The following is a 71,357-nucleotide window of genomic DNA, read 5'->3' on the forward strand; positions in this document are numbered from 1 at the left end:
TATATGAAATAGTGCTAACTGCAAATTATTAGGCTCTATCAGGATAGTTAACTTCTAGAAATGATACTGATGCTAGTACATGAGCACTAATTTATCACATTACCCTATGATTAAGAGGTCTGAGAGAAGAGCAGGGAAGCAGTAAGCTGAAGCTCAATAGGCAAAGGAAATAAAACAGAGAATCAGCTTGTTATGCTGATATGGCTGAGTGCATGTGCCTTTCCACATATAACATGCTCTGCTCTTTTGTTATCTGTCCATAGCTTTCAGAGAAAAACAGTGCTCTTCTGCTCGCTGTGCCAAGTGTGGAAGGAAATGAAATTCCTTCTTCTAAAAAATGGTTCAATTACTCAAGATACAAATCTGAGTCACAAAAAGAGAAAAAGAAATCGAAAAAACGCATATAGCATATGGGCTAAACTATGCAACTAATTTCCAGAAAGAAAAGGACGCAGAACAGTAGGCTTAGGGCTTAGGTTTAACAGTGGTGGGAGGGGGGGGTTGGTTATAAACACAGTGTCGGGATTTGCTAGAAAGCAGGTAAGAGTAAACTATCAGTCGTGGTACCTGCAAAACAGTGTTGCTACATAGATTAATTGTCAACCAGCCAGTTGCAAGCCAGTGATTTTGCTTCAGCTTTCTGGCTTAGGAAACATGCATGCTATGTAATACAAAATGGAGATGTCATAAACTGGAAAAGCAATTCCCCACAGGCAAGTTGCAAGAAGCATCAGACACTGCGGAATCCAGGACAAGCTGTGGCTGTGGGAACAGAGGAAAGACTAGCTGGAAACAATCAACCACACACAACAAATAATTAAATATTCTTTTGCTTTCCTCACCACAGTAGTAGCAGAGCAACTAGGCCATTACTCACTTTCTTGAGGGTCCAGCTTTGGGCTGGGCCTGGTCACGCTGGAATTGCTGCTGGCGAGAAACTTTGACGCCCTCAAACACTGCATCCCGCAGCTCTACGTCAGCATGGCCCTGCTGACCCAACGGGCACAGACCCACCAGAGACCCATCCCCTCGCACGTCATCATCAGTCTGCTCGGCTGCCTCACCAGAGGACCTGGCACTTGCTGGGCATCCAGGGAAGAAACCACGCATGGGAGCATTCGAGCTACACCACCACCCACAAACACACTTACTCCACAGCAGAGAAGTCCACTGTGAGTTAAGGTCACTTCAGCGAGCATAGTGAGCCAAACCAAGACCTCCCTGGACGAGGATTCAGGAGGGGAAAGCCTTCCCTCCTGCTCCTTTGAGCTGGGATGAGCTGGGCTCAAGTGGGCTCTAGAGAGGCAGATGGGAAGGTAACAGGAGGCTCTCCTGCAGGGCGAAAAACCTAGAGAGAAAACACCTGAAATGCAAACCAGCCTGCACGGAGCTGAGTAGGAGCGGAAAAGGGACAGAGGCAAGAGCTTGCCTTCTCAGACGTTTTCCAGGACAGGGTGTGAGGGATAAGCCTCTGTTTGCAGAAGGACACGTGCACGCAATGTATTAGGGGTTCTCAACTGATGCAGGCACAAGGGAGTGATCATCTGAGTGCCTAAGTGAAAAGACACTGCAAGCCTGGCAAAGCAGCTGGCAGTACTCAGACAGTTTTCTTAAGGCAGGAGGGGAGGATGTCAGCAGCTGCTCAAGGGAAGTATTTTGGGGTTACCAGGAAAACAGAATACCAGTGGAGACGATGGCCAGGATGACAAAAGAGGGAAGGCAGTCGGTAGGCATTTGCCCTTTCTGGAAGCTCAGCTGACTAGGCCACCTCTGAGCCCGCAGGTTTTGTAAGCTGCAAGCATCGGAGGAGCATGCTCACACAGTATTAAATCATTCCACCCTTAGCACCCATGTATTTCCCATGTTAATTTTTCTGGATAGCTTGACAAATTCCATTGTGTCAGCTATTTAGACTAGCTCTGGAAGTTTTGTAAATAAATCACTTAAAGGGGCTTTGTAATTACCCAAGCCTGTTGTTTCTTAGGGGTGTAATCTTCCACAGCTTCTGTGAAGGTGTGAAGAGGTGTGTGAACAGCCTTACGTCAATACAATTTCCAGTAGTGCTTTTTCATATCCTTTTGATAAAGGGGGTACATCTTGCTCACCTTAAAAACCACTTTTCTGTAGCTCATCCTAGACTTGGGACTACTTAATCCCCTGAATTGTTTGCTGCTTAGTTCTGAGGACAAATAAAAGTACCTGGCATCTAAACTCTCCCTGGAAGTATAGGTAACACATTCTTCCACATCCCTCCAAATCACATATCTGTAGTATTGAAGTTTCTCTCAATAGACTGAAACCAAAGTAGTCATGTTTCTGCCTGCCTGGCCTACTAACCATCCAGCTTGGTTTGTTAGCTTTTTGGTTTCCCACATGTAAAACCTATTATCTCAAAATTGAGCATGGAAGAGGCGCTCCAGTCCATGTGCCTGTAGATTTTTTTTAACTTAATCTTATACCTGATGACACAAAAGTATGTTTGCATTTATGCTGACCAAAGATGGAGTTCCCTCTTGCAGGTCGCTGTGTTTTGCTGCTGTGGGAATTTCCAGAAAGAGCTAGCTAACAGAAAGGAAAAGCTGTGTGTGGATGCGGAGTCTGTACCACTCCAGCGGTAAGAACCTGAGGGCTGAAAGCGTCTGTGCCGTGGTGGGGAGGGTATGTCAGAGCAGCACGCCATGCGTACCGGCCGGGTACAGTGCGCTGCACCGAGGGACAGTGATGGAAGTGCCTGCAGACACATCGGTTTCCTTTCCCTTTCTCTCCTCCCCCTGTCCACACCTACAGCCTTGAGCATGGCAATCATTGCAGTTTGGGGGACAAGGTGGTTAGTAAGCTCTTCAAATCTTCTTTTTTAAAAAAAAGGAAGTCTGAAAAGAAGGATGAAAAAACTCAGCGTCGTTTTCCACAGCTAAAGCCCCTCTGCATTAGTTCTGTTCCCTTTGAAGCCTGGAATGCTTGTGTTGGTTGGGTTGGGGGGGGTGGGGTTTTTTTTCCTGTGACCTAAGCAACTTCAAATTTCCATAAATTACAAACACATTTAGGTTTTGGAAAACAATTTTTGGCAGTTGTTTTTATGAGAAAAACATACTGCAAACACAACGCCAGACTGTGCTACAAAGACCTTTCAGGCTGGATTGTACTGAGCCATGCAGGACCAGCCTAAATATTTGAGCAAACTGGCACATCAGCCAAGCCCAGCACACAAAGCCAGGGTCTTAGATGCAGTTCACATGTAAACGTGATAGTAGGCTTGCACTGATTAGTCTCTCAACCAAGGTAATCTGGGAATAAATCCACGAGGGTTTTGTAGTTTGAGAGAGCCCAAGATGACTAATTTTTTTCAGATACAGAACTGTAACTGGTTCAAAAAGGGTTGCATGGATGTAGGCAGGTAATAGTGGAAGCTTAATACTTGTGCATGAAAGCAAGAATAAGTAAAACTGCTGAAGTGACTGCTGAGTCCACTAAGATAAAGCCACATCAAGCAGTTATTCACTCATTCCAATAACACTGAGGGGCAACGGATGACAATTAAGTGTTCTGTCAGTACAAATTGCTTCAAAACTAATTTAGAGATAGCATAGTCTGATAGCCCAAAGAGATACTAGGTTTTCATTTAATCCAGATAACACACTAGATTAACCGAATCACTAAATCCATTAATGACATAGATTATTTTTCAAATCATAAAAAATCATAGCTGTAGACTGTGGACTGTGTTGTTTTTCCTCTGTAAAGTTTGATCTTGGATTTGATCTACATTAATAAGGACAAAGCCTTTTCCAGAAGTGGATATCGACTCAGAGTGGCTCCAAACTTCATACACTCTCTCCGAAGCACCTGAGGAGCACACTTCCCAGCAGCGCTGAGAATGCACCCACTAAGCAAAAACCTGTCCCTTTGCAGTGTTGTATACTGTTACCTCAAAATTGCCAAACTGGGTGTCATTTGACAGACTCAGCCTAAATTTCAAGAGAAGTAGAGTGCTAAATTGCCAGTGAGAATTTGGGAACTCCTGCAATTTGTAAGATCAGACAAAGAGTTCAATATTTAACCATGTGCCTAAGAACTAAGATACAGTTACAAAGACAAATGCATAAAATCTTACTTCTCTGACCTTTATTAAATTAGGATTTTTAAAGATATAAAGTGGACAATAGCAGCATTAAAAATCTCATTTTAAAGCTTCAAGGGTCAGTGCAAACATCGTCTATTTATTCACAAATGACAACAGATTAGCCTTCAGCAGATTAGATAGGAAGTCCATGTGGCACATCATGTCACATTATAATGAGGAAGGAAGCTAGGAGAATTTTGGAACAGAAGAGAGAAAGTTGGTTTTGGTTTTCTGACATAAATACGTACAATAGAGTGTCATGCCATTCCATTTGTCTGGTAAAGACTTGCGGTAAAGACCATGGGGAAATGCAAAAATAGGAAGTAACATCTGTAAAATCCTGTTTTAAAATCTCAGCACCACCAATACACAGAACTCGCTGTGCTCTCACACTCAGTGGTACAGTATATGCTGAACTTTCAATGAAAACAGGAAAAAAAACAACTTTTATTTGCTTTATCTTCAGTATATTTTTTTGTCTATATTTTGCTTTTCATTGAATTGCAAAGGCCTGAAGTTACATGTTTGTCTGGGTCTTCTGCTCATGAGTTTTTCTCATACATACCCCTGAAGTTATATTATAGTAGACTGTTACAGAAAGTGCTTCAAAGTACACACAATACGCAAATGGTTTCAATCCCTCGCGATCTAGAGCCTAAGTCACCTACAAAGCTTTGGAGAAATAGGGACAAGGTATGCTAGGATTGTCATCATGATGAAGTACAGATATTTCTAGCATGGAATTCAAATAAGCCATTCCAGACATGTAGAGTCAATTTTTCATTTGACAACTTTTTTTGTTGTTGTTTCTTCTTTTTTTTTTTTCGTATTCCAAGTTCATGCAATAATGAGCCTTTAAACCGAGATCACAGGTCTGATTGGCAAGAGGTTCACTACAGATATAACCTGGGGGAAATTCTGTATTTGAGGAAATGCTTTCTTGGTGTGTGTCTGAAGTCATGCAAACGCTGAGGATGTGAGGGAGAGAGGAGTAGGCAGGATCATCATGGAGTGTGTTGCCTCCTTCTGTTGTTGCTTTGATCATCCTCACCGCTGTTACGTTACGCTGTCAATGCCAAATGAGACTATCTCACTTGACAAGAGCAAGCATAGTTTTGCCTGCAGCTGACTAGGAGTCTTTCTCCAGTAGCAAAGTATTTATTATATCAATTCTTAAGCTTCACACAAAAAAGCAAAAAATCCCTGTGGGTTCAGCTACAACCTTTCTCGTGGGATTTGTTCATAGGCTTCCTATAGCAACATATCCAAGTACCAGTTAGCCTTAACCTTGCTTACTTAGAGAGCCAATAGTACATGAAACAGACTGTTGTAGTGTATAGTTACAATATATAGTTATAGTATAAGGTATAACTCATTGAAACCACAGAGCACACCCATCAGATGCTCAGTATTTGCCAAGCTGAATTAAGTGGGATTTCTAGAACTGAGAGGGTAACTTTGGGATACCTCAAAATGGCTAAATAGCTCAAAGAAATCAGAGACTGTATTTTGCCTCCTGCATTTGGCAGAAAAAAAGAATACTTCCTTCTCTTTGCAGCACACCCCAAAATGCTTAAGATTATAATAATCAGAAAGATTGGGAATTCTTTCTTTCAGCTGAATAAATGCGTGGCAGAAATTCCAGTTTTGTATTCTTTTAAACCTCAGTTTTTGCTCTCGGGATGTGTCATGTTCTTACCACTGAAAGGAAGGGTTGCTTTTCTGTGATATCCAGAAAGCAGAGGAAGTAGTTAAGTATTAAGATTGCAGCATTTCGTACTTTTTACGAAGATGTTTACGAAAATTATTTCCTATTATCAAAAAGATGCAGTGTCCAAAAGTGCTGTTCTCTTTATAAGTTCACATTGTTGGAAATACTAAGGGTTCTCTCTTCTCCTGGACAACCAGCCTCTGTAAGGTCACACAGCCCTCTAGACAGAGACATTTTTGGATGATGATGCGTAAGTGTTCGTTACACACTCTCTACATTATTTGCTTTCTCTGTTCCCATCACTATCCTGAGAAGTTTATCAGTAATACAGGATAGAAGATTATAAGCATTAAAATGTTATGTAGTGGACATAAGAAGTCCATCTGGATCTCTGCTGAATAAGACACGGAAGACCTGCTTATCTCTTCATGCTTATTTTTTTCAGCATGACTTCTGTGAGACTACATGGCAATGTTTTATATATAACTGTTCTTCCAGCAACATGTAGCTGTTCTGTTCTATGGTTTAGGATCCTGAAAGGTTTGATTCCATTCCTCTGAAATCTGCTTGAAAGAATCATCTATTTTGTAGAAACCCTGTTTATATTCCTTGCCAGGTTTTTGCATGCAAGTAACAATTAATTGAAATGGTTGTGAAGGACCAATGCTCCCTTTTATTAAGGGGCTGCTCAATGTTCTGCTCTCCCAACATAAATTTAGTGAAAATTATTCAAGCTTCTCACAAATGTAATAATAAAATTTCACCATGGCTTTTTAAACTGCATTCTTCTATATTCTGTTTCTACAAAACTGAAAACTATTTAAAACAACATGTGATTCTGGAGAAAAAGTAAATGGTTCACTTTTGAAATAACTTGACAATATTTTAATAAGAAAAGTCTGAAACTCTGAAACTCAAATAAACAACGCTTATGCAAAAGGAAACATACCTATTCCTAATATGAACAGAGGAATGAATAAAATGAAACAGAATATAATTTTAAAAGAATGACCATATTTATTTTCTATTAAAAACAGACAGTACATCAAGGTTTAAAATATAAATATCAAAATTACTGCACAGTTAGCCAACTAGCTTTGTTTGGCAGCAATATTTTACAACATCATTGTGCAATAACATGCTCTGGCAGATTAAACTCCACAAAATCCATGATGTGTACATTTTCTGTTTACATCATAAATCATCCTACAACAGTAAGATAATTGTTCTGGCGTATGTATAAAACATCATACAATAATACAATATATGCTTTATGAAAGCTGGAAAGAAGGAAAGAAGAGAAAATGTCTCTTAATGCTTCCCTTACACCTTTGACTCAAACAAATTTAAGCAACAGATATTTACCCTCCCATTTGCAGTCATTTAACATAGTTCCAAGTATACATACAAATACACATATATTAAGAGGATTTGTTATAAATAGCTATTGCTTTTATAGGCAGCTTCAAATATACAATCTTTTGTATGTCTTTGAAAAATTAATGTCCCAGTTTAGTCTATAAAAAGAGTTCATCCACAGGTAAATATCCTTAATTAGAATGCGACTCTGTGAATGTCCCAAAGAATTTGTCCCAGTGGGTGAAGTAAGGAGCATAGTTTGATTTGAATTTCAGATGATGGAGATCATGATGTGGTGCTCCTCCGTACAAACCAAAAGGCACAAGTCGGTGAGTTGACCACGGAAGGTCGTATCCTGAATGGTCCTCCACTGACAACCAAATGTTTACAAGGAAGAAAATCATTTCTGTCAAAGGATGGCATCCGAGGAGCACTGGGTTGATAGCAGCAAAAAATCCCAGTGAGAGCAATTCCCATACACTGGAATACTGTGTAGTAAGAGCAAACGTTGACACATGCTTGTGATGCACCTTGTGGAAGGTCTTGTAGAGCCAAGGCACCTTGTGATGAAGCAAATGCCAGAGGAAGTACTCAAAATCAAACAGAAGCAGGCAAACTCCTACTTCCAGCAGGACCTCAGGCAGCTCTGGAGCTATCACTGGTAGATTCATTGGTCTCCAGTACCAGTGGAGAAACGTCACCGGAAAGATCAAAACAACGTGGTGATACGCACTTTGAATAATGCAAGGCACCATCATCCCAAGAGTTGGATAGTTCTGCGGCTGGATTTTGTATTTTCTCAAGTTTGGTAGTCTAGTGCTTAAAAAGTCCAGTGCAATATATGGAAGACAGAAAGTCATGTATGCTGTAAAAGAAAACAGCACTGGAAAAAACGGTGACTGGATCAATGGCTCCTTTGCTGTGACAAAGTCCCAAAGAGACTGAAGGTACAACCTGTCCTGCTGTCCATCCATCGCATAGCTGAGCAGCACTCTGTCTGGCAGGCTGCAGTTCATGCTGATCGCAGTCTGAGAGGTCTGTAAATCCTGCAAGCCTTTATCTAGCCTGCTCAAGGGAAAACTCCGCCCATCAGAAATCCTCCTTACTTAGAAATACATAGCTTTAAAGAGGAAGTTCGCTTTCCTGTTATACAGAAGTGGTATAATGCATTACAATCTCAGAACAGAATTAGCTGGCCAGAGTAATCACTGGAGCTCTCCAAGAGACTTGCACGATAGGAAAAATAAGCAGAAACACAGAACTCTAACACTGGAATTCAGAGAAAGGGTAGGGACATTTCCCACTCCACTTAGTGCACACACTTGAAAAACTGCTGTCTCTTACTAATTTTAAATTGTGTCATCCTTTGTTCTTCTTTTGCCTTTATAGGTAAGGAAATACAACCTACCACTTTTTTTTTATGTGACTGCTACCGAAGATGTACATGTACCTAAACCCCCAGACTGACCTGTGGATGTTTGGTGCGTAATGGATGTGTGCAAACACACATTCTTCTTAATGATCCCTTGGGTATACAACAGGCTAAATCAAAACCTTAAGGAGACCTACACTATGCTTCCAGTCTGAATGTGATGGCTGTGACTTATCTCCATCTACTTTTGAGGTCATGTTCTCCTTTTTGCTCCTCTATCTACTTGACTTGGCAAAATCCACCTGACTTGACTAGATGCAAAATTGAGCCAAGAACTTTTGAAGAACAAAATATCCCCCAGTTGCTGGGAAGAATACAAGGTAAAATCTCATTATGCTTCCAAAAAAACTCTTAGTGACAAGTAGTATTGCATTATTACAATATTCACTCCACATCTCAACAGCTCTTTGAGCAATATGATATGGAAATCATCCTTTACCCAAGTATCAAACTAACTTATGCAATTAAAAGATCCACTGGTTAGAGCTATGTCCTTTAAAGGATCTTTGACCACAGGCAAGGACACAGCAGACAGAAATGTTGGGAGGCTTGACTCCCAACATTTCTAATTTGCTAAAAGTATTTTAGGGGTAAATGATGGAGGTTTTGATTTAACCACTAAGACATCACTTCTTTTGTGCTTTTAGAAGAAGACAAACAAAGCTTTGAACATTTAGGGAAACAGAGCTTGTCATCAGCTTCCTATGAACTCACCTCTTTTGTAGGTATAGCATTTATTCTAATATTAGAAATGAGCTCAACTTCCTGGATGACTTTATTAGCTTGTTCAGAGAATTTTAGTTCTTTGCTATTCAGAAAAGAAATCTGATGGGGGGAAATGGGAGACAGAATTTCCTTGCTTCTCAATAATTAAGAATGCTTAATTAGCAGTGACCTTTTCTGAACTATGCATGGACTTCTCCTAATACTTGTTTTCTTTCAGTCTCAACTGTTTTCTCTTCAAGAGATTCTGCTCTTAAGGAAGTGCAGATTTTGCTCTCTCCTTAGAGTTCAAGGAGTTTCTGAAACAGTAACATTATCTGTGCTATTATTCAGGCAATCAGAAGTTCTTTGTTGGAGACAGGTATGGTAGGGCCTTCGAAGACTTTACCTGTTGCATATACATTTCAGAAATAGATTCAGATTCTCTGCTGTTGTGAGACTGTTCTGTTGAACTCAATTAATTCAGACTGTTGAATGTAGTGAAACGAAAACCCAGTGAGAGACACTAATTTAATGGATGAGGATCTGTATCCAAGAGCTTAATTTCAATCTTCTGATTGTATTTTATCCTGGCCTCCATTTCACAATAAGGACATGAAAAATGCATTTGTAACTCAATCACCGTCCAGGTCTGAAAATATTCTTGCGAGAGATGCTTTCCGTTGATTTATGTAGTTACAATCAGAAATTAAGCCTCCCGGATGGGATATGCGATTCTCTGTTTCATTAGAATTATGCAGGGACTAAATGTATTCTATAATGTATTCCAAATCTGCCTAAAGGGAGATTGACAGAAATTGCTCAGCTGCCTAAAGACACTCCTCCGACTAATCCCTAACAGCCACGCGAAGTCTCACGAAGTTTTAGAACCACTGCTGCCCATAAGCTAAAATTTAAAGAACAGGCATTTTGCCTGCAGATTAGGTCACCGAAAAATACTCTTAAGCCCCTTAAGGAAAAACAGCGGAATCCTGCAGCCTTACTACTAGCATAGCCTGCACCACGAAGCCCAAGCACGGCGCAAGGCCAGCAGCGCCCACCTCGGAGCCGGCGCACCCCGCGCCGGCCGGGCAGGAGCCGGGCCGGCAGCGCCGCCCGCCGCGCTCCGCGCCCCCTCTGCCGGCGCCCCGCGGCACGGGCCGGGCTCCGCTGGCGAGGCTCGCCCCGGCTGGGCAGCGGGTCGGGCTCAGCAAGCGGGTATGCTCAGAGGAAGGAATCCTCGTGCTTCAGAGAGGCCAAACCCTTATCCTCCAGAAACTGAGCTCAAGCGGTTTGGCTGAGACACCAACAAGCACTTAGCACGTATTTCCGCTCTGCTAACTTGGGTTTCTTTGTCAGCGCCAGGTACGACGTGAAGAAAAGACAAAGTACACACAAATCCTTTCTGTACTTACTTCAGCAATCAACCCCAGCTTTTTTCGCTCAACTTACGATGCTGCCAAGCTTTCCCATGCGTTACAAGACTCTAAACGGGTCTCTCAAAAAATCGATACTCCTGCTACAGAGTTTAGGTTGAAGGGCACATAGTTTGGAATGAGGCCCCGCAAAGGGTCTTAAATAGATTCCACATGAGCACAAGATGCAAGCACCTACCCCAGGCTGCACTGTTGGGTACAAGCTGTAAGGCAAACAGCAAAACACTAAGTGGGTAGGAAAACGAGGAGAAGTTAGCAGGAGGGAAAACCAGGATCACCACACTGAAACCAGGATCACAGCAGCAGAGGCAAAATTTCTTTTTCCCTCCTCCTCTTCTCCCCCTCTCTATGGTAGGATTATTGTTGTACCAGAGATAAGGCAACATCCCAGTGCATGCTGAGCCTTCTACCAGAAAAAGGGTGCTGGGGAAGAGGGTCGATAACTTGCTCAGGACAGTAGCAGGGAAGCAGGATAGTAACCAGAGCAAAGGAAGGCAGAGGCAGTCCCTTCTCTCATTTTAAAAGAAATCGTTACCATGCGGGAAAAACACAATAAACCTGATGTCCTCACATCCTAACTCACCTTACTCCAAGAGCCTGAGTGCAAGGAGACACACTGTTCAGCAGCGATCGTGGCAGCTCTGCGAGGGTGCGGGTCTCAGCGAGCTCTTCGTGCCCCCCCGTGCTGCGCTGCAGCGGCCTCTCCGCATGCAACAGCACCCCCCAGTGCAGAAACCCGCTGCCAACAGCTCTGCTCCCCACAGCCCGGCCTCAGGCCTCCCCGCGAGAACTGCTTTCAGAGTACATGTTTGCTTTCTGTTGCGTTACAGTTACCAGCAAATAGTTCCTAGACTTTGCTGAAATGTTCAGGGATAACAAAACAGACGCTGTTTTGCAGCAGGACAAAAAGTTGGTAGGCATAGATCTCTCACAGGCCTTACAGGTCTAACAGCTTGGGAGGGAAGAGAGGGAGCTTTGCAGTTCCATCTTTTCAACCTATGTTTAGGTATACCGAGATTCAAGTCCAGGATCTGAATGGAAAGAAGGGACATGAGCCTCTACTCCTCACGTCCCAGGTAAGCAGCTTGAACCCTGAGCCCGTGGGTATGCTGAGTACTTGAGGATGAAGAACACACATTCCTCTTCAGTTTTGATGAAAAACTTTAGCCTAAACACAAAATACTTTTCTTAACACAACTAAAACATTTTCTTAATCAAAATATTTTCATACCAACACTCCACCTCCCCAACCAAGCTTCACTGAAAACCTCTCCAGCCAGCATGGAAAGAAAGCTTAATCAAAGGCCTTTTTAATGAATTTCTAACAATGGCTGGGGAGAGAAAGCTGCCAGCAAAGTAAATTGTTAATTCTCAAGCTTTACCTTATCAGGATCAGTTTTCAAAATAATAACCATCAGGAAAGGATCCTAAAATTCTTTCATTCAGAATTCATAATTCAGTAGCGAGAAATTGATTCGCATCCTCCACAACTACACACATTCATCATTTCTGGAGGAGTCAGAATGCAATACAGAGACTTGTCAGCTCAGTATCCTCAGAAAATAAGACTTAGGCAATCCTGTTACAGGTGTGGCTACTGTCCATCCAACCTTCAAAAATTTTTATTTCATCGATGATTTCAATTATTTTGTTCATATGAAGTTATTTGAAAATAGGCTACTGGAGAAGAGAGGCCATTATTAGCAAGCTCATGATGGGCCATGCTGCAGCATGAGTTTGCATTTTATAAGACATGAAAGAAAGGGAGAAGACATTATAAATACTTTAATTATAGGAAAATCTTCCACCAAGAGCCACGTTTTATTATATATTAGAAAACCTATTCAGCCATCAAGGTTTCTCTCTCATATCTTACAGATTAAAGCCATTTGTAACTTTTCATGACATTAACGTATTCACATTTCCTTTTTTTTTTGTATGGCACATTCACCATAGAGAGTAATTTATAGAAAACTAGTTTATTTTGTTCCCAAGCTGACAAAACTGCTTCTCTTACAGGGCCCAAGGGAGTAGGAGCTCTGTTTTAGCACAACTTCCGATGCTGAGGCACTTGTATGTTGTTTGAGTTGATGTGTAAACTTTTGTCAGTGTTATCACTAGCTACAGAATCACTAAATAGTGTAAAAATGCTCTGCATTGAGCTAGTACATCATTCAGTACGCACCACTAACTTACACGCACTCTACCGTCCTTAGGCCTTCTGCATGAAATGAAAAGTGTGAATATACTTGCAGATGACTATAAAAAAATCTTTTTCAAGTTCAAAGCACAACATGTGAACAAAAACACGTGCCTTTATGTCTGCGTAAGCCCTCATATGCCCAATTGTGTCGTACATCTCTAAGTCAAAGCCCTGGATCATGTCTGATGCCCTCTGTTATGCTAGTACACTTTTATATTATCAAAAGCTGACATTCAGCTTCATATATATATGTACATCCTTCAACACCATACATATATACACCTATAACACAAAGATGTCTATAGGACAGGCACTAAGTATGTAAGTCTGCTTTGAAAAATGTACCATTCATCATTGCTCATTCTTATTAGACCAAGCTTCTCGCTCTTCTCCTCTATGTTCAGGGTGTCTTATTTTGCACATTTCTTTCCACTGACACCTCTCCAAGTTTGTGTCACACAGTGCTTGTAACTTTAGCAAGCCAGGGAGAGCACAGCAGCTCACAATTCCCACAGCCACCCCTGCTCCAGCGAAGCAGAGAAGCTCCATAATGGCTTTTGTGTAAAGCATCCACTATTCTGGCTTTTTTTCCAGGCACAAAGGGTTCATCAGCTGACAAAGCTGGCAACACATAGGATTTAATACATCCTGCTATCTTGACTGCACATCTACTGTATTCAGAATGTACAGAAAGGTACAGCCTGAGTATATTTATTATTGAAGATGGCAAAGGTCAAAAGCTGGGTCAAACATACCACAGCAAAGATTAGTTCCCTGCCTTACTATGTGGTTAAATGCTATTTATGAGATTACCAGACAGTCCGTTAAGCAATCCAATTACCCAAGCTTTAAGAATGTGATACAAGAAGCTTTCCACCATGTCAGTGGTTTGAAAAGAGCCTCACTGGAGGCGTGGAAAATGACTCCGTCTTGTGAGCAGTTATTTACAATTGGTACCTTACTTAAAAGTCTCAGAGAAGTCCCCCAAAACAACATGAATGGTCTTTTAGACTTAGGAAAAGCCTCTTTCAGGACAAAAGTAAAATGGAAGCTTACTTGGCTATTTTACTTTTTTATTGTACTTGTTCTACGGGTGAATAGTTTTGAAAAACAGACTCAGCTTTCTGGATTCTGTCCCAAAGATTCACATGCATTCATGAAACAACAAGAAGTGAAACACAACACATCGCTCCGAACTCCAAGCAGGTCTCATGTTTATTGAAATATCTCAAGCTTAATAAACATGATGCACATGGCTCTTGCTGTATCACATACCCTCACAACTGCTAAGTTAGCCACTTTGGATTCCCACAGAAACTTCCTTTCAGCACAGCAAGGTGAAGCAAATATGGCTGCCACAAATATAAAGCAGACTTAGAGATCCTGCTAGGAATCGCAACTGAAATATCATGAACCACTTTTTCCTTAAACAAAGCCTGAGGATTCCCTGAGTCTGAATTAGGAATAATAATAAAAAAAAATCAAACAAACAAACCCTAATTTATGGCTTATGCAACATTTTGCAATTTTATTTTTTTTTTTTTACAAAAAAAGTTTGCCTCAATTTAAAATGCACTATTTTCTATGCCATGTAGAAAAGGCTTTTTATCCTGTTGGGATTACTGACAGAAATTTGGGTTGAATCCAACCACGGCACAGAAATTATCATCTGGACTGAGACAACTGACTCTGGAGATTGTTCATACATCTACATTTGGCACGGAACTTTTGTGCAATTCAGAGGAGCCAAAATCCTCCGCATAGTCAATGGAAAGAGCAAGGCACCTAGACCACAGACAATTACAGCTCCAAAGTCAGACCCCTGAAGCAGATGTGAATCCTCTCCCCCCATTAAATCAGGGCTTAGCCCCATTTTGAAGTGGAAACCAAGACAAATGGAAACTGCTGTTAATACTGCCAGGCTTCACCAGAGTGTTGTACGGTTGCTGAACACAATGATGGCAAGCACCACATAAGCAGCTAAGAAGTAAACAGATCTTCAAAGCAGCAGATGATTAGGTGGAAAAGTCCATGCAAATTAAGTCACTCAAGCTATAGAATTAATGCTTTGGCTCTTCCCTTGCCAGTAGTATACTGGGGGACCTTGTTTTCTAGTGGTCAGTGCAAAGAAAACAAAACACAAATATGTTACATCATTCTCCTTGAAAGCCATAACCTATTGACAAAGCTAACTGAAAGTGGTATTTCTTTTAACTGCTTCTCTTGTTCCAGGAATCTGCAAGGGCAAATAATGATCCTTATCCATAGCTGGTACGTGAAATATGAAAGGCTTCAGGGACACCATTAAATCAAGAAAAATGCAGCAATGAATCAGTCCCAAAATAGGAGATTTCAACTGACAGTGGTGATCTTCTCTGGCTTCATGACAGTTCTTCTGGGCAATATTGAAAAAGAAAGTCATCTGATGTAGCCAGCTTGTATGTGATGGCTAAAATAATCAAAAAGCAAAAAGTCACTAAGTGCTTTTTAAAGTACCGGCACCAAATGGGTCACTGCAGTACAAAGAGTACTTCTGAAAGGTACTCAGAAGTGGCAACGTACTGAGAAATGGCAGTATTTTACGCACAGTGAAATACTTATTGTTTTAATTGTCAAGCACCTGAGGTGCTGAATGGACTAACTTGTCTTCAGGCATGTCACTGAATTTATATGCACATGACATAGTCCTTTTGTGCAGAGTCACACTGCTGTTTTTTGAATACCATGCCACCATGTGCAAAATCAGCAGGATACAATGACGATTTCTGCAGGAGAGAGAAATAATACTGAGAAAAACAAACCAAATATGAATACAATTCAGTAGTCATTGCTGGCATTTTAAAAATGCATCATAAATAAACAATGTAGCATTATTGCCAGAAAAGCATATGTTCCAAAAAGATGCATTCCTGGTGAACTAATACTCTGAGATACCATGCTGGTTTAGAGATACTTCCTAATCATGTTAATTATTTCATTATACATGCGGTAAGGTGCATCAAGGCCCCAGATGAAATCCAAATGTTCCCATTCTGGAATGTTTTTGTGGTAAACCAAGTTTGTGATCTGAGTGAGCAGCATAGCAACATCCTTTGGGTCTGCCAGCCAGTCCTGTCCACCAGTCCACACCGCGGTTGGTACAGTCATCTCTTTTATTTTGTAGAAAGGGGGAGCAGACTGCAGAGGGGGAAAGTGAAAACATAAGCATTAGAAAGAACAAGTCTTCAGTGTGATACTACACGGCAGTGTAACATACTAGCAAATGCAAGAATCTATCAGATTCTCATTTTCTCTTCCTCTCTTGGGCAGCTAGAGATGGAGATGGAGTCCTGACTCAACCAAAAATGTAACTCCAGGAGTCCTGCAATATGATAGCACTTATAGCAGTAAAGATCTGGTATGAGGAGTTTACAAGACAGTAGGACAAGACAGCAGAGTAGCAGAAGTCTCAGAGTATGCATTCCATTCAAATTATTTCTAAACCTTAATCAAATCCTAAAAATGATTGCTACTCTGAAAGTATGATACTGCCAACTTTCCTAGTCACTAAAGTGGCAAGGGGCAAAATATTTTTAGTATTGCACACAGCAATTTAGAAACAAACACGCGTGGAGATTAAACAGGCTGAAGATAAGCAATACACATGAATTGACAGTCTATGCCTTATTGTGAGAAGTGCAGTGGGATCTCATGATCTAGGCAGGCAGGATGACCCTCAAGAAACAGTGTGCCATCAGAGCTTTGTATCCAAGCGTGGGCTCCATATTGACTTAGGACTACCTCAGAGCTCTATAGTCCTGTCTTTCTTTTTTTTGGAAAAGGCAGATCTCCAGTTGGTTACTGGGCAACACTAGTGGCTCTTTAGCATGCAGCATAAACACAGCACCCAGAGAAGTGCCCAAGGACTTTTTTTGTGACACTCAAGAATTATAACATATCCATAAAAGATGTCTACCTGATTGTAGTGAGCCATATTTGCAGCCTTGCTTCCCCAGTCATAAGCTTTGAGTTCCCCAGTCTTCACAGCCTAGAAATAAATATTCACACATATAAAGAAGAACTGCAACACTTCTATTGCAGGAATAAAAAAGTATAGGTCATATAGAGAACTGGCAAAGGCAACTGACACAAGAGACAGTGAAATGCCAAGTATTAACAAAGACAAGTGTCACTGCTTTGCCCAGTGTCACAGGAGTGGGAAACATTAACATTCAATACCATTAGACTTTGTCCCTTAAGATTCCACACTCTTTCACAGCAGTGGTAGGAAAGATTAAGGAAAACAGCTTAGTGTATCCAAAGCCAGGATGTGGCAGCTCCATGCTTGTTTCAGAAATATTTACCTTGCTGTCTAAATGTATACGAACACAGCTTGGAACTTTCTTAGAAAGTCTACTCTGTATGATTTACGACCTATTATTTTTCAGAAACAGAAGTCTATATAACAGGGATCTGGAAAAAAAAAAAGTCTTCACAAATTTCTTTCCAAGCCAACACTTGAACAGCTATGTACAGCAGAACACATTGCTTCTGAATTGATGACCAAGTCCAGTTACAAGATCACAAGTAGCACTGACCACTGCTTCCATGGCAAATGTCTTCTCGTATTTGCCAGCCTGCTGAGCAAGCTTCAGGCACAATAGCATCAGAGGCATGAAATTGTGCACTTAAGTGAAATTCAAAATACACTAATAAAATAGAAAATGAACCCAAAGAGAATAGAACAGAACAGAACAGAAAGCCTGCTGCTTTTCACTGGCTAAAAATATAACTTGTAATCAAAACAGGGTTTGCTGAAAGAGGAGCAAATGCTTGTTACAGCATCTCTGAGTTAAGTTATTCCGTTGTATTGTTTGTTGGTCTGAAGTACTTACTGTTAGCCTTTCTCCAAAGAAATAGAGGAGAGGGGTGAGCCACCATAAGTCAGTATCATCAAAGCAGCTGCAGTGAACAGTTGTCATTCTGACAACTGGCAGTTCCAGAATTTCACTTGGACTATGCTACGTATATATTTTGGCATTTTATTCCATTTAAATATCAGAGACATCAATATTCTACGAACAAGCTAGTGTCACGGACGTTTTAGATTCTGGAAACTCTACCTGGCTCCAGTGGATCATGTTTTGTACAGATGTCCCCGCAGGGCAGTGTGTTGAATACACATCCACTCGGCTCTGCAACAAGATAATTAATATGGTTTACTCCTCACAATGCAACACTGCAACCATTATTGCTTCTTGAACAACTAACAGAAAACTTTCCATTCCTCCTAAAACTGTTATAAACAAAAGTTAACTAGAGCCATATATACAGATGAGGTAAAAGGTTCAAACGTTTTGGGGATTACTTACAATTAACTGCAGAACTTTAAAGCTGAACTCTAAACCTGATAATGATATCCCTTAAGCATTTTTTATATGTTCAGAATCTCTTTTAAAAAGTGCTAGTATTGTAAGAATTGGGAGCACATTAACTAATATTTAGATAGATTAATACTAAACTAGTAGCTGTCAGTCCAAAGTGATTCAGAACTTCATACACTTTGAGTTTGGAAGTACAAAATACCCAGAAGAAACTTAAATCCTGGCAGAAAAAAAAATATTATCCACCATTAAAACCATGAAAACTGTATGTGCTGAGCAAGAAAACATCAAAAAAAATGCACTTTCACCTTGATAGAAAAATACAAAAAATGTACATTTTTGCACACAGAATGGTGAAAAAAATAATGCTAATTCTATCTCAATCCAATAAAAAAAATCCTCAGCCTTCATCCACCTGTGGGTAAACTGATACCAGGTTCTACTGATTTCAGGGAGTTAGAAACACTTTAAGAAGCATTACGAAAAAAGGCAGTCTCACACCAGTTGCTGTTAACTAGCTTTCACAGTTAACAAAACAAGTCCTGTGAACAAGTCCCTTGGAACTAGAACCACAGATGAAGCCATCAGCAGGGCCAGAAATTGGTCCCAGAGAAAATAATTGCACACGTCCACCAAGAGACCAGAAAACTTCAACAGTTCTCTTGAAAATGGTTGAAAACTGTTATCTTTATTCCTCACTTCCTTGAAAAAGGAATTAAATATTTGCACCATCATATTAATTCATTCTCTTACCCACTTCCCCAACAGATCTAAAATAATGTATTTTAGCTTTCCAGTAATGTTTTAAAAGGTTAATTCTACCCATGCAAGCTGGGCAACTACCTCTATACCACGGAAAGATATTCATCCAAACTCAGCATGATGAAGAAGGCATTAGTTTTTTTCTAATTACCTGTAAAGGACAATCAGTACAGTGATACACAGTCAATACTGTGTTAGAGTTCACAATAACCCAGCTATTAAAAGTCACCAAAACATACCATATTCAAGTTTCTCTCATTAAAACCACACAGAAGAAAGAATATGTTGCCGCAAAGGTCATCAAGTATTCTGTGGGTGCAAACATGGGTAGCAAGCCACTTCAGCAAAGAATTCTGAGGGAGGAATTGTTTCTTTCCAAACATGTCCTACAAAATAACAAACACATAGGACAAACATGTAATTGCATAGAATGACCTGGGTTTAGTTTTATACTATAACATTCTGGAGGTAATTATTTCCATTTGCACTGGTGACAGGTGTGTCATATGAAAATGATTTATCTCCTTATCAATCTTGTTTGCAGTCCAATGGGAAGGTCACAGTTAGTGCTTCTGCTACAAATGATGCTGTCCATTACCCCCACAAAAAGTACGTGGGAACTAGGACCATCATTAAAGAATTCCAAACCTAACCTCAAATTCTAATCAGTTTTAAATTCTGTATTTACAGGAGTACTACGCAGCTTCTTGTCCTCAGAACTGTTTAAGGCTAAAATATTTTAAGCTGTATCTGCTAATGTTAAGTGGCTTTGTGCTTGCAACTTCCTCTTTTCAAACCATGTAAGACAAACAAGTTGCATAAGCTGTGGTGGCCACTTCCTCTTGATGAGTATTTTTGATACATCCAAGGATTTGAAAATGACCCACTGAGCACTTCCTTAAAATGTGACACAGCTTTTTAAAGATACTCCTGACCCATGGGTTTGTGGCTGTCATGTACTTCTGCACTCCAGTTTTTTTGCAAGTCACCATGAGAATCAAGTTCCTCAGCACAACAGGAACATGTGCACAGGGCACTGATCAGCTGCTATCCTCATTAGACAAAGTTCATTACACGAGGAACAGGAGACCACAATTGTTAGTATCACTTTTTTGTATCTGCCTTTGGAGCAGGGAACTAATAATGCAAACAGACACGCATTAAATGTGTACAAGGTACGTTAGAGAAGGGTTTACCTCACAGAACAAACAGCTCCGTGTGGGAATCTCCATGGGTGGTGGAAAGAAAAGTGATGGTTAAAAATGACGCATCGCAGGGTGTTCACAATGTCTGACTTCAGGCACTTACTGCAGCCTGCCAGTCTGCCTATATTCCCTTTGATGTTAATGGGGAAAGGTAAACTCCTCCAGAGGATGATTCACAGCATCTAAATAAAGATCCTGCTCTTAATCACCCTCTGAAGGATCCTCTTCTGATACTTAATGGTTAATTGTGAAACAAATCTGTTAAAGTTAATGAAAAAGTATTCTGTATAAAGCTATCATATGACTCTTCTAAAACAGACCAACTATTTAATGAATCATGTGATCTCTGTAGAGTAAATTCTAGAAAGATGTAAATGGAAAAACATAATTTTATTCAATCTTTTAAGTTGTAATTGTAAAATACTACTTTAAACTGATGCAAATTGTCTCATTAGACAGCAGTAAAGCCAGAGAAGCCACCGCTTACTTCCATAGCATTATTATGGAGAAGTGGCCCAGTATTCTTGTCAAACATGTTAATCTAATCACAGCTATTAACATTCTTTGCTATGCTGTTTTCAAATAGAGAGAGGGACACCTCATTTGGCTTAAAACTTTTACACTCAAATACAAACCTTGAGTAGCAGGTCAGGAAACACTCCCAATTTTGCCAGAGGGCTAGTGGCAAACTTGACTGTAGCTACTGGTGCCAAGGCAAAGAACATTTTGATCTTCTTAGCCAGCTGTGGCAAAGTTGAAAAAGCAATGAAAGCTGTAAATAATATGAGAATAATTAACAAACCTCACTGACACAAGTTAGATGAGAATTTTACCTGGCAGTGATTCTATAAAATCTAAGATATGTTGAGTGTGCACAAGTATTTTTAGATTAATAGTTTAACTGTTGTCTCTAGGATCAGTTTAGATATTTTAAATTAATCTAGTTACTATGGAACACAAATTAAATGAAGCAAATCAGAAGGATTTGTTTTCTTCTGAAAACAAGTTCAGCTAACAAACCCAACACTCTTCCAGCTCTTTCTATCTGCAGATCTAAAAGCACCTGAGCCAGGCTTTACATACAGCAAAATATTCTGGAAATGGGAATCTTTATTCTACGTGCCTGATGATTCTAATTTTATTATGCACAGTTGATCAATTTATTTTAATAGAAACTGTACTGGTGGCTACCTGTGACTTCAATTTATCATTTCAGTAGCTTCCCACTTCAAGTAAACACAGAAAGGTTAAGTCTTTTCTTTTTAATGTTGATGAATATTCCAGGAAGCAGCTAAGAACCAGAAGCAGATTTCAAAATCCCTATTTTTTCAACATTAAACCACATATGTGGAACTTGGTATAATTTCAAACCCAATATATTCTAACGAATGCATCTCTTCACATACCCATTGTGGTGCCCTGTGAATGGCCAATGTAAAATACTTGTTCCTGGCCAGTCTTCTTCAAAATAAAGTCCACTGAGGCTGGAATGTCATACTTAGCCATTTCATCAAAGCTACAAAGCAAAGAGAAAAAGTCAGTTGTGTAAGTAAAGTTATCAGTGTGGAACAGCTGCACAGAGCTTTTCTGCACTGCAGATCAGTTGTCTGGACATAAAGAAAAGCTTCCTTTGGATGAAGCAGAACACTCTGGTGATTGAGTCTTCACACCAAGCTCCGGTGAAAGCAATTAACGTTCTACTGACCAACGTATGAAGGCTGTCTCAGGACACTATACTGATGATAAAACTTCCCTTTATTGCCCCCACATATGTGACAGCACAAGTAACCAGAAAAAAATACCTTGTACATTCACAATGTGACCGAACTGAGATGATGGGCAAAGAGAGGAAGAAGCCTGCTCGCAAACAGCGTGTGTAGTTTCTCTAGCGAGGATACCTGAAAACCCAGAATTCTTCTTGCTTCACTGTGAAGTGTATATGTTTCCTGGACCAGGTGTTCCCTCTGCTGTTTCCCAGCCATACATCATAGCCAGCATCTGCCAGCATAAAGCCGAGGCTGTTGTAATCTAAGTTCGTGATCCAATTGCTGGCATCTGCAAGCAAACCATGCTGCAGAAACACAGCAGGCCTTGGACCTGAAAAATAAAGCATTTATCATAGCTTCCTGTTCATCTGGAATTGAATGCCTAAGAATAATTCAAGTGAGTTATTGAAAATCTGCTTTAGATTTGCACTTTGAATATTTAATCCACTTGATTAATCTACTAAGATTAGCAATTTGTATAATATTCATAGTGCCATGAAATCACGTGTTTTCCCGAAAAGCTACTTTTTATCATTAAGAATTTTAAACTAGAAACTTGTTAGTTTCCTAACTAGAGCAAAAGACTCCTTGAAGTTCAAAACAGACAGCAAATGTGCAATAAGCAAACATGAGAAAAGCAGGAGCTACAAGAAAAATACAGGTAGTCCTTACAACTGTTTCAAGCTCACAAATTCTCAGCAAAGTGGCCCAAACACAAAGACAGCAAAAATACTTATGACCCTTGCCCTGCCCTTAAACCTGGGGAAGGCATTCCCATGTATGTGCTACAGAGATCTTTGTTTTCCAGTTAAAACAATGCCAAACTAGGGTGCTGAGCTGTGGAAATCTCTGCAACTGGTACTGGTATTATCTCTATGCAACTCCCTTCCATTAACAAAGCTGTGGCAGAACCTGAAGAGCAGTACGAGTAGCCAACAAGGAAATCTATGTTTCAAAGGACTTTCTCCCCTTAACTTAAGCAGTTAAAAGAACCACAGTCAAGACCCAGGTGGAATTTAGGAAGCGTCTCTCCTGACTTTCCCATCCTTAAAAGGGAAATGACACCTTTATGTGGAATACAGATTAAAAAAATTGAAGGTTCCTGCTTCTACACAAAGAAAATAAATTAACATATAATCATTTAGGAGGAACATGACCTTCAGAAAATCCAAAGACCTATCTCTGGATCTCGCAGTAGCACAGGTGTTTTGGGGCTTTTTTCTGCTTTAATAACTGAAATCTGATAACATGGTAACTTTAGCTCAATGCCCGAGATTACTCAGGAATTTACCTCCTCCAATGACACATCATTCTACTACAATACTAACTCACGCAATACTTCCTCCATTGATAGTTTAGACTTGGATCTTTCAGCAGAAACAGCCAAATCACCACTGTTTCAGTCACCTACACCCTCCATTCCAGGTCATGTCCATAAATGTTCACTGTGAGTTCCAAAATCCAAATTAGCAATATTCCTGCCTCCTGGCAAGCTTTATACCTGTGACAAGGAACCTTTTCAGTACCTCAGTACCTGCTTTTCCCATGTGGCACACTGTCCCTGCAACCAGAGCAAATCTCCAGCAGTGCCAAACTGGCACTGGAGACAGTACAACACAACTGTTTACTCCACGGCAGTAATACTTCATTGCCTTATGAACAGTGTGCAGGATTTTCAAGCCCAACATTAAAATTGTTTTTAGTAATGTTCACTTTTAGCTTTGATACCTTCTTCCCTTTTACCAAACTCAGATCAACCAACTTCTGATTTTTTGAAGAATAGGCTCTCCTCAAGCTGCTACTTGCATGTTTCATAACATAGGAAGGGGAAAACTGTTCAACTGCTTTAATGCTTTAATTCTGTTCTCCTATTAGCCTCCAATTTCTGCCAGTTCCTTTTTCACTTTACCAAGCAGTCACCAGATCTGCACATGAATTGCACAATCATATGACAAACTGACTTGGACAATAATAATTTTGTATCACCTCGTATCCTAAAAACACCAGAGGGGGAATAAGAAAAGTAGGTCCTTAAACTACCCTTTCAGCTATAGAACATTTTGTTCTCTTCACTGCACCCCCAAGAAGCTGAAGACAGACTTATTTCCATGCCCTTCTTACCCATGCTATGCAGTTGTTTTAGATTTTTAGTTAATACTAAAACCAAAAATCATTGATGTTTTGCTTTTAGGTTGTCTGAACATTTTCCCTTTTTTTTTTTTTTTTTGCTGAAGAACTGTAGGTTTTGTTCCAAAACATCATGTGATACATAATTCCAAGGGATCCAATTCACATTATGCAGGTATTGCAAAAGAAGAATTATGGCATATATATGCTAAGTCAGCAGTAACACATCATTGGTATCTTTCTGAGAAAAGATACCAAGTCTATAAAAACTTAAGATCAACATGAACTTTGAAATCTTCATTCTTCTAGGAGATCGTACTTCCCCAAATGTGCTCAGTAATCCTTGTTTTTAAAATTAAAGCACTTTGCAAAACATGAACTTGGGGTCGAGGGTGTGGCAAGAGGAATGTGGAGAATTCCCACAGGTCAGGAAACTTCTGTTTGCTTCTGTCATCAATGAAGGATTCGACAAAATCAACAGGTACAAAGGCAGCCTGTCTTCTTCCTGTGAGCTTCTCTGAAATGCTTAAGTACAAAGACACCTGCCAGGTTTGACTGGCCTCGTCCATGCACTGATCTTTACACACCCACCTTGTGAGAGTCAGCGGACAGCGCAAACATCCTAACTCATACAAAACCAACAGATAAGGGCAGGAAGACTGTTGCTTGGCCTTTGGCAAAGGAGGGTTTTTCCACAGGTCTTGTTCACACCCAAGGCTATAGGACAATTCCTGATTTTTTTTGCTCCATGTTTTTACCTCTCATCCTAGTTTTTTTCAGTCCAAAGGGTTCTGAGGCAGTCCTTAGAATGTGTACAGTTTCTATGCAAACAGGCTGCTGTTGTATGCATGCGATTGTCTGTAGGATCTTTTATAAGGGGTGGTGACAAGACTGATACCAAATTCAGCCATTGCTGTTCAAATACACTGTTAATTCCATATGCAGTGTATGAGGATAGCAAGTCAAAGGCTACGTGTGACTCTCCTCTTCCACATATATTCCTCCCATTTTTAAAGCATTCCATCACTCAGTCCTTGCAAAAACCTTTGCCCATATCGGTCCCTTAAGTTTCAGCTTACATTCCCCCTCTACTGCCTCTCCCCCACCTCCTCACCTGTACACCCCCTGCATCTCTTCCATGATTTTATACCACCTTTCCCAGTAATTCTTACAGCTTGTAACAGTGCTCTGGTGGCACATGCCAATGCTCCTGCCAGTCCCCCATCAAATCACATCCATAAAACAACCTGGTCTGGGCTGACTGTTACACTGTCAACTACCTGTTACATATCCTAATTTGCAATATATTTTAAAATGCATTTTACTCAAGATGTTCTGAAGTGATTTTATCTCTTCAGATATTATATTGTTTTACCTATTTAAGCAGCTGTGTAAAATATGACACCCAGGTAGTATGAAGGTACCATTGGTCTGGCTTGTACCTTACTGCAACGGGAGCTTCAGAGAGGTTAAAATTGACAAACGAACTCTTATTTTATGCAGAAATCAGGAAGTAATTATTTTGTGAACATTCTGGTGGGAACTCTTGTAGTTTAGTTATATTTCACCAAAGAGGCATGTGAACTGCCCCTACTTCTGAAAATGGTCAGGCATTTTTAACAAACTTATTTGTTACAAAGAAACATTTTTAAAAATGGGGTTTGAAATAACCCAATAATGTTGCCATCAATCTCTTTTCAAGACACTTTATTACTTTAAAAAAACCAACAAATCTCAACCCCTCAAAAAATCAAACAACAATGAAGGACTTGTATTAATGTCACAAAAAGGCAATGCCAGGAAAATATAGCTTTCTAACTGCTTCTCCCTCCTTTACTCAAGTCACTCTACATGTGCCTAATCTATTTGGGCCATAACATTCACCAATAAAACATTCTAACTGCATAGGTCATATAGTCTTTAATCTTTTTCTGGATTATTACAGGAATTTTATAAATCAGAGGCCTTCTTCATGACTTCCCATTTTTCCAAGCAGACATAAATCTTACCTTTGCTACTCCCACGGCCTTTTCTTCCATAAGGAATTCTGTTAACAGAAAGGATATACCCATCTTCTGTTGTCACTTCATACTCCTCACTAGGGTATCCCCTGAAGGTAATAATCTGACTCTGAAGAAAGAAAAGAAACCACCTTGGAGTCAGACTGCCAGGCTCCTCAGTTTATTAACATGTGCAAAGTACTCTGGGTTCCTTCCAAAGGCGGGATGTGAAATTAAAGGAATGTGCCATACCACCCGCCTATTTGATGCAGACAGGTTTTCTTATGAGACTTATCTCAGTATAGAGTCAGGAATTAGCCAGAGCACAAACCTCATCCTAGGAATTTGGGAGGACTTCCTAGCCTGTCCCCATCCACTGTCACATTAGTTACTCACACGCTGCTTACAGTGAGAAAGGAGACTGAAGTGTTGAAAAGGAGATTATGATAACAGGGCAAAACACCGAGACACGGATTTGGCAGACAAAAATTGAAACTGTCTGCTCTCAAGGAAAGCGGTATCTTCCAGTAACAAACAAGCGAGGACAGCAAAAAGCCACTGGCATCACAGGGGCATATGGAAGAAGAGAAGGAGGGAAGAGTTCATCCCTCCTGAAGAGAAAGGCTTCTTTAAAAACACTGCAGACTTACTGAATTCTCTGTTATACAGAAGACACAATCATATTTAGGCAATGTGCTGAAATGAACCACAAATACAGCAGCTTTAAAACACTAAGGTGACACTCTTCACATGTGTGAGCTGCTGATATTGCCACCTCAGCTCGTAGTTACTCGCCTTTCTCCTCAAACCTTATGTCTGTTGCAGGGCTTTTAAGTGACTTTGCTGACAAACCAAACAAGAAAATAATAATAAAAAACCCCACACTTGTTCAACACTATTATTTCATTAATAGGTTTATCTCCCATCTCTTAAGTCTCGGGCTTTATGTTATTTTCATTTGGTGCAACTCCAGGATGACAGAGAACTTGCTATTTAATTGGTTTTATGACACCAACCATGCCTTGAAAAAATGTAAGAAATGCAAGACATGATCGGAGTTCTACTGTTAGGCTGCTGGGCAAGGAAGAGAAGGAGCATTTAATTAAACATGCTATTTCTTTTAAATATATCTTTAATCATCCACAGTGACGTTAACATTCCAAAATGATTTTAAGGCTAAATTCCATTCAAATGCTATTAGGCTTACACTAAATTACTATTTTCAGTCCTCGAAATGATATTTAGATGATACTAATGACTCAAGCACTTCTTTTCTTATAGCATTTCTAGCTTGAAGTATCTTCTCGCACATATGAGAAAATAGCACGGTTTAGATGGGGCAGAGGAAAGAGCAACTTACACCAGTTTCTAAGAGCAAATATTTCCTGGAGTTGGCTATTGCGGCAGAAGGAGAATAAAGTTAAGAGAGTAAATGGCAAACGGGAAGAAAAGCAGCTGTGGGCAAGAACACGGGAGCATCGTGCTAGCAGCACGAGTATGCTTCATAAACATGCGCTTTTCTAGCGGTTAAGAAAGAGAGTGTCCTGACTCTACCAAAACGCACAGGTCTGGATCAGAAAATATGTGAGAGGAAGATTAGACACAGGCAACAGGGGACCAAGAAGGACCTGGAAGGAGGAGAAGAGAAAGACGACGTGTAAGCAGAGGGTGTCAGCAGCGGCAGGCTGACCGCTGACCAGTGCCTGAAGTCTCCCGGGGCTTTCGCCGCGGCTGCTGAGGGCGGGAGGCACCGGCCTTGCGCCGTGGAGCCGTGAAGGGGCCGCACGCCGCCCACAGCCCCCTCTGCTCCTCTCCTCGCCCCGTTACAACCCGCGGCCACACCCGCTGACAGTTTCGGGCACTTTTCCCTCAACGCCGCGCCACTCACGATGTTCATGTTCGTTTCGGGGTCCACATTTCTCCTCCGCCTGGCGAACGCGCCCGAACCGGCGATGCTCTGCAGCAGGAAAGCGGCGACCACCAGGCCCCGCATCCTGGCCCTGCGGGAAGAAGGCGGGAGGCCCCGGCTCGCCGCGGGGAGAAGCCGAACCCGGCGCTGGGGCGGCTGCGAGCGGGCCCCGCCGAGGCTTCTGTGCCGCCTCCACCGAGCGCGGCGAGCGGCAGGGGACCGCGTGACAGGGGCGGCCGCCCGGCTGACAGGGCGAGGACGGGGGCGGCCGCGGTCCTGTCAGCGGCGGGGAGGCAGCCGCGGGCCGGAGGCGTTGTCCAGCCCCGAGCGGCTGAACGAGCGCGGCCGGCCCCGCCGCACAGCGCTGCCGGGCTGGGCGCCCGGGTGTGTCCCGCACCCCTTCGCGCCTCCCCCTTGGGGTGACCGCGGCCCGGCGGAGCCACCCGGCGGCGGGACGGCCCGCCCTCCGCGGAGAGCTCCCGCCGCGCCGGGACCGACCTCCGGCTCCGCCCGCCCGCCGCTCCCAGCGCGGATGAGCGCGGCGCGGCGCGGCGGGAGGAGGGCGCTAGGCCGGCGGCGCCGCTCAGGCCATGCGGCGCGGCCTATCGGCGGCGGCAGGGGCCGCCCGGCCCACCGCGCCCGGCCCACGCCGCCAGGCTCCGCGGGGCGGGAGCCCGCCCAGGGGCGGTGACCGCCGAGCCCCGCGCAGCCCCCGGCGCCGGCCGCTGTGGCCTCTGCCGGCCCCCCTCGCCCGGCGGCGGGCCTCGGGCTGCCTGAGCCGGCGTGATTCGGCGTTTCTCAAGTAATGTTGTGTAGGTCCCCCCCGCCCCCCCCGACTCCATTTTCGGAAATCGTGCAGCCCCGAGAACGGCGCCCGTGATTTTTGCTTCCCAGCCCTCCTGGTCTTCTGCATCTGCTCTCCTCTGAAGTCTCCAGAATCCTCATAGGGCCGCCCCGCGAGGGTGCATTCGATATCTGCCCCGGTCCCGCCGCAGAGCCCGCAGCAGGCTCCAGGGAGAAGGCAGCAGCAAGGAGAGGGTGAAGCCTCGCCCACCACGGCCTCTCCCCGACGCGTGCTGAACACCTGCACTTGGGAGAGCCGGTCCTTTGTAAGAACTACACAGCGTTGTCAGCAATCACTGTTACTCTTACACAAACAGATCATCTAGCCATCGTTTTTTAGCATAGTCTAAATATATAAAATCTAACACAAGTGGGCTTAAGTTACATGCAGGCACACAGTTCCATCAGGGTTATCATCAGCTTCCTGCAAACCTGTTTTATCTTTATGTCTGAGACAACTAATTGGCACGGTATTGCGTACCTATAATTTCCCAGAGAAGCGTGTCTGGGGTCAGGGGATGTGTGACCAGGCTTGCAAAAACTTGGACCAAATTCAATCCCATAGTATAAATGTTTGTGTTACTACAACTGTAGTAATATCTTCAGAGTCATACAGAAACCTGACATAAAATACACAGTGGTAGAGCAGGAATGTGTCAAGAACGGTAATGTTTCTGTTTATTTAGAAAGCATTAAGATTTTAATTGAAAAATCATTGAAGTTTTCATAGCATCCCCTTGTTTTGATACATGGATACATCACTCGATACAAGTGATACTAGGCAACCCTTTGCATTCCTTTTCTTAGGGTCATTTGGTTTTAAAGAACTCAGGTAGCAAAAATATTGCTCAGTGATTCACTTGGGTTTTCTGTCAAATAAATTACAGGGTACTCTTCCCCATAGGGGAAAACCCAAGTTATAAAATGCCACAACTGCTGCTGTCAGACATGGTTATTATTTATATGCTAAACTAGGCTAAATTGAAAACAGCATAGAATAAGATATTTAAAGTGATCCTGTCATTTACTATGGTAGAGTTCATTTACAATATTTTAATAATAAAAACTGCATTTCAGGCAATTGTTTGGCTGGGCTAATGCTACCAGGGGAGAATTCTTTGTCGGCAGGTATCCATTTCAGCTCCAAGGAAATGTACAGATAAGAGTTTTCTCCCTAAAATGTATAGATATTTTTGAAGCCTTTCCCGATTCTTGTATCTGTACGGAACACTCAAGTAAACAAAGCCTTTGTATTAAATATGAATGCAGTTGTTGTTTCCAGCCCGTTTCTGCACAAGTGTTTTCCAAGAAGCTCTGGCATTTGCTGCTATGCAATGCAGCTCTCCCTGATTCCAGTCAGCCCCAAAGTGAAAGCAGCAGGGCTGTACAAGTATTTCTGAAGTTTCCTGTGCTGTGCCGAGTTACAAAGATGGCTGCAGAAAGGCATTGCATAACTACTCTCTTACTTTCGTTTACTCTATTTTAAGCGCTTTCCTGCACTTATTTTATTCAATAGGCATTTGGGTCAAACCAAAGCATACAGATGCAACTAAATTTCTAAAAATATGGATACTAGGACAAATCTTTGCATTCCAGAAGGAAAATTCCTGCATTTTCCCATATGTACCAAGCTAGGTACCAAGCAAAGTACCAAGGAAAACAAACACCTGGGACAGATGCAGAGACAAGAAACCCATGTATACTTAGTAGCATAGTGAATCATTAGTGTCCATATTTGATTTTGGCCTTACAGAAACCTTTTAAATACATTTTTCTACAACTACTTGCAACCTTTATTTTCCATAAAATACATGAATCTGTGTAGATACCCTAATCCTTTTTCCTTCCCAATTCACTGCCTCTTTTCACTACTTGTCAAATACCTGATTGCTAGAAGGTTGCATGCTACTCAGAGTAGTAGCTGTACTAACCTTTATCTTGAGCTGTGAAACATCAGCTCCAACAAAAAACCCACCCACACACAAACAATCACTTAAATGAGACACAAGAGGTGTGTGTGTTACTAAGGCTCTCCAACTTCTTGTAGAAACCAGAAGTTCTCTTATGTAAGACCGTTTGTTTTGGTTTGTTTTGTTTTTAAAAGAGGGGGGAAAGGGAAAGAAAGGAATGGGAAAGGGAAAGAAGGGAAAAGGAAAGGAAAAGAAGGGAAAGGCAAAGGGCGGCCTTGTCCTGAAGAGTTACTGCCTACCGGGAGTTCACTCCATGCGGGCTGAAACTCCCCACACCACCAGGAGCCTTCCCTGAGACAGCACTTCCCCAGCGGCTTGTGGGCTGCCTCGGCTTCCCCCCCAGGCAGACCGAGGGTCGCTGGAGCTGGCCAGACAGAGTCACGACCTGGCCAAACCCAGAGGATGAGTGCAGCCAGATCCAGAGGTTCGCTGCGCCCTACGTAGATGCTTCCTACACACTTGTGAGGGTAGGGATACGGACTGTTCATACTGCAGAAGATAAACTTTTATAAGCCAGAATCTAAAATTCATACAAATTGGCATTCGGAGATTATATAAATTTATAAATAAAAGCTTGGAATACTGTTAATTCTTGTCGGTAATTGCAGAGATTGAACATGATGGCAGCAGCAGCAGTTCTGAGGTGATAATGAGGTTTGATGTAAATGACTTTCTGGCTTGTTAGGACAGAGGGACAACCTCGTGCATCCTCCACTAAAAATCTCACAAAACGAGGGGAGCTCGTCATATACCAGGAACAATAAGAAGCCTCGTGAGGCACCCTTATAGGCATTTTTATTTGCTTATTCCTACAAAATAGGAGGGAGGGGGGGCTCAAATTCTACAGATATTAATTATGAAAAGTCATTAGATAGTATCTAATTAAACACATTTCTTAACAATATATTGTCACATTTTAAAATGGAATGGATTCAAGACTGGAAAGAAGTTCTGTAATGTTATTTAAAAGATCTTGTTTATGGGTAAAGAGGAAGCAACTCAGGTAAAGACAAGAATTTTTTTGTTAGTATAATGAAAGTCTTAGTCTAATGCAAGAATTATCATTAGTCTAGATCTAATTATTACACAAAGAGAAAGAAAAATAATGCAGTTAAAGTACTTATTTACAGAAAAAGTCACAATAATAGTAATATTATGGTTAAAATTGTTACACGCACACACGCGTGCACATGGACAGTTCTTGGTTTCTATTCCTTCCCCGAGAGATTGCTCCTCTGGGCATTCAGCTCAGTAGCTTCAGGCTGCTGGGGGAAACAACACCAACAGACATCAGCCACTGGCATCCTTTCTTGGGAGAAACATGATACTAATGGTGGTGGTTTCTTCTTCCTCTCCCCAGGATCCATTTTGGGTCATTTTTATATGCTTGCTAACATGCTTTTACACCCTTCTTTTTCTTCACTGGTCTGCAGCTTCAGGTTACATCTGAATTTACTATATATAGTGCTGTTTACATATGTTAGATACTATTTCTTTGATCTCTTTGTTACCCCTAAAATAAGTTTTATCAAGCCAGGTCTGCATTTATTTTTTTTAAAACTAAGCATCAGTGAGTTGTTTATACCTACAGGTGCTCCAGTAGCCAACCCATGCCCCATCTCTTTGTTAACGTGTAGCCCTGTAACATGGCGTTGCTGTTGCTAGCAACAGGCCATAAGCTTTGCATTGAGTTTGCATTGCCTCGGGACCGAGGTTTGCCAGGCCTGCTCTGTTTGAGCTTGTCCTGACCTGCCTGCAGTTTTGCTTTGCCTGGCACAACTGTGACAGCAATTTCTTGAACTGACTGTATCTAATTTGTTTTACTTTCATTTATCTTTGCACAGTACAACTGCAGTTTTATGTAGGGAGCAGCAACAAACAGTTGTTCTAGGTGGGATGAGATATTTAGTACTCTTATGCAGTGGCATAGCGCGGAGAAATACAGGCCTGGTACAACAGCAGAGACCTTGCAATGTGGAGGCGCAGGATGAAGGAGTGCAGGCAGGGGCGATAAGCCATTGTGTGAGTGCCGTGTGGATGACACAATGCCAATAAAACAGGAGCCTAAAGCATGGTGCAAAATTGTGCAAAGATGCATCAGCAGAGGCAGGAGGGGGAAATGACCCTTCCCTAGCCTATGCATGATAACCAGGTCAGCCTATACTAGCCTGAAATATTCTCCTTATCGTAGATGCCTCTGGATTTGAACAAAGTAAACGCTGGGAGCTATTACGAGCTGTTGCCACATTCTTCACAACACAATGTAATGCATGGCACGGAGCCAAGCTGAAAAAAAGCAGCTTAGTGACTCATGTGTTTCTATTTCCCTAATGGAGGCTGTTCCAGCTTCTTTTACAGATTCAGACATAAACTGAAGTTTCACTTTCTGGTTCCCGTTAAATTACTCATAGATCACGTGAGGGCTGGAGCACATAAAAGGAAAGTCATAACAACAGTGAGCAGTACTCCTCTGGTCTTGAAGCTGCCTTAAGACAAGTGAGCAGAGAAGGAAAGCCATGAGGTAAGCAAGCAACCCGGTCTCCAAAAGATGCTTTTTTGCTATGCCATGGGAAAATAATGCTTATTATTTACATAAATGTACGCAGTGAGGGACTTTGGGGATCCAAACAGCGGCAAATATTTTACAGAATATTTACTGGAAGAATCAAAATAAAATAAGGATGCTATTACATATTGTACTGTTATTGCTTCTCCAACGAGGGCCAGTCTCTGTGAACAGAACTGACAGTCAGAAAAACTGTGTGCATGCAGTTCAGGGATAAAATCCAGGCTGCAGCCGTAGCTGGTGCCCAGCCAAATGGGTGACTGGCACTGATGCATTTGAGAATTTACTTTCTGATCTCTGCTACTGCGAGGGCCAGCAAACGGGGTAGTGCGGGTTCTGGGCTGCAGGTTGGAGCGTAAGGGCAGGGGTAACATCTTCTGAAGGCTGTCACACATGCACAGAGGCACATACACACACTCAAATAGGGCAAAGCCAAGATGTTTATGACAACTTTGGAAATTGCATTTACCAGTTATGTGTTGAACTAAGCCAAACTGTGTTTAATCTGCATCACAAACCTGTTTTTGTGATGTTCATGAATATTCATTTTCTACATATGTCTTTTCATTAATTACTCTCCACTGTTGTTTTCAGCCGTGTGTGCATTGTCATGGTTCTCAGCTGAGGCAATAAAAAACAACACAAGTTTCATTTTGAATTGAATGGGACTACTTAAATGCTTCAAGCTATTCCTGCTGACTTGGGAGCCAATATCTGTTCTGTGGTATTCACCACCAAAGGTTTCTAACAAGATAGTGATAATAACAGGAACTTACTCTCACTTCCCCTTCATCCCAGAAGAACTGTAATTACCTCACATACAGCTTTCTAATTAGGAACTGCTGTTAATACCAATCACAAGTGTCACTTAGGCAGAGGAGGATATTGAGAAAGGCAAAGAAGTCTGTAAGACAAACTTATGCATTAGCAGCATTTATAAATACCTTTTTTGTCTGACCTTCCTCCAGTACGTCTGTGTCAGATGGTTTGGATGGAAATGTGTATAGTGTCACTCGCCCCAGTGTCCTGTCCCACTGTCCCAGAACCTGTAGGAATTGCTTCCTGATTCCTCTTTGATTTGCCTCCTCATAATTTTCCAGTCTTTCCACTCACTCCCTTTTTTTACCCAAAAGACATCTCCTGTTTTATATGATTGTGCAGTTGAGCAGCAGCAGAGGTTGTACCATGCAGGCTGTTAGACCCTCTGGGTTTTACAGGAGGGAGACCAGAGAAGTCTTTCTAACAAAGAAGGATTTGACAGAGAAGCCTCAGTTATAAAGTAGTGTATAATTCCTTCTTTAAGGGAGAGCACAATATGGACTAAAGTATTATCTCCTCTGCGTTGTAAAGGTTTGTCCTTGACAGATCGTGTGATAAAAGCTGGTCTGCACACCCACACAGGGGCACAGGCAGGCAATGGCAGGAGGGGGAACCCAGATAACACCCTGCCCCGGCTGCTCCCAGGCCCGTCTCAAGAGCCATCAGCCCATCCCCACGCACACAGAGGAGCACAGAGGCACGAGGGCAGGTGGGGGCTCCCCAGTGCCCCGGTCAGGGACACAAGCCCCCACCCAGCCCTCCCAGGGCTGCCCCAGGGGACCCTCAGCCCCACGGGCCGTGGGCACACCCAGCACCAGGGGTCTACGGGAGTGCCTTACAGTCTGAACTGCCTAGGGATACAGGACACGTTACGGGATGCAGGGAGAAGGATTTGGGGATTGCGCAAGACTTATTAAGGGATGTCTGGGGACGGGACCAAAGGCAGGAAAACAAGGGATCTGGGTGATTTGAGATGGAGCAAACGTTGAAAAATAGAGAGGGGTAAAGGGGAAATAAGGACCAGTTATACGTAAACAGGATCTGGTCAGTATGCGTGCATGTGTGTCGAGGGGTGAGGCACCCGGCTAGAGAGAGGATCCCTGACCAGCTACTGGATGTCCAAAACCAGCTTCTGGGGATCCATAGGGTTAGTGAGTGAGTGAGTGTGTGGTCTGTACCAGCAAGTGGAGGGGGGTTGCGCCCCTGGGGGCCTGTACACCCAAGTGCCAGCAAGTGGGGTGACTGGTGGGATCTGGGAGCCGGCTACTGGATACATGAGTATAATCATAACATAAAAATGGTGCTATGATCCAACAAACAAGGATTTACAAATGCAGGAAATTCAAAATGAAATTTATAATCAAACCATAAAATATACAGAGACATGGGAAAGGTACTATATCACTTTCTCTGTGTTTTGGGGGAAGTTTTTTATTTGATTACCTCTTTTTGGGTAGGCTTCAGCAATTGTTCCCAGTATAGGAAATATGTTCCTGAGGCCCAGAGGTGTGCCAGCTTTACCATGGAGACTAGCCCTCCTCTTTGACATCCAGACCACCAGCTCTGTTGCTATGTAAGAGGTGCCTTCATACACTGGCAAGGAGAATTACTAAAATAACTATTCAGCTCTTTAGACCTGTGGCTTCCCACAGCTTTGGCTTGTTTGAAGTATTGTTGACGAGTGGCACCAGGTGAGGTATTGCCTGCTTTTGAAGTACATCATGCCTGGTTTAAAAACAAGAGTAGCAAAAAGCAAATGCAGTATAAGTAAGTTTTTCTTTGATTTCTTCTAGTACCATTTCCAAGAATTCCTTGAAGAGCTCCCTGCTGCAGCTAGAATGTCATTTTACATGGACTTTGCTGAAGCAGGATGTGGATCTCGATGAGCTAGAGGAAACAATAGGCGATCAGATCGAATTTTTACAAAAATCCAACATCACAAATTATAATCTACTATCCTATGTATGCCACCTAAAGAATTCAAATGAGGAAGCCCTGAGAAATCTCCAAAAAGCTGAAGAAGAAGTTCAAAAAAATCATCCAGATGAAACTGCCAGGAGAAGTCTTGTTACCTGGGGGAACTATGCCTGGATATATTACCACATGAAGAGATACGAAGAAGCTCAAACTTACGTAAGCAAAGTGGAAAACAGCTGCAGAAAGCTTTCAAGCAGTGCTCAGTGGAAGATTCGGCTTCCAGAGATCTATGCTGAGCAAGGATGGGCATTATTAAAGTTTGGAGCAAAATACTACAAGAGAGCAAAGAATTGCTTTGAAAATGCTCTGAAGAATGAACCCAATAACCCGGAGTTTAATGCCGGCTATGCAATAGCAATGTATCGTTTGGAAGATTTTTCTCACAGACAATGCGAAGACGTAAACCTGTCCCTCAAGCCCCTGAAGCGTGCAGTGGAACTGAATCCAAATGATACTTTCATTATGGCATTACTTGCATTAAAACTTCAGGACTTAAAGCAAGTTGATGAAGGGGAGAGGTACATTAAAGAAGCAATGCAGAAAACCCCTGATCTTCCTTATTTACTGCGGTATGCTGCTAAATTTTACAGAAGGAAAGGACAAGTGGACAAGGCACTGGAGATTTTGAAAAAGGCCCTAGCAGTGACACCAAAATCTGTCTTTTTGCATCACCAACTAGGACTCTGCTACAGAGCAAAGCTGTTTCAATTGAAAGAGACTACAAGATACCCACCTCAAAAGCAAGTGGAGGAACTCCTCCGACTTTCCATTTTTCATTTTAAAACAGTGACTGACCAAAAGACAAAATTTTTTTCTGCCCATACTGACCTAGCAAACATGTATGCAGAAGGAAAGAGGTATGAAGAAGCAGAAGAGACATTTCAGAAAGCATTTCAGATAAATATTCTATCCTGTGTTGACAAACAACAACTCTACTACCTTTATGGCAATTTTCAGCGTTTTCATATGAAATCGGAATCTGAAGCCATTAGGTGTTACATAGAAGGGCTGAAAATTGAAGAAGATTCTTTTGTAAGAAATAAGTGCAGAAATGCTGTGAAGAAGTTGTTGGAACAGAGAATTCGAGGAGGTTTAGGAGATGCAACAGATTTTGCTACACTTGGACTTGTTCATAGTCTAAGTGGTGAGAAACTTGAAGCGATTGAGTGCTATGAGAAAGCCATAGCATTGTATCCTGACAATGAAGAATATCTGAGTGCATTATGTGAGCTACGACTTTCCATCTCAAGCTAAAGCTCCCAAAAATCCTTCACACCAAAAAAAACCCCAAACCCAAGGACAATTCAACAGACTCTCAAAACTTTTTTTTTTTTTTTTAAGGTTGAAGCTATAACTAGATGAAACATCTGGTGGCATCACTTTCTGGTGACAATGTAGAAACTGCAGATGATGATTGTTCATTTGTTTGTTCATTCACCAACAGAGACCATGCTTGGAAAAACTAAATAATAGCTAAGCTATCGTAGTCTGCAGTGCTAACGCTGGTATAAATGTTGTAGTTAAGTGATGAACTGTAGAACACAGAACTTCTAAGCTGGAAATGAGATCTTGCCTTCTACTGAGAAAAAGATAAGGGAATCATATTGTAGTATTTCATCTATCCACTTGAAAGGCGTGCTTATACACAAATGGAATTTCTGATGCTTTTTCAAATATTTAAAAAATGTCTTTTTTTAGTGTTATTTAGAAGAAACTTTTGTTGAAGACTTGTTCAGTTTACTACCTTTACGTTGTTTAACTATGAAAAATAACCACTGTTTGGCTAGTTCACTGGAAAGCTTACAAAACATGTATTATTGTTGCGAACTATTAAAGAGCATTGCATCCATCAACTGTTGCTTCTGGTATCTCTCTTCTGACCAATCCTCGTGTTAGTAGATGAAAGAAAGGGAAATGGCCATTCGAAAAGGTAACAGGGATAAAATTTTGTCAGGATATGAAAGGGTCAGGAGGTAGCCCCATTTATTTTCCCAAATTCTCAGCAAAGCTGGCTTCAGAGGTGTTGCACCAAAGAATTACACTGCACAAAACAACATCTGTCTAGTTTACCCAAAACCGCGCTCTCAGGAACCACTACAGGGAGAAACGGGAGTCTCTGAGATGCCAAGGAGATGGCTATCTGCAGCCACCGTGCTTGTGAAACAAGCCAGGGATAGAAAACACACACAAGAAAGGTACTGAACTGGATGTGGAGGGCAGAGCACAGCTAGAGCAAAGAGTTGCATAAGCACCGGAGAACAGGGCAGCAGAACACAGAAGGCATGTGGGAAAAGGGGTGGCTGCCCAGAGAGTCTACGTGAATGGAAGAAAGGGCTGAAAGGACAGAGAGAATGGGTGGAGGAGGTGATTGTCTTCAGATATCCAACCAAAAGTCAGTATTCTTTACAACGGGCCGGCCTAATTCCAGTGTTGTACCTTGGTATAATAGATCATGCTGCTCAGGGGAAGCTACTGCTGTACTTCCAAAACACTTCTGAGCCTTAGCCAGTAACATGGAATGGTGACAGAGTATGGTCAGAGAGTGGTAAACTGGTGACAGAGCCCATCAGGAAGGATATGCGCTTTTGTTTCCAGCCATCCTGGAGCATTCCGGCCCCTGCAACAGCAGTCCCATGTAGAGACAGGATGACAGGTCTGAAGGAGTGTAAAACATGATGCCAGTCCAAGAAGCATCAAGAAACCTCTCCCCTTTCAGCTCTGCCTCAAATAATATTTCATAACACAAGCAAAAGTCATCAGGAGCTTAGCAGTGTACATAATACAACCACACCTTCTTGCTAAGAAAGGGCTAGGGCAAAATCCATCCTTGTTTTCCAGCCACTTGCCAGCTTCTCTCTTAAAAACAAAGGTGGCCCTACCTAGGGAAAGAGCAGGGAGGGGGGAGAACAGGAAGGACTGGGAGCAGGACTGACACACCACTCCTGAAAGCTGGTAGGAACAACAGTAGGGTTGAAATCAGTCACTGGTGACTACCTACGGTGTTGTGCTCAGCTGTGTGGGCAAAAGGGTACATTAGGCAACCTTGCTGCCTTTCGCAGTCTTGAGGCTTCCAACATCAGCATTGTGGCCATCCAAACCCTCCCGAGGGCATGGAGGGCAGCAGGGAAGAATTCGAGGAAGAGGTGGTGCAGGTTCCTGTAGCCGTGGTGGCACATCCACGCTCCCCTCCACACCCGGCCACCAGAGCCTCTCCTGCCTCTCTCCTGGAAAGTGAACCTTGCAGAAATAAGAAGCAATAAAGTATTTTGAGAAAAATGTGAGCCTGAATCTTTATGAAGAGTCAGAGAGGCTCAGTCTTCTCCACAGCGAAGAAATTGACTGTGAGGCATAGCGATGCAAGAAATCTATTTATGGTGCCTTACCTTCTCCGGGCTCTGGAGGGTTGCGCTGGATCGCAGAACCACCCGGGGATGCTCTGTGCAACGCTGCCTTCTAGTTCTTGCCTAGTGCCTCGTAAATGAGGAGAAATGTTATTTCCCACAGGGTGGTGCTGCTGCATTGCCTGGGAATGGGAACCTCTTCCCGACACAGGGAAGAGGCTGAGCTTGAGCTTCGGGAAGTGGACAAAACGAAACACACATTTTGCAGTATCCAAGTCCAATGGGCAAAACCAGAACCACACAGAACACCTGAACACCTCTCGGTTCGCACCCAAGCACAAATACATCACTGGAGCCTACGCTTGTGGTGCAGGGAAAAAAGCAGTGAAGATAACCCTTCAGGAAGTATTCATTTATGAATCAAAAGCACCTTCTAAATTATATAGCAAACTCTACTGGAATACACCAGAACAGTCACTTAGAAGAAGGTATTATTTATTGAGGCGATCCTGACTAAGGACTTCATGGTACTGTCACAGCTTAACTTAAACAAGCTCTTCTCACATAAATTTGTAACACTTTAGAAAGCAAACAAGGAATTGCTGTGGCAATATGAAATACATTCACCATATAGTAGCACAGACAACCTTTGATTTTCAGGAGATAAATTATCATCCAAGCTGGCAGAAATGGTTTGGGCTCAAAGTTTTCTCTTTTTTTCTGAAAACAGGGTTATTTTTCAACAGAAGGTACTTGACTTTTCCAATGCTGTTTTCACAGAATTTTTCAAGGTAAAATTTATTAAATGTTCCAAAACTGACCTGATAAAAATTATCACTGGAACATAAGCGATTTCAAAAGAATGATGATTTCCCCATTTCAAACTTCACGGAATGGAAACTGATGGGATAACTCCAGCAGCTGTAAGCAGTTTCACTCACACTGAATTCCCATTCACTGCATGGAGTAGAGTACTATCCCAGGCAGGATTCATCTGAGGAACGATCCGTCTGTTTCTGTCTCGGACAGATGTTACCCCAGCCAAGTCAGACCACGCTGTCCCGGGAAGCCAGACAGGCTCAGCGCTGCAGTGCTCCATTCAAGCTTGTATCCATCAGTGCTGAACAGGGCTGGTGGGAACATGCAGTGTTAGGTGGGGAAATTGTTCACAGCTAGCCCAGGTATCTCTGCCTACCGCTGCACCATGCCATGCCAGGAAACATCCTCTGTGGAGAACAGCCTGAATATTACAATCTCTGAAAAAAAATTGTAGATACAAGAACTCATTTTTTTTTAAATGGTATAATCCAGATACTTCTATAACATGCCACCTGAAACATTTCACATGTCAGGATGAAGATGAGCTGTTCAGTTTGGGTTGTGTGGACCAAGGGTTAGAAGTTTGGCATGAGGCTTTGCAAACGTGGATTGTATTCCTATTTCTTCCACTTGCAGGTTATTTCTTGTTATGCTTCCTTCCTTCTGTTTCTGAGCTGGGGAGATTCATGACAGGGCTGATATTCTGCAGTGTTTTTTATGCACAGAAAGTATCATTCTGGTATATAAGTTTTTGTCCATTGGCTTAATTCAGAGCAGAAACAATATTAGTAAACCCTGAAATAATTCTATCATTTTCTACAAAAGGTCTGTGTATAAATCTAGTTGAATGTTTTCTGCTGAATTAGATATTTAAAACAAGAAATACTGCCTTAATTATGTTAAACACGAAACAGAATAGCCTATGAAAAATATCTTGAAATAAAAAAATAAAAAAATGCTAATAATGTATTACGCAGTATTGTTTACTAGGATAAAAATGCATATAGTATTATTCCAACAGGCTTTTATAATATGCAGTTCTGGCATGAACAACTGCTGACATGTGGTAAAAAAGTAATTAAGTTTTTGTAAAGTAAATGACAGCGGTAACTTTTAACTCATTGAAATAGCTTATCTTCTTTGTAGACCACATATTCCCCACTTTTTGATATAAACTTTTGCATTAAGATCTAACACAATATCTTCATCACTACTAATTAATAAAGCCACCTTTTTTTTCCTCCTAAATGTGCATATTTTTCCTAACTCATTAAGAAATACTCATGGATAATTTTTGTCTTTTTTTATGAACGTATGTTAAAATAAAAATTAGGGCCCAGGACTCAATTGCCACGCAGAGCTGAAAAAAGGTTATGTCATTAGTTTTAAGCAGTTTTTGCACTCCTATCTCTTCATCTGTGGTCTGTGCATCTAAGTCATGCTACTGGCTCTGACCACACTTCCGAAGGAGGGCAGCAAGGAATGCTTTGTTTGAACACAGACAACTAAGTCAAACAATTTTAATGTGTTATATTTGAAATATGCATGAATAATGGAACTACTTGATACACATACTATTTGTATATATAAAAAAATACATTATACCACTATGGCTGTACTCTTGATCTAAATCAAATTTGTGAACATCAGTATTTTGCTTTCCCTTCTGAGGCACAGACTGGAATAGGACACCATGAGCAACCACTGAATACGCTGCAGATGATTAACAAAACTACTAGTTCAGCATTGATAAAAATTATTTGGACTCTGATCAATTTGCTAATGAACAGAATGCAGCTCTATACAGCATCAAAACACAGAAGTGATTTGCATTGCAGAATGCGAAGTTCCTCCATTGCTGACAACAGTTTCACTCTGGAAATGTAGAAACATCCCATAATTTATTAAATCATCACATCAGTAATTTACCCCACGGCCTACATTGAGTCTATAGCTCCCGTGAAGCAGCCAGCTGTAGAATATTCCTCACACGAGTAGCAGGAAACCATTGGCAAATCGCAGCTGTTGTGTTCTGGCCGTCCAGGACAAGTGACCTGATCAGCTCTTCAGCTGGCACACACGAGTAATTTGCACCATCTGAAGATACAGCTCCTGGGGCCAAGAAGAGACAGACTTGCCACTGGAATACGCAGAAACAACTTTGTCTGCCAACATCCTCTTTACTAATAGCCTGTGGAGTGGGCAGTTTCTCAATCATCTGCTTGCATGGACTCTAAATTTCTTCAACAGCTGCTGATTTTACAGGAGGAAGAGGCTCTGTATATAGAAAAACACAAGCCTCTCCTCTGGTCTCCTGGGCCACCTTTGGGCTTCTTCCAACTAACGCAGCTAAAGCAGGTTTGTCTATCAGCATGCCTAGTCCCCTGGCACAAATGTACTCCTCTTCAGATAGCAGAGGAGCCACAGCACCTCTTCCACCCTCCCGGACAAGGATCAGCTGGAGGATCATACCTGGAATGTCAATGTTTAGAAATTCAAGTTTTAAAGATATCCAGGAAAAAAAGCAGCAACCACCTCAAAATTTTGCTGTAGAGGGCTTGGGAATGTAGGTCTAAAACCATATTTGAAATTAAATTGCAACGTACTTACAAAATTCAGGCACACTGTAAAAATTAAAGCTGCTCCAGAGATACTTTCAGCATAAATCACAGTTTCCTACCAGATTTTCTAAAAAAAATGGCTTTGGCATTTGAAACAGTTATTTGCAAAGAGTTTGATGCAGACTGATAAATGTGGAGGTTTTTTGGTGCTGTGTATGAGTAGTCTATTGAAATATAATAGACCAGAACACCAAAAAGATTATTTCATTAATACTATTTCTGAAATAATTTAAGCTTTATTTTTCAGTTTTGGTGACTGATTATTTTTTAGTTTTCTTTTGATCATAGCCAATTATCTGTGATTACCTGTAGCGTCAACATACTGCATTTCAAATAAATCTGTGAACATTTGTATCTATAAACTCTCTTTATTTTCAGTCTAGCTTTCTTCTATTACTGCATTAACTTGGTATTACTGTTGCTGTATGTAGATTTTAGCCAGCTAAAACACGACGGAAAAATCTAATTGAGAGATGCCTTGTTTCACAGGAGTACTATCTTCAACAGCGTAGCACTACAGAGCCAGCCTCCATCTCAGTCACGGCTGTGCAGTGCTGAATCCTGACAGCGCTTGTCATCTGTTACTGTAGCTGTTTGTATCTGCAGCCAAAAATTCAACATCCTTTTGGTCTAATTGTGCTGTGACAGAATAAGCTATTGCTCCATTTGTCCAGATGTGCTGTTTGGTGCCAGTGTCATTGGTGAGCGACCGCAAATGTGTTCTTTTGATTTTTTTTGCTAGTCTTGCAAAGCACAATAACGTTGAACTAAATATCATAGAAAATCCACACAGGAGGAATGATGCAGTATAGCTGCCAGTTGTGTCCACAAGCCAACCTGTAGGAAAACAAGTCATGGGTTTTTAAAGGCCCACCAAAATTCTGATAATTTACAAATCCTGTGATCAACAGGAGTTTTATAAACTTCTGGAGTTATCACATATAAATACAATCAAACGATACGGGTTTACATCACCATCATTATACTTTTACCTCCTGGGGGAGGGAGGGATTTGTCCTCGGCAGGCAGATAAGATTTTTATGGGCTTTTGTTTAGAGGTCAAACCCATGAGAAAAGGCACAGCAGTCATCACCACAATACTAAATAAACATCTTTCAACTGCATGGATTTAACTGGCAGTCTTTAGACATGCTTAGAGCGCCCTGGGATTAAATATTGTGTGCATGAGAGCCTCATACAGAAACATCTAGTGAGCTACGCCCTAGGCTCATGCATCACTTAAAATAATTCCATTTTGCAATATTTTTTGCTATGGAAAATTAAATTAAAAGCTTCAGAAGCAGGGATTAATTGGGAATTGATGTGAACAGCAGACAAAATATGCAAGACATAAATATGTCCGTTTGAAAAAAAGATCTCTGTCCTTCCACAATATTCAAAACTGTGTCAAGTTCTTTCTAAATAATAATAGGAGTACAGCTTTCATCCTTACTTCACTGTAATGGAACCGATGGGGAAAATGATGGTTAGATATTACCGTGATGAGCCTATGACCAAACAGTAGTAAAGCTGACTCACCCACCTGTTCAAAGCAGTCTTGAGTTGAAAAGATCAAGTCCTCCACACAAAAAAAACCTTGGAATGAAACTCTCTTTAGGTTACATTTTCAGTCATGTAATTTCACTGTGAAATCTTTTGTTCCTTCTACTTGCACAATTTCTGAACTATGTGAAGTGGTGATGTAACAGCTCTTAGAAGCCCCATTCCATACTGGTTTGTTTTTTAAATTTCAACTCACTCTGTATGTAAGAAATCATCCCATCAAGACAGGGCTTAAGTGGGTTCTAGAGTCTTATAAAGGTCTAGATGTGTTATTTCCCTGCCCAGGGGCTACCTCCACATTCAGCGTGCATTTGCTGTCCTTCCTCTCCTTTTACATCACATCAATAGGTAAATCTGAAGTAGTGGTAAGATTATAGGAAAGTCATTTGTGAACTGACCTGCAACAGGTGGGCTCACTAGATACGGTATGGCATGCAGAAAGCACACGACACCCAGTGCTGATGATAAAGAAGAAGTTCCCACTACATCTGCAGTCACGACAGGGATCAGCGTTACATAGGCTCCATCAAAGTAGCCAAAGGTAAATGAGAAAGGCACAAGCAAGGGGAAGTTTTGGAGAACTGGCAGGAAAAGACAACAGAGGCCATCCATTCCCACAGCAAAGAGGTAGCAAAAGTGCCGGTGCTTCTTCAGACACCTGCAAATTTCAAAACAGAAAAGAAAAAGATTATCACTGGACACGGCATCTCAGTTTCTATGCTCTGGCACACAGCACTTCAGTCTCTCTCCTTCTCTTTTATATAGCTCAAATTTAAGTCCATTTTCTTACACAGTCTTCAAGACGAAAAGCTCAACACTGATGAGCCCAGCTAGGGAAAGCTGCCCACCTACAGCTGCAGAAACATCTGGTAAGCAGCAGCCCATGCTGCCTGCCGTGTTCTTCAGGCTGCCCCTAGTGAGGGGAGCTGCTCTGCTGCCGGGATTTTGCAGGCCTCTGAAGTTTCAATGTTCAAAGCAGTATTCCATCAAGCTTTACATACCAGCTCAGCAAGGTGCTCCCAGTATTATGCAAAAAAATATTACAGTATACCTCTCGTAGCTGTCATCCTTTGCATCAGCCTTTAAACACTGGAGTTAGCATGAGCTAAGTGAGATGGCAATTCCCTTTCTCCCTGCCCCACAAAACCAATGACTGATTTTTCCCACAAACTGAATATGCACAAAGAGTGCGTCCTTTAGAATCAAAAGCCTTCTTAATTTAGGCAGTCTCTACTGATGTTACAGATGCTGCACACAGATGTTTGGAGTGAGCTGAGTTAGCAAAGCATGGTGAGTTCTCATATACTGGAAAACGTATAACAATTTTAGGTCAGTTCTTCTGAGTATATGCCTGACAGTGTTGGGCCAGCCCCTTGATCCTTTTCCATGACTTCTGTGCCTCCCCAGCGGCACAAAAGAGATGGAAAGGCAGAGGAAGTAGAGTGAGATCCTCTAGGAAATAGGTACAGAGGATCATGCTCAACCTACCTCAGGCAGGGGGTTACACTTCCACTGTCAAATGCAAGAGCTTTGCACAAACACATCATTTCTTCAGGAAAAAAAGAAGTTAAACCAGCAGAACTGAACAAACTCAGAAGAAACAAGAATATTAAACAGTAAGCGTTTCTGAAAGTTGGACTGCGTGTTCGGTTTTTTTGAAAAGTTACACATCGTACAGAAAAAGTCCATAATATTAACTTTTATATGTATTACACTTCACTTGCATCCAGCCTCACACCAGCTAAAGCTTACACTTGCTTAGCCGTAAGCCATTACCTTCTGTCTGTTAGCCATCCAAAGGTGATATTACCGATGATGTCTATGACACCAAGAATGGACATGAGGAAGGCAGCCTGGTGATGACTCACTCCAACGCTCAAAGCATAAGGCACTAGGTAGACAAAAAGAGGGCTACAGCCATATGCCATAAATAAAACCGACACTGCCAGCACCATGAAGCCTGGCATCAGTAAAAAGTCATATTCCTTCCATGAACAGTAGCATAAACATTGATGAGACCACGCTTTGATTAAAGGTGAATAGATGGATGTTCGCTTTAAGTCTTGTTTCTGTGCTTCGGGAACATAATCCTGTTCAAGAAACTCAGGAGCAGTTTTACGGTCCTCCTTAAGAGCAATAGGCCGCATCAAGGCACCACAGACACAGAGGTTTAAAACAAAACCTCCCAGGATGAGTAAAGCTCCACGCCAGGAAAACTGCTCAATTAAGAGCTGGACCACGGGGGCCAGGATGAAGGTACCGATTCCACTTCCTGACATGGCTATTCCATATGCCAGCGCTTTCTTTTTGTTGAAATATTTGCCCACCATCGCAATGGCTGGAGAATAACAGAGTGCAAACCCAAGTCCTAGAAGAAAAAGCACAGTGCAGATGGCTTAGTACTCAGCATGACATATGGAACACATTAAATTAAACTATATAACCTACTTTCATTAGCACAAATGAATAGGAAGCTTTTTCTGATTCTGTATCACGCAGCTCAGTCACAGTGTGAACAGAAACCAGGATGACTCCTTTCTTCCATTGTCAGGGTCACTGACTTGACAAACTTAACAGATCATCATTAATCCACAATAACAAGGCTCAGAAAGAAGTGATGGGGTTCACTTAACAAGAAGAAGGACGATCAATAAACATCAGAGAAATAGTGTGTCAGCCTCTCCTGGATGCAAGATGAGGTCTTGCCCCACGGTCTGGGTAGATGCTGGCACTGGGCACACTGTCCTGATGAGGCACCAGTTTGTGTTCTGGTCTGTTGCAACCCTGAACATTAGTTTTCAGGTCTCTGAAACACAGTACAAAGAGTCTGTCTCTGTTACTAATATTCCACAATAAACCTTTTTTAAGCAGCTAAACAAACTCCACACAGCAGCTGCTTGGAGGCCTGACCATTTTAAATCCCTGCCTACAAGTAAAGAGGGGGGAGAAAAGCCTCAGAAAACAAAGCCATGTCCAATTTAGTAAACACATAAGATCCATCTCTCAGACTGGGAAAAAGATTGTGGTCTCTGCTGCAGAACCAGAGAGCAGATTTTAATCATCAAATGCTTGCCCTAAACACTAAAACTTATAGCCCTAAACACTAAAACTTATAGCTCTGAACCTGCTGCAGAAATGAGTTCCTGACTAGGGTTTTGGAGCATGTCATACACTGAGGGTAAAACAGTCCCCACTGCCCTTGGCAGAACTTGCCTATAGAGGAGATAATCAGCCAGTGCCGTAACCAGCTTGCCACATCCTCCTCAAAGACCGCACTGTGCCGGGCCGGCACTAAGCCTGCCAGGACAGGATAAGTGGATTAGAGGGACTCTGGGTGGTGGGTGCCCACTCTGGCAGCCCTCAGAAGGCGAGGGGAGGAGCAGGGCAGAGAGCTGGGGTTGGACGTGTGTGGGCAGCAGAGCCAGAGGAGCAGCCCTGAGCTAGACATCATCACGCGAGCTGTGAAGATCACACTCTGTTTGGCATACACACCATTTATTTTTTAGTGAGATGGCAGGGGGAAATAGGTCCCCAAAAAAGCCAATAAATGTTCTGTGAACAGTGGAAATGCAAAGTTTGGGGCTGAAAACATTTTCATACCTCTTAGAAGGAACTCTGCTACTTATTGCCACTCCCCCGTCTCACCTCTGCTTCACTCCTCACAGTTTCAAGTCCTGCAGCTTTTATGGATTTAGACCTTCACCAGTTATGCTCCCACCTCCTCTCTGGGTTGGGGCACCACCTCTCGCCTTTACCAACAGTTCACCTCTCCATTAATCAGTCCCCACAGACTAGAAGTTCACTGCTTGTAGAATTGGCTCTTTACAACTCCATGTACAAATTGCAACTGCTTTTCCTCCTCAGTATTCACAGCGGTTCTCGCTAAGGAAGCCTCAGTGGCATTAGCATGGTATGTGGTACAGTCCCTCGAGTTACAAGGAGCCTTTTTATTTGTTATGAACACATTTGTCAAAGATTAACATTGTAATACAGGAGTGACATGCACTACAATAAGGATTTTATTTATTTTTTTAAACAAATAAGCTGTTGGCAGCATGTGAACTGCAGTAATTCCACCAACTTGTTACTAAACAGCAGGGGACCAAGTACAAGGGCTTATATCACCGTGGCTACCAGGTCAGTATTAATGAGGAAGGAATGTCAGTGTGACCACTGGCACCTCTCAAGTTCCTCTGTGCACAGCAAACACAGGGAGACAGGACAGAGCAAAGATATTTGTTACCACCATACCTGAAGGCAAATGGAGGAGCTGCTACAGCAACACTACCAACCAGCAATTTGTTTCCTTTTCAAACGGAATGTAACGCAGACAAAAATAAGGTGCACAGCTGAGGTACCAGGTATTCACCCAGTGCTCCTCTGCCTGCTTACTCTTTTGTTTTGATTTAAACTTTTTTTTTTTTTAAAACATGCAAATATTTTGGGTCAGTCTAGGACTCCTACCGTAACAAACTCCTCCCAAATCACAGGCAGAAAAGGAAACATTTTTGTGTATCACCTGCAACAGGAGTCCTTCCTGACCTCCCATAATTTCAGAACTTTATCCATAGTCCTCTCTCTAACAGAAGTGGAAGAGTTGCTTTTGCAGCATGCTGCATTTGGGCTGTATGAGATTCACTGAGTGCTGAAGCCCTTACAGGGGCATCCAAAGCCTCTCCTTTACAATGAAGAGAACGGGGCTGAGCATCTCTACTGACCAGTGCGGTGGCAATATGACATGGAGAAGAGATCACCCCTCTTGAAAGGAAGTACCATCATTTTTAACATTCCCGTGTTTTTTCCCTGTCAGGAACAAAGAGGTTGAATGCTTCCTACCTGTAAGGACTCCTAATGATAAGTAGAGATGTTCCAGGCTGGTGGCAAATGAACTCAAAATTAGTCCAGTAGACGCAAGCAGGCCTCCTAGCATGATACCAACTTGGCAGGATACATGATTACTGATTAAACTCCCAAGTGGGGCTTCAAAGAAACAAATAAAGCTGGTAGTTAATGGCAGGTGCTCACACACAGTTTGTTGCAACAGTCGTCAAGGAAAAGGAAGCAGTAGGCAAGCAGGAGAAAACGGTGATCACAGCTACACAGAGTCGTCTTCCAACATCCCCCTATCACAATGGTGTGAGCACCAAAAAACTTCTAAAAATAATTTTCCTGAAAGTCATGATAAAACTGAAATTTACAGTAGCTTTCTCAGCAGCCATTTTAGTAGATCAAAGTCATTACGGGACACAGCTACTCTGCAGTTTTTGGGGTCAAGAGAGGCCACAGCAACAGCCCACACTGTTCATTACTCCACTCTTACAACACTGAGACCTTCCCCCACCTGGAATTTGCACTTCAGCCTCCAGTAACTTCAGGTGTCCTTCCTCGCTCCTCCCTGGCCCTGTGGGCTCTGCGTCAGACCCAAACAGGAGAGGTCTTGCATCTTTTGGACCATCTGCAGCGCTGCTACCCCTCTCCTGCACTTCTCCAACGTTGATGGCTCCCAGACTGCCCCGCCTCTACCGTGGGGTGTCACCACCAGCCCTCTCCCTCTCTGCTACCTGCGATGCCAGGGCAAGGTTATCCTTATATCTTATGTCTTATAACCTTATATCTTATGTCCAAGGTTATCCTTTTTCCCCCAAGATACAACCTGGCTGACACAGGAGAGTTGCTATGTCTCATTCCAGCTGTGTCCCTGTGCCTTCACAGCAATTCTCATGGATTAACCCTCTTCCACAGGATTAGGGCATGGATTTTCACCTAGCTGTACAGTTTTAAAGTAAACCCATGAGAAATTCAGTACAACTGCTGCATTGATGCATGTCATTTTTAGTAACACTAAATTTTCTTTTAAGGGAAAAGAACACACATTTTAAACATACAAGTTTGCTAAAAGGAGGATGACTGTGACCTGATCTGAAGGCAAGATGTACATCCTGTGCTAAGTCTCAAATATGATTCCACTCAAAAGGCAAAAGAAACAAGTGCTCAGTTAGTAGCTCTCAAACACAACTTGTCCCACTAGACCTCAACAAAAGTACATTTCTGAAAACTTAGATCATTTGACAAAACAAAGTTCTGCTTCTTTTCTATGCTATGAAGACACTCCCTTCCCCCATGCGGGGGGAAGCAGCTTGGATATACTGTACCCCAGAGACCCCACAGTATCTGTCTTTCCCAGCTGACTCCACCAACTTGTGAACACACTAAAACCAGATGGAGCTGAAGAAAAAGCAGCCACATTAGTCTTAAAAGGGTAATACACACCACAGAGCATCGTAGTACAGTCAACAATAGAGTGGATCCAAGCCGTTCTGGCATAATCCTGCCCAAAGTATGCCTGGAACTCCACAAAAAAAATGGAGATGCACCTAGGAAAGAAAACATGAACACCAGTCTGTTGAACATGGGATATTTGCCTCACAGAAAACACCAGTCTCACTCTTCAGGTATAAAGCATACCCACTTGAAGGTCCTCTCCAGCTCCCAGGAAAATCAAATCTGTGGTTTGCCTAAATCCCAACGAGATGGAGAAATTTTTAAACAGTTTCTAAGGGATATTGGAAATGAAGGGCTACCATAATGCATGAGGGACAAGACATGAAGTGATGTGTGCAAGCTGAATAATTCTAACAGTACTCTGTGTAAGGCACCTAGGGCTAGGGGTGATTCAACCAGAGAAGAATCCTTGCTTTGCACTGGCAACAACTGAATCACAAATTGGTGTCCAACTATCATCCCAACAGTGGGATTAGACAATTAGGCGGATGTAGAACCTAATTCAGACAAATAACTACTCCAGAGAGATTATGAACACTATAATACCACATGTTTCTCACGGTGGTATCTGCTGCTAGATTTTTATGACTCATATTATTTTTAACTGAAATGAAATTGAAGTTGTAATTATGACCAGCAATTTATAGCCCACATCATGGTGTTGCTTCCCTAATACACAAAGCCCCAGGGCTCCTCAGTTCTTCACTGACCTTGTTGCTCACTAATGGTGGCATTCACATCTCCACAAACTGGCAGGGCAGGACCAGCATAGTACCTATAAAGGCAACACCACCTATAGCTGTATGTTCATAGATGCACAAGTGCAAAGCAAGTGAAAAGCAACTCCTCATGAACAGAGAATCAAAACACAGCAGGAGCCCATGGACCTTCCAACTGTTTATTAAAACGCTTCCAGGAGAGGTTACTTTGCTCTGCTTAATGAGTGTTACTGTTCTACCTGTCCCTGCAAGGGAACAGATTAAAAGGCTGCATAGTTTCATTCTGGTTTCTGGATCAGCAAGAGATTCCTTTTCCCCCTCTCTTTTTTCTTCCTGCAAATCAATGAACCACCACTTTCTTCAGCTTTTTTCTTGCACATACTTCATTCCTGTGTATACTCTAGATGTGTGCCAGCCATTAGATGATTTCTCGGATGTAACATATTTCACATGTGAAAAAGGAATTAAATCCACTAGGAAATCTCTATTGTTATTACGGAATTGGTACATTTGCATACATAAACTAACACTGTGTCAACATTTCCATGCCCTTTTTATGCTGTTGACTCCAAAACCCTAGACTTTAGATTCCTAAACCTGGTAGCTTTATTTTAAAAGAAATGTAAAATTTAGGTAGGAAACACTGTGTTTACATTATACTGGCTGCCCAACAAGGCACTGTCTCGGTGTTCCTCACTCACCAGGGTGCCTGTCTCTCTGCTTAATATAGCTTAAATGTCCATGTTCACACACACCAGGTTCTTCTGCCTCCAGTCAACATCAAAGTCACCCAACAGCAGCTGTGGAAGCCATCTCACCCCAGATGTATACATTACGTTTGTGCAAGGCAGCCGTCTATTCCTCTTCCTTCTATTTTTGAGAAAATATCTTCTGCATATTTTGGATACCAGAATGGTATAGAGAGGGGCCTCCTCTCCGGGGCACGGACCTTCTCAGCCAGGATTGTACCCAAAATGCTTGCAGTAGGAGAAGGGGGTATTTAGAGGTTTCTCGGATAGACTCAGGAGCCAAGCAAATCCACTGGGACTAGCAAAAATGAGCACAGCTGTGGGGTGGGAGGGACACAGCAGACCCAAAGAGACCCTACATGATTCCTCCCTCCCGACCAAACCACCACAATCTGAAATAACGCTGCCTGCCCGAGGCTTTGATTCCGCAAAAAATCAAGGAGAGGGTGTTGAGAGAGAGAGCAGCTGTCAGAGGAGGCGAGACTAAAACCAGAGGGCTCATAATCCCTCAGCCATCCCCACAACCTTAGGGATTTCAGGAAGCCTTTAAAAATGTAGCAAGAGAGAGGTTTGTAGCTAGCCAGAACAACCCCTGCAGCTACGGGACATCAGGGGAGATCCCGAATCCTCTTCCTAAGGGGAAAAAAAAAAGGAATAATGCCACAAACAGGTCAGAAAGACAAGAAGCAGCCCCTTTACCTCGTCACGGCCCTGGTACAGATAGTGACAAGGAAGCAGCCGGCAACGATCATCCACCCCCAGCCTCCGTCCGGAGGGCCGGCGAGCCGGGCCTGCCGGTGCGAGGCCATGGCGATTCCTCCCTCCTCCCCGCCTCAGTGGCAGGGGCCGACTCTGGCCGGCTCGCCCAGCGTGGGCCGCGGCTGCCTGGCACATGGGTTACTGGCCATCTGAAGGGAGAGAGAGAGAGAAAAAACAGGCAGAGAGGGAATCAGGGTACATCGCACGCACTGTAACCTGCGCGGCTGGGTTAGGACATACAGCTTCAGCTTTACTGCATAAAAGCCAGGGTTTTCTTTCAAACGCAGTTTATGAAAATTTGTTGGAAGCAAGAGTGCCGTCAGAATTTGGCCCTGTGTCTGGTATCATTTAATTCAGGGTAATTTGCCCAGCAGTTACATCCCAGCACATGATACCCTTTTGCCCCACAAATGCCACAGCACATACATGTAAGTCACAGACTTCACTGGCGCCCGTCACTGCAGCTCATTTACCTGCACTGGGCTCCCCCGGCTCACGCCAGTCCCTGGCCTGAATTGTATTTTCAAGGAAGCTATTCTTGCTTCTACACAATTTAGTGCAAAATTTTTGTTTGAGGGAATACAGTTTTCACCTTTGTATGAAAAGGGAATGTTCGCTGCAAGATCAGAGCAGATCTGATGATGAAATGACCTCGTTCTCAAAAGCCAAACCTTAGATGAAGGCCGTAATCAGGCAGGACACGGTGACTCCATGTTCTGAGCATGGACAATTCACTGAAGGTTAGAGCTAGCCTGTCCCCCGCTTCCATCCACGTAAAGTAGTGTCTGCATCCAGGCCATGGCGTGGGCTCTAACCACACGCTGAATGCTGCAGGAGACCAAACGACACCCACTGGACCCTATATGAGTAACTGAGTCGTGTGTGGGAGCAGCTTTGCTAACGCTGTGGGTGTCACCGGCAGCATGGGACCAACAGCCCTCAGTCCTTTCTGCATCAGTGACGACCGAGGGACCTGAGATACCGCGTTTTGCTCAGTGCAGGAACACGCAGTGCTGGCTTTCAGTGCTGGGTTTCGGACCATGTTTTTGCTGTCACCAGCAGGCATCTAGCCCCTGGATGAATCAAAGATTTATATGACATAAGCAAACTATCTGGGATGTCTTTCAGTTTTGCTTGGAGAGAAACCTCAAATAGCTTCTACATCACCTAATATGACAGATACTGAATATGCAACATTCCCACTGACAAGAACCACAGGCTTCCCAGGAAATGTTACCTGTTACAGCATGTAAAAGGGCTGCAGAGCTACTCAAAAGTGCAACTCAAGAAAGCAGCTACATGGCTAATAATGTGCCTTCTCAGTCCTTGAAGCTGCTCAGCCAGGTGATGCTCAAGGCTTGGCTCTGCAAAGCCTAGAGCTCCCTGACCCAAAACAGCAAGGCACCCCAGAGCCAACCCTAAATATCACCACAGGTGAACCTTTGGGAAGTATTCATCAGCTGCTTCCCCTGAGATATCAGAAGGTGCATCTCAAAACCATTACAAAATTATTTCAAGAAAACACATACACATTGTCAAACTTAAAGGTGAACAAAGTAGGAGAAAACAGGAATGACAAAACAAACAAAAACCACAATACATTGAAAGCTTAGCTGAATTCCTACTAGGCTGTAAATAATGCCCTGTAACAACACTGTACAAGAGAAGCCGTGGACTTTTTAAAAAGGTTTGGTAGTCTTCTGGTTTAAAAAGGACAAGAAGCGTTATCCTCATCTACCTGCTTGACTTTCAAAGCCCAAGAATTGCAGCTGATCATACAGGGCACAATCAAGCCCTATATGCTAACACAACTCCGCCCATAAATGTTAAAAACAGAAAAAACAAGTGCAATTTTCAAAGGCAGAGGTTAAGTCCAAAAGCTAGTGGCTACGCTGTTGTATGAGGCACCTCAACCGCCACGGGGAGCGAACAGTGAAGAGAACTGTTTGTAACCTCACAACAAAGTGTGTGCTTGTCAACGCTTTTGAGCAGTGATTTAAGGTAACCATGTTTGAAACAGTATCCTTGAAAAATATCAGTGAACAAAAATATCCACAAAAGATGCCAAAACTATATTATATTGCCATCCAGTTACACAAGCTAAAAAAAGCTACCATTAAATACCTCTTCCAGGTCTTTGTGTATTCCTCAGGTACTACTTATTTGTGCTCCTGTGCTAGTCAGCCTGTTAGCTGTCACACATTTTACTTTAGGCCAAAAATGCTGCATGCTATTTGGAAATAAAAATTACTATCCTATTTTCTCTCTTTGTATAATAGGCTTTGCTAATATTTATTTATAAGTAAATATTTGTATAAAGCTTTCTAGTGATTCATAGCCCAAAGCAATGCCCATGATCAGTATTAGAACATGTACTAATGCTGTCTTTATTATTCTCTTCTCCATTGTCACAAACATCTGTTTCATCGTAAGTTAAATTGTATTATAAAGTCTTTGCAAAGTCTGTGTTATTCTCGGTGTTTATATGGAGTCTAGCACAATAGGGATCTTCACTGCAGTGTGAAGTACTATTACAATATAACCCACACTAATGACCTAGCAGAGAGCTCAGGTACGATAAAAAGAAAATCTCTAATGACCTGCTTTGCTTGTCGCTTCTGTGCCTCTTTGTAGAGATACACAGTGCTCCACTCTGCCTGAAACGTAAATGCTTCCCTCTTTGTATAAGAATAGTCCACACCTCAAACGGGACATCTGACATAGCTATGGTTTGGATTATAGAGCAATGGTCATAGCAGCTCACAAAGATCAAACAAGAATTCATGGCTGGGGTTACTAGAGCTTTTGTAAGCAGCCACCAAACCTGGTATCTCATGCATAGAGGCTCCTAAGTGAGTTTAAATGATCCCAGCTGGAGGTAGTCTTTACAAGTTCATTCCTACAGCTGATTAGAAAAACCACTCAAAGCAAATGAGATCCAAATGAGTTTACAATTTCAAACCTCATCTTTGAGGTACTCAATTGCTAGGACTTCCGTACATAAAAGATCAGTGAAAGCTCTGGAATGGAGACCAGGACAGTTTGCCTTTTCTGACACAACTTTCTAATACACAGCAAAAACCCCCAAATGCAGCTGACAGAGCTTTCTGAGCAGCCTCTGCAGGTGCCCACATGACCCCAAGGACATCACTGGCCTCTTCACAAGCCTTGTGATGTTCTGCTTAAAGTGTAAAGTTCAGGTTTTGACCTTATCTATTTGCTTCAGGACAAATATACAGCAGTGCCAGTGTGTACCCGCACCCTCCTTTCATCCCCACTATGTTCTGAAACAAACTCTCTGACACAAATGCAGACAAATTGAGGAAAAAAAGTACAAGAGATTGGCTAATGCAGTAAAACAAGAAAGCATGTGTGTAGGCAAGTATAGCATTCTTCACAAAATTTATGATGGAGGCTGAAAGTGCCTGCAGTCAAAAGTTAGTCAGAGGATGCTGGACACATGATACAGAAGACACATCCATGGACTTGCCACTTGACACACATGTTCTGTACTTGCCTTCCAGCATGCGCTGCTAATTTGTGAGCAGACCATACATCTCATGTGTTGAAGCCATCTAGACAACAGACAATTTTGCAGGGTTTATGTTACATTTTGAGTAAGCTGACATGAACTAATGACCGATTCTTTATTTTTAACTAATAGGGCCAATTGTACATCCCTTTCTGTATAGTTCCAAGCAAGAACTGTCTTATGAAATATGTGCAAATATTGGATGAACGAGTTATCTGATGGCTAAGGCAGTAGTTACATGATTCTTCATGCTGGATCAATGAACAACCAGATCATCAAGCAGTACAATTTGATGCAAAAGGTGACACTATAGGACCAGGGCTTGTGAACGTGAGGCTGCTCCTGTCTGTCTATAGAGGGCCTCATCCGCTTGGTCTTCCTGGTCCTCATGGGAGACTTCAAACACCCTGATATCTGTTGGAGGGACAACACAGCAGGGCATAAGCAATCCAGCAGGTTCCTAGAATGCGTTGATGGTAACTTCCTTCTCCAAGTGATAGAGGAGCCAAGAGGAGAGGTGCTATGCTGGACCTTGTTCTCACCAACAAGGAGGGGCTGGTGGGAAATGTGAAGCTCAAGGGCAGCCTTGGCTGCAGTGACCATGAAATGGTGGAGTTCAACATCTTTAGGGCACCAAGGAGGTCACACAGCAAGCTCACTACCCTAGACTTCAGGAGAGCAGACTTTGGCCTCTTCAGGGATCTGCTTGGTAGAGTACCATGGGATAAAGCCCTGGAGGGAAGAGGGCCCCAAGAAAGCTGCTTAATATTCAAGGATCACCTCCTCCAAGCTCAGGAGCAATGCATCCCAACAAAGAGGAAGTCAGGCAAAAACGCCAGGAGGCCTGCATGGATGAACAAGGAGCTCCTGGACAAACTCAAACACAAAAAGGAAGCCTACAGAGGGTGAAAGCAAGGACAGGTAGCCTGGGAGGAATACAGAAAAATTGTCCGAGCAGCCATGGATCAGGTTAGGAAAGCTTAAGCTCTCATAGAATTAAATCTGGCCAGGGATGTCAAGGGCAACAAAAAAAAGCTTCTCTAGGTACGTCAATGATAAAAGAAAGACCAGGAAAGATGTGGGCCCTCTCTGGAAGGAAACAGGAGACCTGTTTAGCCAGGATATGGAGAAGGCTGAGGTACTCAACAACTTTTTTGCCCCAGTCTTCACCAGCAAGTGCTCAAGCCACACTGCCCAAGTCACAGAAGGCAAAGTCAGGGACTGGGAGAATGAAGAACTGCCCACTGTAGGAGAAGATCAAGTTCAAGACCGTCTAAGGAACCTGAAGGTGCACAAAAGTCCACGGGACCTGATGAGATGCATCCGCGGGTCCTGAGGGAACTGGTGGATGAAGTTGCTAAGCGACTATCCATCATATTTGATAAGTTGTGGCAGTCTGGTGAAATTCCCACTGACTGGAAAAAGGGAAACATAACCCCCATTTTTAAAAAGGGAAAAAAAGACAGACTCGGAACTACTGGCCAGTCAGTCTCACCTCTGTACCTGGCAAGATCATGGAGCAGATAATCCCGGAAACTATGCTAAGGTACATGGAAAATAAGGAGGTGATTGGTGTCAGCCAACATGGCGTCACTAAGGGCAAATCATGCCTGACAAATTTGGTGGCCTTCTACAACGGGGTTACAGCATTGGTGGATAAGGCAAGAAGAACTGACATCATCTACCTGGACTTGTGCAAAGCATTTGACACCATCCCGCATGACATCCTTGCCTCTAAATTGGAGAGACATGGATTTGATGGATGGACCACTCGGTGGATAAGGAATTGGCTGGATGGTCACACTCAAAGAGTTGCAGTCAACAGCTCGATGTCCAAGTGGAGGCCAGTGACAAGTGGCATTCCTCAGAGGTCAGTATTGGGACCAGTGCTGTTTAACATCTTTGTCAGCGACATGGACAGTGGGACTGAGTGCACCCTCAGCAAGTTTGCCATGACACCAAGCTGCGTGGTGTGGTCAACACGCTGGAGGGAAGGGATGCCATCCAGAGGAATCCTGACAGGCTTGAGAAGTGGGCCGGTGCGAACCTCATGGAGTTCAACAAGGCCAAGTGCAAGGTCCTGCACATGGGTCAGGGCAATCCCAAGCACAAATACAGGCTGGGTGGAGAATGGATTGAGAGCAGCCCTGAGAAGAAGGACTTGGGGGCGTTGGTTGATGAGAAGCTCAATGTGACCTGGCAATGTGCGCTTGCACCCCAGAAAGCCAACCGTATCCTGGGCTGCATCAAAAGCAGCGTGACCAGCAGGGTCGAGGGAGGTGATTCTCCCCCTCTACTCCGCTCTCATGAGACCCCACCTGGAGTACTGCATTCAGCCCTGGGGCCCCCAGCATAAGGGCATGGACCTGTTGGAGCAACTGCAGAGGAGGGCCATCAACATGATCAAAGGGCTGGAGCACATGTCCTGTGAAGACAGGCTGAGAGAGTTGGGGTTGTTCAGCTTGGAGAAGAGAAGGCTCTGGGGAGACCTTATAGCAGCCTTCCAGTACCTGAAGGGGGCCTACAAGAAAACTGGAGAGGGACTTTTTACAAGGGCATGTAGTGATAGGACAAGGGGTAATGGCTTTAAACTGAAAGAAGGTAGATTTAGATTAGATATAAGGAAGAAATTCTTAACTATGAGGGTGGTGAGACACTGGAACAGGTCGCCCAGAGAAGTTGTGGATGCCCCATCCCTGGAAGTGTTCAAGGCCAGGTTGGATGGGGCTTTGAGCAACCTGGTCGAGTGGAAGGTGTCCCTGCTCATGGCAGGGGGGTTGGAACTAGGTGATCTTTAAGGTCCCTTCCAACCCAAACCATTCCATGATTCTATGAAACCATCACCACATTCCTGTCTACTTAGATGGAAAACAAAATTCAACACTTTTGTGGGTGTCTGCGTCTAACCTAGCCACAAAAAAAGCTGACACCCAATCTAGCATGAAGCCAGAGTGGCACAAAGAAATTATACCCCAATTTGGCAATAAAGTCTCCCATTGCATTATCCTGCCAAATTCACGTGAACAATCAGAGCAAGTACCAGTGCTTTGGACTACATGGCCACCACATTTTGCATCTAACACTAAGGGCCTCAAAGGTGGATTTATTGTATTATTGCAAGTTTAATATGTTACGTTCAACTGCCTGGATGATTGAACAGCCCATAAGAATCCATGACAGCCACCTGAATTAATAGGGCACTGATAAAGTTCAAATTATTTTGCTCAAGGGTTTCCTAGCAATCACAAGTAATGCCATTTGGTAGAGTTTGCATAAGCACATGATACATCACAGAGCGATCCTGAGCAATTCAGACGTACCTCTGCAGCACTTTCGCAGAATCTTGGCAAGGCAGGGCTTCTTATTTTGGATTTGAGCAGTATCTTTCACTGCCCCCTCTGGAGGGATGAAGATTTCATTTCAAGTTCTGATTATTAAGGGTGGAGGAGGAAGTTCCAGGAATGCCAGAAGGGGTAACAGTAAGCCTTTAATAAGCAGAAATACACACAAAATCTTTCAGAGGAGTCAACAATCTCCACATACAGAGCCCTAACTAATTTTAATGCACATATAGCAATAGCTGGGTGCCAGGACCTCAGCCAGATCTCTGGCCCAACTTCCCAGGCAAGCTTCAGATAGGGTCTGAGACCCTAGTTAGCACTTTAGTTGTACGTTAACATACTTGGGAAGAATTTGATGACATATCAGGCTAAGCAAACATAGATTAGGTATTTGGTTACATGATCACTTGCTGTTATTTTCACAGAACCCTGCCTGCCAACGTACACATGAACGACAAACGTTCGATGAGGTTACAAGCAACCGAAAACAACCATATTATAAGAAATGCCTGGCCAACATAGAAACAGGCCACCCAACCTCCCCATAGCAGGATCAGTGCAAACCTCATCTCCTTGACTTCACACTTGCTTCAGGGAGTACTATGCCTGTCATAGCCACTGAACTCATAGGTAAATTAAATAATTACCTTTCTTGTTGCTGCACATGTCTAATAAGCATTTATTATGGCATCCTGGCAATTTTATTGTGAGGCTAGAAAACTTCATTTGCTTACACCCTGGTGCTGTTTTTTAATTATCCGTATCGTGGATAGTACAGACTGTGGACTCTGCAAATGAAGTCAAACAGGCAGAAAGCACATACTTTGTCTGAGCAACCATGTCTTCCCCTTCCCAGCCCTACCTTCGTTTGCTCTCATGTTGCATCTTTTTCTTAACCTTTCTGGTGCAGGATAAGACTCTTATCGCAGATCTGCTCCACTTAATTTAGCACTGTAAGGCCTGATCCCCACTGGCAGTGCTGGTTGCTATTATAACACATCTCAGATGTGCATAAAAGTTCCTGCTGCTTGAGATGGCTAAAGGAAAGCAGGGATAAAATAAAAGCTCATGAAAGAGCTCTGCACTTTGCAACCTTTGCTGGATAATTTTCACTCAAGCATTAAGTAAACGTACTTTGCCTTGAGTTCAAAGAAGATGTAAGTGGGGTGAAGGTGGCAACAAATTCTGATGATCCCTAAGGAAGCCTCAGTGTGCCCGGACAGCTCACTAAACAGTGATCTGTTCCCCGAGTTAATACATTAGGTTTAATTTGGCAGGATAAATAACCTATCAGTTACTTCAGCAGCTGTTTTTGAGAGCCCTGGAAAGAAAACAACTGCTCCTGAGAGCATCTCCCTTACTCAGTCTGCTCAGCCAGCAGAAAGGAGTGGGTGAGGTTACTAAAAAGGCACTGCTATAACATTGCACCTCATCACGAGGTCCCTTTTGCCAGGGAAAGGGGCACAGAAATCCATGGCAGCCTAGCAACTGGCCAGCACAGCAACAGGAGCCACTGACCTTTTAAAACACGGCATGCAGCCAGCAAAGCACTCGCTGCCCCCTCCATCTGCCCCTCCTTCCACTGTAAAGATTTTCTTCTTTAAACAAATTGATTCAATAATGATATCGCAACAGTGTGAAGTGAACATGTGAAGCATTTGCGTGACGAAGGACAGAGGAATAGCAGGTACAGTCACACCAGCCTGCCCAGGGGGTGGCTTTTTTCCTACCTTGTTCAGCTGCTCCATTTACAGCGTTGATGTACCTGGGCAGCTCCATCATCCCAAGAAATGCCACCTCACCTGCCAAACAGCTTGGATTCTTTTTGAAAATGCTCCGTTTGTAGAAGGATATGGCTTCAGCCAGAGAAACAGGCACGAGGTCAGGTTTGTACCACAGCTGCCCACGGCGGGAGCACACAGCCCCCGGACCATACCGGGGGTCTCACCCCGCTACTTTCTGCTTCTTCACACTGCCCTGGCTACACAAAATTAAAATGGCTGTGCATTAAGATGACTTTGCAATTTCTTTCAGAAATGTGTGGAAGGATTTTGTGCAGTTTATTCCAAAGGAGCTGACCCACATATGTATACCAGCAAAAATAAGCACAGAATCCAACGCTTACTTTTACCTGCTTGATAATACAGAGATGCACATGAGAGAAGAATGAGAAGGAGACTTACCTAGCATTTTCTTTCTGGATCAGTGTTAGATACATACGTACACATAAACTGTATGTGCCAGTTGCTATCTTCATACCGATGATGGGTTGGGTGAGGCCTGAGAAACTTGTGACAGTCTCTGTGTCCAGAACGCCAGGACACACTCCCAGAACAGGCTCATTTGCACCAATGAATTTAAACCCTATTTTTCTTGTGAACAACAACGTACACAGCTTTCAAAGTCAGTTTGAGAACATTCATGCAGATTAATTTTACGAAGAACAAGTATAAAGCAGCTTAAGCATAGCTGGAGAAAATTTATTAATGCTTAGAGTGAAGGGTAATGGAATTGCATGTATTTACTACATTTGCCAACCTATGCACCTAGCTCTAGGACAGTCTTAATATTTTCCTATATTTACCCTATTCATGTAGCTCTAGGACAGTTATACTATCTTTCTTACTTTTCTTGACCTTAAGATTGTACCAAGCATTAACTATTTGTAGTCATTTGCTACATTCATTCATGTTAACCTCTTGCTTTAATATTCTTGCTTTCTGTTCCCTTTTCTCTGACTGCTGCATCTTTAATTAAAAATAAAACAAAACAAAACAAAAAACCAGAAGGAAAGAACTATGAATAAAGAAGAATAAAAAGGGCACAGAATGCGTAGCGAAAGACAGAAGAAGGGGAGAGAGAGAGAAAGAAAAATGTTAGATGAAGAGAAACATTGTATGTGCTATGTGACAGTGGATCACAGGTAATGTATAAGATTAAATATTTAAAGTGTTTTGAAAGAGTTAATTTTTTCCGTCTTGAAGGACCAAGGATGACCTTATCTGTAACAATCTGCAGTAGAGACATGAGCTTAAACCAAGTAGCAGGTTAAAGGGAAGGCAGAAAACTGGCAGAATACTGATTACCAATTAATAGCCAGTTACCTGCTCGTCACAGGCTTCTCTAATTCCACGGTGTCAGGGATCTCCCTTCCCCACTGACCAGTGTCCTCCCCAGAGGCTTGCTAGCCCCTTCACTCATTTCCTACATCTCCTCAAATACAGCAGAGCACATGTAAGTGGGACGCAGTATTTGATAAGAGCACAGAAGACGCCAACAGCTGCAGAAGCTTCTAGCAACTGGATTGTCAAGAAATGGCACTTTTTCAGCCTCCTTTTGCTCCCCCCCAGCAATTGCATACCATGGTAGGCACTACTGGCAGGCAGCTAAATTCCAAGTTGTTCTTAAATACATGGGAAGTAAAGACTCTTTAATTCTGTACAGCTCTTGGGATTCAAAGGCTATTTCTAATCTAATATATTTTCTCCAATAAAGAGCTGTCCCATTCTGCACCCTAGGTTAGCTATTTAACTGGAAAAGTACAGCTTGTTTTGATTTCAGCAGAGGCTATTTATCAAGAGCTGTATGATTATGACTTGACTTGTTTAAAAACAACCCAAGAGGTCCTTTCCAACCCTATGTTCCTAAATAAAAATAACTGCACTGAGCATCTTAAGGCTGCTACTCTATACCCTCAGCTTTCTTCTCTGCTTAAAGATAACTCTGTCCAGCCTCTAGATAAAACCAAAGTTTATGCTGTTCTGAGAAGATTGGCAGGTTTGTCCACCGAAATTTTCCTTGTGCAAGCCAGTAAGCCTGAGGAGTATGTGTATCTAAATAAGCAGGATACACATTCAGCTTCTCAGATCTCCATAAATTCAGTACCTCTGCAGCACTGTTACAAATGGTTAACAACATGAACCGCTTACCTGAAAGTTCATTTAGGGAATTGTACCAGAACCAAAGTTAAAAAAAAAATAAAATTAAAAACAAACTAAAAACAGCCTGACTTTTAATTGCTGTCACAGCATTCACACAAGAAGCATATTAAGACAGATTGTAATAACTTTTTCCAATTTTTTATCTGTAATATACTTGCATAAATCTGTATGGTTTACTCTGCAAATCTTTAACCTCTTTTATACTTTTAAGGAGGGGTTTCTCTATGACATAAAATAAAGGCAACATTAATAACCTATTTGTATTCTAGTAGTACTTCAGAACTTCTAATCAGAGTGTCATGGTGCTAGGCATCATACAAATATCTAATAAAACTTGCCTGCCATCCAAAACGTATCAAAATAGAGAAGATGAATCGTATGAGAGCCGAGCTTATCAACTCCCATCACTATGCTGAGCAGCAAGTGTTCTTCATTTGCTTCAGTTTGTGTGTATGAGGGAGGGAGACGGCTGTTGAAGAGGACAGACTGAACGGAGCACAGATGTGGCAACAGGAGAAGCAACATGGAAACCAAAGGCACGTTAAACAGCTGGTAGACAAGGGAGGTGCCAGAGGGGGGCATAGGTGAGTGGGGTGGCACAAAAGAGAGGCAGGAGTTGAGAAAACTGCCTTTTACCCAAGAGCAAAAATACTCAGAGCACAAACAGGAACAAGATGGTAGAAAGTAAAGGTTGTAGAATGGTACAACATCCATTAGTCACTCCGCTACCGAGAAGCATGTTGCTGGGAAAGGAAGAGCCGCACTGACCGCCCACAACGATCGCTTTGCAACACTGGCTCCTTAATTTGTCAAATTTGCCAGAAATTGTAAACCAAATGGCATGGCTAGAGCCCCAGCAGAAATAGTTACTGTCTGCTGAGTTGGTAGCACTCAGATGAAAAATGTAATGTGAACTTCCCTTTTCTCTGGAAACCATTGTATGGGGCTAACAAAAAACCAACAGCCTGACAGAAGGGGTCTACAGCAAAAGCTTAAGCAAATTATAATGGAAACCTTTTGACCCTTTAACATAGTTTCTGGCTAGGTTAGTCCTTAAATAATGCAGGTTAACTATAGAGGGTAAAAAAAAAAAATACAAATAAATATTTTTGTAGGAAAACCCCTTTGCACAGAAAGCTTGACTTTAGCCTACTTAACCCCACCTGGAAATGTGCATTTTTGATTGACATTCTGAAAGGTTTTTAAACTATCGAGTGCAGTGCTCACCATTTCACTTTTCACTGTGATGAAAATAAGAGAGGGCTCAACTACTTTCCTTGAGTACATGGCTGTTACTGAAATCTGAGCTGAGCCCATCAGCATGCGCACCCTTAGCAAGGTTATGGTCATGCATGTTCCATCAAACACGTATTTTCTCCCTGAAAGGCGAACGCTACTAATTGACTAACTGATGGCCAACAGCCACGCTGCTGTGGGTAGGGGCATGGTACCATCACTGTCTCCATTTTAACATCCTTCTTTCCCCTTGCTGCAAATAAGTGAGAATAGCCAACAATTGTTACAAAAAATATCAGGAAACCTTTTGGGGAGGAAACAATCAGTCTCTGCTGTCCAATACCTGCAATTATACAACAAGACTTCTAAGACAAAGTTTTGGAATTTTTGGTGTTGAGGGGTTGCTGATGACATATCAGTATATATTGAAAGCATAAGATAATGTCAGAATTGTCTGATGTTTATTGTTTTCTAGTATCTCTACATTTTTAAATATTCCTAAATTTTCCTAATATTTCTAGTGTTTATTTCTAATAATTATTTTTAGCACATGGTGGGTAGGCAACAGTTGTGGAAGGGGTTTTTGTTTGTTTGTTTACAGAAGTACCTATATGTTTATTGATTTATAATTACATTGCATTTATCTGTAACTTTTGAGGTTTATGACATATCATTAATGATGACTACACACTTTGTCAAGCAATTCTCGTTTATGGTTAAATATGTGATAGTCCAATCATTTTCTGAATCATCAGGCACTTATTAGTATCCCATTATATCCTTAAAGAAATGTTAACATACAACCATAATTGATTGCAAATGCTGAAAAAGGTTTTTATTCAAAGTGGTCTTCAGCTGACACTCTTCCTTCATCTGGTATACTAATTTTTCCATCTTCGGGAAAATCTTGCCCTGAGAAAGAATACCACTGCAAAGCTGCCATGGAGCATGAGGGAATAGGACCTTTTTTCTTAGACCATTATGCAGTCAGTCTGTGGAAATGACTACTCTCCCCTTCTTTTACAGATTCTGCACCCCAGATTCTACTTTGGTGATAAGGATCCAAAAATCAACCTCTTAGGTTAGCTGGAGATGACCTGGCAAAGGCAATAACCAAGCAAATGCTCTTCTGATCCCTCCAGAGAAAATTAGGATGTTATCAGCCCCCCCCGCCCCGGAGTGCACCTGTGCCTGGATAAAACTGAGGGGCTGAAGACTATGGAGGCACGTCTTCCTGCACACACCTGGAAGTGCCAAAGGCCACCCAAAGCTGTGGTTGCTGCCAGCTTTTATGTCTCATCTCTGAGAAGAAATCAATGCAGATGGACACCGGTTCCAGCATACAACCCCAGTGCGGGGGCCACAGCCTGGGGAAGTGCTGGCAACCATTCTGCGGTGTCCTGGGAGAGCTGCCACCCAGAGCTCAGACACTCCTCGGCAGCGAGGAAGCCAAGAAAGCAGGAGGCAGGACCATGGGAAACCGATATGCCCTCACCTAGATGTACTCACTGAAAATGTACTTGTACTTTGAGCTCTTTCATAGTTGTCATCTTTTCAGTCCTTCTGTTTATGGAAAAGCCTTATTCAAGTTATGCAAAACTAATTTGGTTTATGATGTCCTTGAGGTTCCTGGCTGGGTTTTAGTAAAATGAGGAACTGCACTTAATCAAAGACATCTTTTTCCCTTGTTCTTGAATTGTTCAGAGCCTGAGTAGCATTGTCAGGTTTTTAACAATTCACATGGAAAAATACTTTTTGCTGTTAATTTTCAAGATGTGAATCTTACACAAGTGCTTTCTAAAGGAAAGGAGATTACTTTTTTAGAAAATAAATTCCGTACCTACAGAACAAGCTATCCAGAAGATTGCTTCTATATATCTGATGTTCTAAGGCTGCTGTTAGTGTCAATTCATAATCTTCTCCTTCAATATGCAAGATTTGTTTGCAAAAACTAATCAGGTGTGAAAAGGCAAGGCAGGTTATTTCCTTTCGTTCACACAAGCTTATGTTCTGAAACAAAGCTATTAGGATACTTAATGCCATACGTGCTCTTCTAATGGACAATGTGCACCATATGACAGCAAACTGTCACTGTGACCACTCTTTTTCTTGGGAGCTTTCCAGCTGAAACCTTGAACTCTGTAAAATTAAGATAGCCCTACTATCATTTCAAAGCCACTATTAATTTTCCTTTAATAATGATAATATATAATTCTTGTATATATACAATGGTGCATTAATATAATCCCCAGCAGGAATGGAAGAAAAATCTCTAAATAGTGGAAAGACAACAGTTTAAGACAAAAACCACGATGTCTACTGTTTCCTGAAACAGGCTTCCAACAGCAGCTGCTGATGAATGTTGCTTTACAGGGTTAGGTATTTCTGAGAAGTCATTGCACAGATCACATTTACTCTATTAAAAAAAGCATAATATATTATATACATTAAAAATATATATATAAATAATATAGCCATAGGTACATACCAATGAACTCATCCCTGTGCAAGAAGGCTTATATGTGTGTCACTGCACACAAACTTCAGAAAGTAATAACAGGGAAGCTACTCAGCTAGAAGGAAACACCGAATACGAAAATGAAAGGCAAGGAAACAGATGGAGGTCAAGAGGAAAAACTCTTAGCATGCCATTAAAAAAAAAATCTCTGACCAGGAAGAACATATTTGACAGCACGCACATCGTGAAAACATGCATCTACTCAGAAGTAACAGTTTGTCTTAGTGAAATCACACACTGAAAGCTAACAAACCACCGACACGTCTTGGGCAGATCAGCACATTCTTCACGCTCAGTGTTCCATTCAGTCTCACCAAGCCATCCATATTTCAACTAGATCCTTGCTTAATAGCTTATTTTAGCTTTTAGGGAATCTTTAAAGCTTCCAGAAAAGTGCCTCAAGTTCCCTCTGCTGAGTGAATACTGGTGCAGCTGCTTGATGACATCATTTTCAGGAACGAGCAGCAGGAACTTTCCACGCTACCTAAGGGTGTACTTCTGCTAATTAGTATTGCAAGCCCAGAAATACAGTTTCTCAATTTTATGTTAAAGAATGTTTCTCTCCATAGAGAATGTTTTCATTTTGGTAAGTGAAACGTGAAAAAAATCTACCTGTCCTATTAAGTATGTTTTACCTTTGCTCTCCACATTTCTGGCTATTTTAATTCTTTAAAAGTTAATTTCCATTTTCTCTGGTGTTCCCATACAGCTCCTCAGCTTGTATCCTCTCAGCTCCACAGATACACAGAACTCTCAGCAAGCGGAATATTACAGTAAGTGTTCAAATATGCCTATGGTCATTTAAGGAATGGAGATGTAATTGGAGAGAATGCTTGAAAAAATAGCTGACTGCAAGAAGCATGGGATTAGCTTAACTCAAAAAGCACGAGACCAAGGACTCTGCAGCAAAGCACCCAAGGGTGCCTCTGGCAGGAAAACTAACCTGTAAGTAGGGAGGGCAGAAATTTTACGGAAGAGAAGTTTGAGTTACATTAGGAGTAATGAGACAGTACGCAGAAAAACAGGAAACCACTTTCCCCAGATTGTATCAGGTTTGTCTTTTCTCTTCAACAGCTACACTGAAAAGGCAGATAGCTATAAAAGAAAATGGAAAAGAGCCCATATGGAGCAGCAAGACAAGACGTTAGGGAGTCATCTTGTTAAATGTTAGACAGCAACGATAAGAGAGCCCATAAAAGGTGACATTTTAAAGGACTTGAAAAGGGAAAAAAGAGAGAAAGAGGCTGATGCTATCTAAGAAAAAAAAAACCCTAGAAATTTATCTAAGAACTGGTCATAAAAGAATTGATAAAAATGCTCCATCTCTTCTTCCTATTAAACCCAGTCCTAATTACAGCAGCTGAGAGCAGCAGAGCATTTACAACCACAGAACCAGACCAGTCTGCCAAATCTCCTGTAAAACACCCAAACACCCCTATCAGCTAACTCTCAAATGGAAACACTTCAGAAGCAAACTATGCAGGCTCTGCTGCTTCATGTGATCCTACAGACCAACTGCGGGCCATTTATCACAGCATCTTGAACCACTGCATTAGAAAGTTTATAAAAACAAACACCTGGCTAAGAAATTCAGAAGAGATTGTAGAAACAAGTATAGCCTTTCAACCTGGTACCATGCTCCCACAGGAGTTATGAGAAAATTAAAAAAAAAAAAGTAGTAATCCTGGCTCCTCTGTCTCAGCTTCCTTATAGACATTACTGGTCAAGGAGCTATCGTGAAGAAAGGCGTTTGGTAGCTGTTCAGATTGGACAGTCATATGAGTATCGTTTGGTCAAAGTCTCACCACATGTCAACTTGGGAACCAAAAACCAAGAGACTTAAAATGAGGACTCAACAGTTATCCTCTTATCCTGTTATTCCCGTCAACCTTGTAATTGTCACTTAACTAGATCCCATTATCAATAATCCTTTTAGTGGGACCAGTTTCACTTTAAACAGCTTATTACATGGATGACAAAAGAAGCAAAAATAACTCAAGAATAATCAGACAACAAAAATTATGTCTAAAACCAATGTTTACATCTTGAGACACAGAGGATAATATTCCGTAAAATCTTCTCTAGGTGAAAGTAATTTTTTTCCCTGAAAGAGAGAAGGCCCTAGTGATTTTTTTCAAGAACATCTTCTATTTACAATGGAAATTCACCCCATCTAAGGAATAAACTATAACTATTCTGATAGCATTATTTAAATTGCGTCTTCTGAATTACCTCAAAGAGTAACCTGGAGTATCCCAAAGAACAGTTATTACAGGGAACTGTTGGTTCACTCCTAAGTTCATCGACACCATAATAATGAAAGGATAATCTTGATCTCACATTACAACTGATAAACAAAAATTAAGGTCAAATTAAATTAATATCTATTTCTCAGCTAAGAGATCTCTCCCTGAGCTAAGTTTCCATTTCCAGTTAAGTAACACCTGTGTATGTTGGTAGCCTGAAAAACACCTGAAAGATGTTGCTAGCAATGTCTGCCTACGAACCTTCCTGAACAAAGCTCTGTTGCACACTCCAAATCCTGCATCGTTAGATCATTTTTCTTCTTGAGCAGGCATTTTACATTAGGGCAGGTTGCATCTGATAAATTTTAAATTACTACAGATTTCCAAATTCACCTGAAGAAAAAAAAAATCCCAACCAATTTTTAATCAGTCCTCAAGTGCCAGATGATTTCCTTTTCCTCCTTCACAGCCACCCTAAAACATACTTCACTTGTTTCACACTTTATGCTGCCAGTCACCACCTTCACATCCTCTGGGGTTTTTTTCCATTTTTTCCCCACCCAGTTTTTATTTAGGGCTTCAGTGCCAACTGCACAGTCCTTCCCTGTCAGGAGGCATTGATGCATTGACAACATGATTTACATGCATGCTATATTCTCTAGGAGCAATAAAACTAACTTTTTTAATTTTCAAGGAGTTTGTCCAAGGAGTAGCTGCACATACCAGGTTTTCACAACTGTCTCCCAAGATTTACTTTCTCATTTGGATAAAAGTAAAAGAGTAAAGTTGCCTACTAAAGGAGTCCTCTGCAAAATGCCTCTGCCGATATGCCCATGCAAGAGCTCTTATTTGAAGTATTTTGTTATCCCATCCTTTCTGGCAAACAAGCAGAACTTGGAAACTCTGACAAGTGTCATTTACCATCAGTCATGTGTGGGCTGTTTCTGTGTAGCATGCACCATAAGCAAAAGGCAGAATTAACGTCATGTGGGTTGCAACTCCCCAGAGATTACTCTCCACTCCATTAACTTCATTAAGAATAAACTAGCTGTGTGGGATAATTCTATTTATTGTTTCCAACTTGCTACTCCATGAGGCTAAATTAAATGGACTGACAGAACAAGCTCTGACCACAAATGAGAAAGAGATGAAACAAACACTGGCTTCATGAAGAGCAGAGGATGGCGGGTCAGGCAGGGGAGGAGTCACCGTTCATCCTGTATTTCCCGTTCTCTCTTGCACTGCCTTGCTCTACTGCCCTACATACTCTGCATCTGGATCCCTAAGCAAACCCCATGGTAATTGTGCAAAGCTTGGGATCTGTGCTGTGCACCACTGAGCTAAAGAACGGCGTATAGAAATAACAGTGTTTGCTTCTCTAGGAAGCCAGATCTGGCTGGGACGCACAGGGATGTCTCTG

At 42.3% G+C, this 71,357-nt stretch overlaps 4 protein-coding genes across 6 annotated transcripts; 1 reads left to right on the plus strand and 3 right to left on the minus strand.

Annotated features, from left to right (window-relative positions):
• Positions 1-6,846: 6,846 nt before the first annotated feature.
• Positions 6,847-11,440, minus strand: CH25H (cholesterol 25-hydroxylase). 2 transcript variants are annotated; one of them, XM_072871367.1, is made up of 2 exons: positions 11,344-11,440; positions 6,847-8,333 (listed from the first exon to the last, which is right to left on the minus strand). In XM_072871367.1, exon 2 carries the CDS (start codon positions 8,204-8,206, stop codon positions 7,382-7,384), a length of 825 nt encoding a protein of 274 aa, XP_072727468.1. In that variant the 5' UTR covers positions 8,207-8,333; positions 11,344-11,440; the 3' UTR covers positions 6,847-7,381. The 2 variants fall into 2 exon arrangements, with proteins under 2 accessions (XP_072727468.1, XP_072727469.1); XM_072871368.1 differs by having other exon boundaries at positions 6,847-8,255; positions 11,344-11,410.
• A 2,720-nt stretch (positions 11,441-14,160) lies between these two features.
• On the minus strand, positions 14,161-28,674 carry LIPA (lipase A, lysosomal acid type). 2 transcript variants are annotated; one of them, XM_072870383.1, is made up of 10 exons: positions 28,075-28,674; positions 26,196-26,316; positions 22,192-22,390; positions 21,700-21,809; positions 20,929-21,065; positions 19,328-19,474; positions 18,066-18,137; positions 16,919-16,990; positions 15,947-16,140; positions 14,161-15,728 (listed from the first exon to the last, which is right to left on the minus strand). In XM_072870383.1, exons 1-10 carry the CDS (start codon positions 28,177-28,179, stop codon positions 15,569-15,571), a joined length of 1,317 nt encoding a protein of 438 aa, XP_072726484.1. In that variant the 5' UTR covers positions 28,180-28,674; the 3' UTR covers positions 14,161-15,568. The 2 variants fall into 2 exon arrangements, with proteins under 2 accessions (XP_072726484.1, XP_072726485.1); XM_072870384.1 differs by having other exon boundaries at positions 15,585-16,140; positions 28,075-28,672.
• A 4,632-nt stretch (positions 28,675-33,306) lies between these two features.
• On the plus strand, positions 33,307-38,137 carry LOC140655485 (interferon-induced protein with tetratricopeptide repeats 5-like). Its single transcript, XM_072870112.1, has 2 exons — positions 33,307-33,429; positions 36,087-38,137. The coding sequence occupies exons 1-2, from the start codon at positions 33,425-33,427 to the stop codon at positions 37,522-37,524; spliced, it is 1,443 nt and encodes a 480-aa protein (XP_072726213.1). The 5' UTR covers positions 33,307-33,424; the 3' UTR covers positions 37,525-38,137.
• A 5,397-nt stretch (positions 38,138-43,534) lies between these two features.
• Positions 43,535-53,264, minus strand: SLC16A12 (solute carrier family 16 member 12). Its single transcript, XM_072870814.1, has 6 exons — positions 53,064-53,264; positions 50,885-50,988; positions 49,451-49,594; positions 46,391-46,982; positions 45,013-45,272; positions 43,535-43,888 (listed from the first exon to the last, which is right to left on the minus strand). Exons 1-6 carry the CDS (start codon positions 53,171-53,173, stop codon positions 43,626-43,628), a joined length of 1,473 nt encoding a protein of 490 aa, XP_072726915.1. The 5' UTR covers positions 53,174-53,264; the 3' UTR covers positions 43,535-43,625.
• Between the last annotated feature and the right edge of the window lie 18,093 nt (positions 53,265-71,357).

Source organism: Ciconia boyciana, chromosome 8 (genome assembly GCF_034638445.1).
Source record: "Ciconia boyciana chromosome 8, ASM3463844v1, whole genome shotgun sequence".
Taxonomy (NCBI): Eukaryota; Metazoa; Chordata; class Aves; order Ciconiiformes; family Ciconiidae; genus Ciconia; species Ciconia boyciana.

Bases quoted from the DNA above. Each gene is read 5' to 3' on its own strand.
- CH25H (XM_072871367.1), bottom strand. From the start codon at position 8,206: ATGAACTGCAGCCTGCCAGACAGAGTGCTGCTCAGCTATGCGATGGAT.
- LIPA (XM_072870383.1), bottom strand. From the start codon at position 28,179: ATGCGGGGCCTGGTGGTCGCCGCTTTCCTGCTGCAGAGCATCGCCGGT. The intron at 26,317-28,074 runs GTGAGTGGCGCG...TTCTTTCTTCAG, and splicing joins CCGAAACGAACATGAACATC to AGTCAGATTATTACCTTCAG. The intron at 22,391-26,195 runs GTAAGATTTATG...TTTATTTTTCAG, and splicing joins AGGCCGTGGGAGTAGCAAAG to GTCCAAGGCCTGCTGTGTTT.
- SLC16A12 (XM_072870814.1), bottom strand. From the start codon at position 53,173: ATGGCCTCGCACCGGCAGGCCCGGCTCGCCGGCCCTCCGGACGGAGGC. The intron at 46,983-49,450 runs GTAGGAAGCATT...TTTTTCTTCTAG, and splicing joins ATCATTAGGAGTCCTTACAG to GACTTGGGTTTGCACTCTGT. The intron at 43,889-45,012 runs GTCAGTTCACAA...GTTTTCCTACAG, and splicing joins AGTGAGCCCACCTGTTGCAG to GTTGGCTTGTGGACACAACT.